General features: G+C 38.8%; 4 protein-coding genes and 1 long non-coding RNA gene across 7 annotated transcripts in view; 3 read left to right on the top strand and 2 right to left on the bottom strand.

Annotated features, from left to right (window-relative positions):
* Nucleotides 1-1,542: 1,542 nt before the first annotated feature.
* engase (endo-beta-N-acetylglucosaminidase) lies at nucleotides 1,543-17,433 on the top strand. Its single transcript, XM_044331467.1, has 14 exons — nucleotides 1,543-2,238; nucleotides 3,051-3,130; nucleotides 3,306-3,507; nucleotides 4,095-4,243; nucleotides 4,393-4,547; nucleotides 5,560-5,708; nucleotides 5,951-6,122; nucleotides 8,625-8,731; nucleotides 8,881-8,992; nucleotides 10,174-10,361; nucleotides 10,471-10,613; nucleotides 11,700-11,787; nucleotides 13,030-13,141; nucleotides 14,200-17,433. The coding sequence occupies exons 1-14, from the start codon at nucleotides 2,138-2,140 to the stop codon at nucleotides 14,599-14,601; spliced, it is 2,160 nt and encodes a 719-aa protein (XP_044187402.1). The 5' UTR covers nucleotides 1,543-2,137; the 3' UTR covers nucleotides 14,602-17,433.
* Nucleotides 17,434-17,996: 563 nt separating this feature from the next.
* On the bottom strand, nucleotides 17,997-27,603 carry scpep1 (serine carboxypeptidase 1). Its single transcript, XM_044331468.1, has 13 exons — nucleotides 27,479-27,603; nucleotides 27,094-27,233; nucleotides 25,030-25,119; nucleotides 24,529-24,684; nucleotides 23,661-23,735; nucleotides 22,271-22,343; nucleotides 21,528-21,565; nucleotides 21,303-21,431; nucleotides 20,920-21,004; nucleotides 20,634-20,747; nucleotides 19,430-19,567; nucleotides 19,072-19,235; nucleotides 17,997-18,204 (listed from the first exon to the last, which is right to left on the bottom strand). The coding sequence occupies exons 1-13, from the start codon at nucleotides 27,537-27,539 to the stop codon at nucleotides 18,142-18,144; spliced, it is 1,326 nt and encodes a 441-aa protein (XP_044187403.1). The 5' UTR covers nucleotides 27,540-27,603; the 3' UTR covers nucleotides 17,997-18,141.
* Nucleotides 27,604-29,964: 2,361 nt separating this feature from the next.
* Nucleotides 29,965-36,443, top strand: coil (coilin p80). The gene is made up of 7 exons (XM_044332478.1): nucleotides 29,965-30,274; nucleotides 30,578-31,610; nucleotides 32,463-32,552; nucleotides 33,587-33,634; nucleotides 33,803-33,872; nucleotides 34,216-34,304; nucleotides 36,001-36,443. The coding sequence occupies exons 1-7, from the start codon at nucleotides 29,985-29,987 to the stop codon at nucleotides 36,046-36,048; spliced, it is 1,668 nt and encodes a 555-aa protein (XP_044188413.1). The 5' UTR covers nucleotides 29,965-29,984; the 3' UTR covers nucleotides 36,049-36,443.
* Nucleotides 36,444-37,727: 1,284 nt separating this feature from the next.
* rab11fip4a (RAB11 family interacting protein 4 (class II) a) lies at nucleotides 37,728-57,979 on the top strand. Of its 3 annotated transcripts, XM_044330621.1 has the most exons (15): nucleotides 37,728-37,972; nucleotides 46,344-46,431; nucleotides 46,880-46,968; nucleotides 51,501-51,664; nucleotides 51,877-52,038; nucleotides 53,254-53,388; nucleotides 54,149-54,184; nucleotides 54,461-54,569; nucleotides 55,117-55,220; nucleotides 55,397-55,537; nucleotides 56,042-56,123; nucleotides 56,547-56,684; nucleotides 56,764-56,910; nucleotides 57,597-57,740; nucleotides 57,843-57,979. In XM_044330621.1, exons 1-15 carry the CDS (start codon nucleotides 37,820-37,822, stop codon nucleotides 57,957-57,959), a joined length of 1,809 nt encoding a protein of 602 aa, XP_044186556.1. In that variant the 5' UTR covers nucleotides 37,728-37,819; the 3' UTR covers nucleotides 57,960-57,979. The 3 variants fall into 3 exon arrangements, with proteins under 3 accessions (XP_044186556.1, XP_044186557.1, XP_044186558.1); XM_044330622.1 differs by lacking the exons at nucleotides 37,728-37,972; nucleotides 46,344-46,431; nucleotides 46,880-46,968 and adding an exon at nucleotides 48,591-48,836; XM_044330623.1 differs by lacking the exons at nucleotides 37,728-37,972; nucleotides 46,344-46,431; nucleotides 46,880-46,968 and adding an exon at nucleotides 48,591-48,841.
* Nucleotides 57,980-60,151: 2,172 nt separating this feature from the next.
* The window catches only part of LOC122966421, a 2,506-nt gene continuing 2,007 nt past the window's right edge, over nucleotides 60,152-60,650 (bottom strand). Inside the window, exon 4 of the long non-coding RNA XR_006398394.1 lies at nucleotides 60,152-60,650. This exon is cut by the window's right edge and continues 24 nt beyond it. This is a non-coding gene — a long non-coding RNA (uncharacterized LOC122966421).

Genomic DNA, 60,650 nt, shown 5'->3' with positions numbered 1-60,650 from the left:
AGTGGCTCCAGCAGATTCCAGGTACAACATCTGAGGTCTCTGTCCAGAAGTGCGCAGTCCTAGGAACAGCTAAGATACTGCGCAGAACCCTCAAACTCCCAGGTCTCTGGTAGAGGACCTGAGCTTGAGAAAGACACACCACCACCCCCCATGGGAGGGGGGTGAGAAGGGGATTATCATATATATATATATGGAGCACAAAAAATAACATGAATAAATAGATAAATAAATGTAGAAATACAGAAATGGCCTAAATAAAAGATTATTTATGTAAGTTTAGAAAATAAATCCAAGACATTAAAATTATTTCCTTTTTCATTACCAACATGTATTTATGTTTTATTTGTTTATGCTTATGTTATTTTTTTGCTCATATATCTATAATTTTTCTTTTATCTTGTCTCAATACATTTTATGTATTGAATTTTTAAATTTAATTTTAGAACTACTTTGTTTATTTCATTATTATTATCTTATCCTTGTTCTACTTTTATTCTTATATGTCGTATTTGTGGGAGCAAACGCCAAGGCACATTCTTTGTATGCTGCATATTTGGCTAATAAAGAGATTCTGATTTTGATGTCTTATAAGCTAAAACACTTTGAACTATTGAAAGGTGTTACTATAATAAACCTGCCTTACCTTACTTTGCCTTCACTACTAACACTTCAGCTGACACCTCAACTCCTTTCAGTGCTTACACTTCAACAGCTGATACTTCGCAACACTTTAAGTGATTCAGCTTCAACCATAACTCTCATACAACAACTCGGGCAAATAATTACATTAATTTTACATAATTACATAATTAAAATTGCATAATTACATTTGAAAACATTTTAACCTTTTTACATAGTTGTAAAAGCTCCAAACAACAAAAGAATTAAGACCTTTGATAAACTTAGAATGTTTCTGGTGCAATTCTTCATCTTTCGCTTGCACTTTAAAATTTAGACATTTTTAGCTCATTCATTTATTCTTGCAAGACTTTTAAATCTTGTTCACATATAGGGGATCATTCAGACTCATATAATAACATATATGTCTATGATGTGATCTAAATGCACCTAAGTTACTGACCTCACTGATTAATTGTAAGCTTACAACTTACAATTTCATTTAGCAGGGGCTTTATCCAGAGTGACTTACATCTGAGAGCTGATACAACACAAGCAGGGATCTAGTCAGGACAACAGAGAACAACACGAGAAAGTGTCATAAAGTGAAATTTTAGTCCTATAGGACGTAGGTGCCAACAGGCAGTGCACAGAGATAATGCATAGAGTGAATAGAAGCAGATTTTTTTTTTTTTTTTGGTTCTGAATGTTTGTTTTTTGTTTTGTACTTTTTTCTCTTCCTTCAGTCCAAGTGCAGGGGAGTTTGGGAAAGAGCTGGGTCTTTAGTCTTTTCTTAAAGACTGAGGGACTCTGCGGATTGAACAGAGTTTGGTAACTCATCCCACCACCAGGGGACTACAGAAGAGCAGCACACAGCACTGTTGCTTATGTACCCTGCGTTAACGCTCCTTTGGTCTCTTGCTGGAGACTAATCTCCTTCGAATAAACGGGTCTGGTCTGCACAATAACAAAAGATTGGCTCCTTTGTCCAGCTGGCCTCAGTCCATCATCTCATGGACAACTAACTGCAAAATTCCTCTAAAACAAACAGTAATATAAACAAAGTCGCTAAACAGAGTTAACTGCAATGTAATATGCTAAAAACTAAACTTCATCAATAGCAATTTCTTTTAAAGAAACACAATAGTTTAAGGTACACGTATACAAAATAAGTGGGTGTTTTACATCGCTTGTTTAGTTACATGCTTTTGCAGGTTGTACATTCTGTATCATGGCTTTGTGTCACGTTTTGTTGGAGCTTTTTTTTAAAAAAATTTATCTACATTTTGCTTTCACTCTGAAGGAGTGGGGTCGGAAGTCCTAGCTGTCATTGGGTAAATGCTAGCTTAGATCATGAGTGTATTGGCTTGGATCAGCCGGGGGGACGAACTCTCGCGAGTGCGGTTAGGGTTAGTGTTAAGGTTAACGTACAAATCTCGCGAGATCTCGAGCAATCTGTTTCCTTGTTACTCGTACAGTCTGTGAATACTTCCATGGTTTCTCTGTTAAATGTAATGAAATGTCATCGACTGTGGATGTAAACAAGCTTCCCCTTAGAAGGAAACGTGAGGACGGAGGAGATAACGACGATGTGACAAGTGACACAACTGAACCCAGCCGGTATTGTTTTGCTCAGTTACTTCCAACACATGACAGCACTTACTAGCTGCTTGAGCTCCAAGCAGGCGCTTCTTCTTCTTCTTCTTCTTCTTCTTCTTCTTTTTTTTTTTTTTTTTAACTAATTTAGAGTTTTGACAATATTTACCAGCCTCAGTCACTTTCAGGGGTAGCTAGTTAGTGAGTTAATCTATTGCATCATAGCATTTTAAAACGAATAGGTCCATATCTACGTATTTTTACACTTTGAATCATTATCAACAGTGTTGCGAGGTACAATAGAAAGTGGCCAATCTTGACAAATTGTGTTTATAATAAGCCATCAAGTCTGCAGTTATAAATAAATCAAAATTGCTAATACAAGGATTGTGGTCAAGAGTTTCCACAAGCCTTTTCAAGAAGGTAAGCAAGAGGGGTTTTACACAATCTGCCAACCCAAAAGTTGTATTACTGGGTAAAAGGCCATCTAGAAAACATTAATAAGTGATTTATTAACCATTAACTTATGAATTGTTCATAAGAGTATGTTAATATAAAGTTGTACCACAATGTTTAAGTGGATGAAATTTGTATAATGTATCAGACATAACACAGCTCCATAAATTTGAGGGACTTACAAGAGATAGGTTTTTTAAAATGGTCCAAATCTGTGCAGCAGAGGCTGAAACATCCTGACTTTTAGTCCCTAGTATGGAATAATATCCAAAAACACTGGATCCTACAATTCCCATAAGGCAACTCAATAACATTGTCATTAGAAAAATGAAACATTGCACATTCATGGTATTTAACACATCAGTTTGTTCTTTCAGCAGGTTGACGTCTTGTTTGGATCAACCCATGGATTCAAGCAGTATCCATGAAGTAATCAAGTATATACGCTCACCACTACCAGGTTAGTGACTTCATCACCAATGGTTCATCTGTTAAGACAGTGTAGACATCCAACTACAAGAAATTTGTCATGCTCCTCTTAAATGTTCCAGTATTGCATCAACAACACACACTATCTGATGAATGCCAACTGTATTTAAATATTAAATATTAAATAAATATCCTCTCCCTCGTAGTCAAACATTATGATCTTGACACTACTGAACCAATCAGCTGTGGTCTTCAGAATTTGGATGAGCTGTTGTCCTGGAAACGAAGCGATGCAAATCCCTTTAACGTGGCAATTGTCCCTCTGGCGCCTCGGGAGCCTTCTCTGGCCAGTAGTCCACGTCGGACCTTGGTGTCTCATGACATGATGGGTGGCTACCTAGATGACAGGTATGGATGCATATTTAGGGCTAAATAAAAAGTTGGTGCCATAACAAAACTTGCCCCAGACCAATAGTACAAAGACACCGGTGTACACATGCTTCTGGCCATGTAATGTATCTTTAAAGTCCCCCTCCACTCAAAAATCTGTTTTGCTCACTGTTGCTGCACTTTGATGTTTGAGCTTCATTGTGCAGAGTGATGTATGTGAAGAGTTTTCACATTCATCTGCTAGAGGAGGAAAGTTTACCTCAAATCTCAGTATAAAACGTCTACCTGTGCAGATGATTTGTGACATCACAAGTAGTTTGGAAGCCAATCACGATCAAGTACACAATTTACACAACTGTGGTGGTGAACTGTGGAGCCTGCAGTGCACATAGACTGAGAATGGACTTTTCAGTGAAGTAGGAGACATCTTGTGTCCAGCAAATGACTTCTCTCTAGGTATTGAGAAATCGATATTGTTTTGAATGGACACTGCACTAGTTCATTTCTAATGGAGATTACTGTATTCCCACTATCTTTCTTGATCTTGTACCTACAGTCACATCCATGTACTGTAACACCATGTCATGCTTTCTTCTGTTGTTAAGGTTTGTACAGGGGACAAACGCAGTAACTCCTTATGCCTTCTACCACTGGCAGTACATTGATATTTTCAACTACTTCACTCACAAAATGGTGACTATTCCTCCTGCTGTGTGGACCAATGCTGCACATAAACATGGAGTCGTTGTTCTCGGTGAGCCAAAACCCACCTGAAAATGTATTTTATATTTGAAATATCGGGTATCAAGATTTGAAAAAAATTCAGCTTTCTTAATCAGGCTTCCTGTCCTTGTGTCTGCTCTGAAATATGACATCTCATGCTGCGATTGACCTGCTCTCCAGGTACGTTCATCACAGAGTGGACAGACGGAGCGGTGGCGTGCGAGGCCTTCCTAAAAGATGAGGAGTCTTACCGAGCAGTGGCTGATAAACTAGTACAGATCAGCCACTGCTATGGCTTCGACGGCTGGCTCGTTAACATAGAGAACTTACTCAGTGTGAGTACGACTTTTATACAGGCCCTCACCACAATACAACCCATTGCTTACACTTACATGCTTAGACATTCTAACCAAGTGTTTAGATCTACTTCTAAGAAAGAATTTTACCATTTCTCATCAAGTTAAGCTCTTGCCAATGTTGCCAATGTTGATAGATAAACCATCATGACAGTTTAGCATTGTGTTTTCAGCCCCTCACTTGTGCATACATCCTTGGCAGTTAAATGTAAATAGGAAGCCCATCTAAACCAGTCCATGCTCCAGGCTTCAAGAGCTATATGCATTACACCAACATATCTTCTACTGTGTGTCAGCACAGAAAAAGGCGGTTAATTTTAGTTTAACATCCCTTCCTTGTCTGTTAAAACAGTATATAAGTAGCCCGAAAAAGAAGTATATGCTGCTTGCTCCTTTGAGTTCCGGTAACAGATGTTTTCTGGCTTGAATTGTATTACTCATTGTTAATGTCATGTACTTGTATTTGTATGTATTTATCTGTGGCTCAGCAGCTTGGTATGACTGCTGGTCAACATAGCCTAGTATTTATGAGCTGTGATCGAATTTCTTGCTCTGTTATAAAAGACACAGATCACACATCGATATTTTAGTTCTACCACAGCTAGATGACTTTGAGACAAAACTTTGTTGCTGTGTGTACAATGATGCAGCTAAAAAAAAAGTGCAGTTATTTGGCTGACACAATGAGATTTGACAGGGGGGCTCATCAACTGATGATTCGAATCATTGAGGGGCAGTCGTAAAAGTTAGTATTATAGCACTGAAAGTAATTGTTTTGATTGTTAATTTCAATAAGTGTTAATCTGACCTATAACTTCCTTCTCTCGATAAAAATTAACAACAGTAATGCTCTAAAATTGACTCATAAACAGCATTAAAGATGTTACAGCAGACAGTGGATGTTCCTTGTCTTCAACATCTTTACCTTCATCATGTAGTATGTCATGTCCTGTAATGCAAACAGATTGTGCATGTTGCCCTCTGCTTTCAGGTGGTTGCGGTGAAGAACATGCCTTTGTTCCTGTGCTATCTGAGGGACCAGATGCACGAGCGAGTCCCCGGCAGCCTGGTCCTGTGGTACGACAGCGTGATCGAGAACGGGCAGCTAAAATGGCAGAATGAACTAAACCAGTCCAACAGGTAGAGAAAGAAAGACATTTATGGCTTGATGCCTTCCAATCAGAAACCAGATATGACTAGTCAGGTCTGTCTGGAATGAAAATATCTTCTATGGTTTAAAAATGTTAAAATTAATATTATCTGGCCGTTTGGATCTTTAGACCTTACATTATTAAAGATGATTTTAATAATTTTGTCTGGTCATTAATAGCCAGGCTATCAAACACTTCTCCTCTTCATCCATATCCATCTCTCCATAACAGGATGTTTTTTGATGCTTGTGATGGCTTCTTCACCAACTACAACTGGACGGAGCAGAACCTGGAGTTGATGAAGAACTACAGTGGGATCCAAGGCCGCCAGGCTGACGTCTACATCGGAGTGGACGTGTTTGCCCGAGGCGAGGTGGTGGGAGGAATGTTTGAAACAAATAAGGTAGGCAGTGGGGATGATATGTGTCTGTTAATGAATATGAAGAACCTTGAGTTTGTGTGTAACCCCTCGGATTTATCTATTGTCTCCCTGGAGAAGACACTGCAGTAGACTATACCAGTATTTTCATATTTTTAGCATGTTTTCTACATTTCACATATACTTTATATCAACGTTTTGCATTACATGCAGTAGATGTTCAGAAACATGCCGTTGTGTTTCTTTTTGAATTGTTCCATTCATTTCAGTGCAACGTGAAAAGACATGAGAGTGTTGTGTGGTAATGCTGGTAAATGTGGAGACTGGTCTGAAACATTGACACTGCTTTTCTACCACGGCTGTAGTCAGGATTTTTGAAATACTGGAGGTTCCCGCAGCAGAATCCCACCCACCAAAGAGGTTTTTGACTAGGCGCCAACCATACGTATACGTTTTTGCAGTATTTTAAAAAAAATCACAAGCTATCACATTTTATTTATTAATTGAACCGTTCAGTTATATTTTCTACAAATGATATCTCTCTACATCATGGTGTAAAAGCTGTCTCTATACTCACTTACAAGAACATAAAGAACACTATACAATTCTGGTGGAGAATACAAAATGTTTTTGTTTTTTTTAATTTAGCACTTTTTGACCTAAAATCAGACAAATGTTTTTATGTTTAAAATATTTGATTAAAAAACCCCAAACACAATCAGCCACAATGGTAGAATGTAAACTCTATGATGGAAAAGTAACACACACCAAGGGCTGATCACTGGAAGTAGACTTGAAAGTAGGAAAAAAGTGTCACACACTCTGACCTCATATACATTTCTCTTTTATTAAGAGGTGAAGTCTGGTCTCTTAATATAGGCCACACCCTAGTAACACATCTGATGGCAATTATGTAAGCATAATTATCACTAGGCCACACCTTGGTAACACATCTGATGGTGATTAGATAATCATGATTATCTAATCACCATCAGATGTGTTAGTAGGGTGTGGCCTATATCCACATACCAGTGCTTGTGTCCTACCGTGACTGTTGATCTTGAAGGCCTGAGGGCCGAAACCTCATCTTAATAAAAGAGGAATGCATATGGAGCCAGAGTGAGCAAGACTTTTTTCCTACTCAGAATGTAAACTTGGTCATGCCATAATGCCTCATCATTCTGAAAGATACATTACCTTGGTGTCCTCAGTGACCCTGATTTCTATACAAACTAACACAACTTCAGCAGGAAAAGCCAACCTTACCTAACTCAAGCAGGTTTCATAGCATACTGAAATAAAGTGAAAATAATGGCAAAAATATGTTAAAAACACCAAACACTGCTAGTGTACCAGAAAATCAAATTTAACTAATTTTAACTATACTGAGCTTAGACTAAAAAGTCCAGATATTTTGGTGGGCATCTTAACCCCTGAGCTACAGGGGCACCCCCTTATCGTAGACTCTGAATCTTCAGAATGTTCTCTTTATTAATTTAGACTTGAGGCTAAAGGTTATTTTGACATCAGGCTCCTATATTTAACAACCTGCTTGAAGAACTTAGCCTAGCTACCCTTTAGATTTTAGATTACACCTATTATTGCCTTGAATTTTTGTACAGACATTCATGGTACCAAGAGAATGAATCCTAATGATTTTAGTGGCTTTTCTGTAAGTGCTGCCATGAGGTTGATTTGAGAGAAATCTCTGCATTACTGTATGGATTGCCATGAAATTTGGTAAACACATTCATGTTCCCCTCAGGATGAATTGTAGTAGAGTTGATAATCCCTTAACTTTTCATCTAGTGCCAACATCAGGTCAAAATATTTTGTCCGCTACTTCTGGTTCATGACCAGGAACCATCAGTCTGCACTGTGTTTAGTCCTAATTAGCTAATATTATCATGCTAACACACTAAACTTAAATGTAAAAGTGGTAAAAAAATGACCTGCTAAACATCAAAATGTTAACATTGTCATTGTGAGCATGTTAGCACGCTGATGTTAGCGTTTAGCTCAAAGCAGTTTGGTTCAGTACAGTCACACAGACCTGCTGGCTGTAGACTCCTAGTCTTCTTATAATAATATAATTATTTATATAGCACTTTTCAAAGTTACAAAGTGCACAAAAGAAAGAAAAAATAATTAAAAACAGCAATTTAAAACAAAAAAACCAAACAAGATCATAAAACAGGAAAATAAAATTAAGTTACACAAAAATATAAACTGTCAAAAGAAGGATAATAAAACACAGCAATATATCCAACATTCATAAAAGCTTCCTGATAAAAAAGGTATATAACATTTTCTATAACTACTATTAGTTATTGACATATTTATTTTACTCACTTTCCTTTTGAATCTGTCAACCAAATTTTCCTTTTTTTGTGTGTTTCACTTTTTAGAGTTTGATTTGTTGTCATCCAGATAAAGAGGACCACACACTATCCAGCCATCCGTCCGTCCATCCAGAATGGAACACATCACTGATAGCGTGCACCTTCTTGTTTTGCTTCTCTACAGGCACTAGAAATCATCCGAAAACACAACTTCTCTGCAGCCATCTTTGCTCCAGGCTGGGTGTACGAGACCCACGAAGATAAGACAGAATTCCGCCAGAATCAAGACAAGTGAGATCAACACAATATTTACACTGACTTAAATAGATACATAACTATTGGCTTACAAAGCAGAAGGAAAAGCTGAGGCAATGTGTATTGGTTAATAAAGCAATGAATAGATTGAGACTGAGATGTTTTTGAACCTTTCTGGTCTGCAGGTTCTGGGCTCTTCTGTCAGACTACCTGTACATCCATCGGCCAGCGTCACCTCTCCCCTTCATTTCCTCCTTCTGCCAAGGCTTTGGGAAGGCTATCTACTGGAGAGGACAGGTACTGAAGTACATTACATTATTCTGTCATTGCTGTGCATTTGCTCCAAGTATTTAGTTTGCTTTTGTTGATTAAAATCACCAAATTGTCAGGGGAATGACATTACTCAGCTCAGCTTCCAAAACCCAATTTCCACCAAAATATCCAAAACTTTGAATGAAACTCCCACCTGTGCGTTGTGCGCTGCACTCACCACCAAAATAACACACAGATAAGCAAGATACTAAACTGCTTGAGCGCTGCCTGCACTTGTTATGCAACAAAAATAAGGCCCAGAGTCCTTATTAACCCAGAATCCATAGCTAATTAGGCCTACTTAAGACAGTCAGCACACAGCAGTTGACCAGCTTTTTGCAATCATTGAATTTAAGGCCCTTCTATACACTGTGCAAGTTTGTTGAACATTGACAATTGTGAGAAAAGCCAGGGTAAATATTTGGTCATCAGTCCTAAATAGCATTGTTAAATTCTGACTGTGTTTGAAATTTTGGACCAAATTCTCACAATGTGACTGCTGCTACAACCCACGTCTACAAACCAGTCAGAATATATCATGAAATGCACTCTGGTTTACACCAACATTATAAGCACCATCTTTGAATAAAGTAAAAAAAAAAAAAAAAACAGACCGGCGCAATGGCAAAAGCTTGCACAGTCAAATTTTAGTAGACCCATTTCACACAATGTGACATAAGATGAACTAGCAAGATCACTGAAGTCTGTCTGATAGATCTGAGCCATAGTGTGCCTTTGTTCATCCAGCCTATGGGGTAAACATCACCTACTATTACACTTTACAGCATGTCTGATGTAAATGTAGACATCCCAGTATAAGGGAAACGTCCATAAATTACAAGATACCTTATATTTCCAAATAGTTAAAAGCTTGGTCCATCCATAATCCCAGTTTTCCACCATTACAAAGCCCTTCTGGTCTGGTCTACCTAAGAAGTCTGTGGGCCAACAACTGTTATTTCAGAGTTACCTCTGTGACACACTTGTTGGATATGAGTCTGCCTGTCAGACCCTTTAGATCACCTGGTACAGGCTTACTGGCTGTTGTAAGGGTTAAATTAAAAGTTGGGGAAGTTGTTTAATTTTTAATCTCCAAGCTGCTAGAATATGTGATACTTTGGATGTGCTCCAATATTAACATATTGTATTATTTTGCGTGTATGCAGTGTGAGGTGAACAGGAGCTGGTTCAACCTGACGGCCCAGGAGATCCAGCCCTTGTACTACCACAAGGAGCTGGAGGGCCAAGGCTGGCTGAGGAGCCGCGGCTGCCCGGAGGATGCCTGGAATGGAGGCTGCTCACTGCTGCTGGATGGCCTCATCCCTGCTGCTCACACATCTCCAGTTTCTGCCACGTATGTGTGTGTTTTTCTGCTCACCTTTACTTCATTTTCACCTACTGAAGAAAGCGAGTGTGTCTGCAATGGGCACCACTGTTCTTTGTGTCTGTTGTGTATCTTGCAGGATCTTCTCCCTCCATGTACCGCTTCCACACAAGACCCTAGTGAGCCTCATCTATAAGCCATCTGCTGGGATCACGGTCTCCCTGGAGCTCAAGACAACAGACGCCAGTCTTTGCACACACATGGACGTCCAGGATGTCAAATGTGAGTTTTTTACAGTCCGTCCATCAACCAAAACCCCCACAACAGCCCTGCAAAAGAAACCCAGCTATAATTAAATGTGAGGCAATTTTAAAGGGGCACTCCACCAATTTTACACATGGTAAGTGAGTCTGTCTTTTGTGGCTCAGGGAGCTTTTTAAAGTGTGAGGAAATAACTGTAATGATGTCTTAGTGATGTCATCAGGATTGGGGTTGAGACTTCAGATTTTTAACAGAAAGTCTGTGTTACACATGGGGGTATTGGAGTTGAAAAGACATGAGCATTTACCAGGCAGAGAGGGTCTGATTACAGACACTATTGAGTTGCATTATGGGAAGTGTAGGATCCAGCAATTTGGAGCTTGACCTATATTAGCAGGTGCAAGTCATGATATCTTCGGACATTCTTTTTTAAATCTGTCTCTTGCAAGTCCCCAAACTTTATGGCAGGGTTTTCCCTGCCTTTGTATTAGTGGCCACCGCCTTTGATGAAAATTCCAGCTTGTGATGTTGACGGAATGAAAAAGGTGGAACTCAACTGCGAGGGAAGTGCAGCACCCGGACAGTCTCCATCGCGCACACGCTAGAGTTATCTTGTAATTCATCAACTTCATGTCAAACCATTTTCTGGGTTCTTAATACAAATACTGATACTGCAGAATTTGTTGTTTTGCTGATTTCCAACAGCATTTGATGCTCTGCGTTGTGAAATTTGTCTTTTTACATTTACATTTTACATTTTGTCATTTGCTTCATACAGCAATTTGGGGGTGATTGTTATGCTAATGATTATTATTATTATGCTAATAATCAAATCACAACACACAGCTACTTATGAACAGGCGGTATTCATCGAGTTGAAATGGGCAATTTACAAGTTTGTGCAATTTAGAGAGTTTGGTGAATCTCACTTGGAACAATAGTAGGAACAAGCCTCACAAAAAAACAACAACAGTAAGAGAGGTTTAGGATAAGAATACAGAAATGTTTTTGCATGAGGTCCACTGTATTTTTAGAATATCCAACTTATTGCCACTTATTATCCAGTTATTGCCAAGCACTAACTGTTTGTGTTTTTTATGTCTGTAGTGACTAGCACATTTCCTGAGGTCCTGGATGAAGAGCACCAGTTGCGTCAGCTGTGTGGGGACTTGAATCCAGAGGGTTGGGCTGTCAGGTGAGGCATTCTAACAAATAATATAAGTTGATGGACTCCATTACAGGGTCGTCTACAGGGTGCATCCCAAGTCTCTTAAATTGCATCCATGTTTCCCTCTCTTGCATCTTTTCCTTGCTTCTTAGTCCCTCCCACTGTGGATGCAAGGAGAGAGGCAAGGAAACCAAGCAAGGAGAGAGGAAACGAGGAAATGTGTTTTTAGAGACATGAGATGTCCTCTCCTCTGAAGCGTCACGTGAAGTGACGTCTGTTTCTGATGACAGCGACAGCTGATCACAGCTGGATCAGCTGTCAGTCTGATTTAACAGCTGTAGAAACTTCTGATGGAGTTTGTGTCTGCACACATGCGCACTGTGCTGACACTAATAAAGATTCACAGTTATCACCGCTAGAGTAGCTGTTTCCTCTCTGCAGCCTATTACCTGTTTAACAAACACCTAAATAACAACCTGCATTCTGCATTTATACTGTGTCCTGCTCAGAGGCACAGGAACCATTTCTACTCGCAGAATGCGTTTATACTATTTATTGATTATTTGTATTTTTTGATATGATCGGGGTGTCTTCTGAACACTGGAAAATATGTATTTGGCTAAACGTTTCAGGGAAAATGGAAATTATGAAACTAATATCAAACCCAACGCTCAGGAATTTCCAGCCCCACTGAATGGAAATGACGATAAATGATGTAAAATATAAATGTGTTTAACTGTTATTATGGATAAAGTTAAAGTCAAGAAGAGTCTGTCTGTCAGTAAGAAACAGTTTAATGGAGGAAATAACATCATGAAAAGAAAAATCTTTCTAATAAATGAAGAAAATTGTTTATGGTTCTTTTGTTGATCAGACCGACAATTAACAGATTTTTAACCATATGATGAATCAGAAAACAAGTAAAACATAAAACTTGGGAATGATACACTTAAATTTAATCTATAATCTGTCTCCACTTTGCTATGAAACTGCAGTGATGTATCAGATCAGTCTGATCAGCTGCAGCGTCCAATCAATAACTGATATCCAATAAGGGGGCGTGTCGGCTCTCGTGTTTCCTCGCTCCTCAGAGATCCCTCCTCACTCCTCGACCCTCGCTCCTCGGAGCAGAAATAGGACACTTGGGACGCCTGTCAAAACGGCGCACCAGGAACAACTTCCGGTTCAGGCGAGGAGCGAGGAGAGATGAAATAAGAGACTTGAGATGTACCCTAAGTCTTTCTGTCCTCTTCATGTCACTGTGTGCAGGTGTTCGCAGTTGGATCTTCGTGGCTGTGCTCTCAGAGAAGTTTGTTTCAGCATCCAGCGGGATGGAGAGCCCCAGGACACACCTTTCACCTGCAGGGTGGGAGAAATCATGGTGAGACAGTGGCAGCCAGCAGTGTTCAAAGTGTTCTCTACACTGCATGTTGTTAGAGAGCTAGATAAAAGCTGCCACCATAGACACATGCCCTGAATGGGGTGACAGAAGACCCTGTGATGTGACATGTTGACCACAACTATACAGCAGTACACATAAATACACTGTTTATTATTAGTGTGCTTGACCTCAGAGATGCTCTATTCTTGTTTTTATATCTTTATTTATTAGGACTGTCATTATGGACACTGATGTGAATTTGAGATATTTAACATTTTTTCCCACTAAAATGAACTCCTACATTGACATTTCAACTGCTTTCATCTCTTCAATGCTAACACTTCGAATGACGCTTCACCTGACGTCTTTCAGTTTATTCACTTGAACTGGCTCCAGTTTATTTCACTGTTGACTTCCACTTCCAGCTCAGTTGATCACCTTCAACTTCAACTGAGATCTCAACTTCAGTTCCTTTCAACTCTTACATTTCAACTGATGCTTCAACTTCACTCTGTGCTTATACTTAAAGTGACACTTGAACTTCATTCAGGGCTTACCTTTAAACTCCTTTCACACTTCACAGTTCTTTCAACTTTCAATATTTGTATGTTGACTTCCACTTTAAACTTTCGGTTTTTCAGCTATTTCAGACTTCAGACGACATTTCTTCTTTCAATGCTTACATTTATAATTTTGCTTCAAGTCCTTTCAGGTCTCAGGTCTTCACCTCTTAACGACAACAAAAACATTATCCTACCTCATTTCAGGGTTTGAACTCACATTTGAACTGAAACTTCAATTTCTTTCAACACTTCCATTTTAATGGCTATTTCAATTTCTTTCAGTGTTTGCATTTCTACTGCCACTTCAACTGCTTCAGGATTTCAACTTTCAAATGTTTCAACTGCAAAATTTCAACAGCAAGCAGATTTACATTTTTCCTCAGAAAATGTGACATTTTGTATTTATAAATGTAATACACCTTAAACTGAAATACTTGACATTTCCTCCCTTTTTACTTGTTCTTGTCTGTCTCCTCCCCTGTCACTCTCTACAAGTTCCTGGATGTAGCCGGTCTGCAGGTGCCTCCTCAGATGGTTCAGGGTTTGTGCATATATGACGTGGTGTGGCTGCGTGGTGCTGGCACCTTACTGGAGTCCACCTCCCCCTGCCTGCACCTCAATGCCACTCTGCACTGGGACTTCCCAACTGACATCATACGCCACTTCAAGGTGTACTGGCGACAGCTGAGAGGACCCGATCCCCGAATCCCTGCAGGTCAGCTGGTTCTGGTGGGCAGGGCATATTCTAATCTGTTTAGGGTAACGGAGCTGGCAGTGCCGGAGCCCCCCGGCCTGCTGGAGCTGGTGGTGGAGCCAGTGATCAGGAAAGGCTTCCAGGTCCCAGAGAGCCACTGGGGAAGAAGAAGCCTCAGCTACTCAGAGGACTCGACACAATGACTTTGCACAAATGTTATCAGGCTGCTGCTCCTCGACTCTTCCATAAATGGTGCTGTAAGCGTGGCTCTGATGTTACACTCAACATTTCCAAGTTGGAGCACAATAGCCTACAAATTTTGTAGGAAAATGAAATGGAAAACTTAAGAATATGGAATGAAAGTCTGGGAATATTGAATGAAAGATATTTGCTTAAATGTGGTGACATCAAACTGGCGCTATGTTTTGTTTCAGATAGGTAATGTTAGCCTATCACACAGGTCATACGTAGGTAGCTGTGAGCATTTATAAACCACTAGTTTGCAAGTGTTTACTGTGTATACTATGTATTTTTAACAGCAAGGACATCACCCAGATGATTCGATGTTATGTCAACAAGTAAAGTGTCACTGGCAACTAAAGCGTAATTAACGTTTTTAGGGTTATGTATACCATAAGCAATTCACAGCACTTGGTTAAAGGTAGGGAAGGATTTTAGTCTTGATTAAATATTGACAAAGTCAACAGTTACTATATGTGCTGACTTTGTCAATATTTAATCAAAACCATGACCTTTCCTTAATGTGATCCAAAGTGTTCTTGTGGTCTAAACCTGAACACATGCAGGGTACAGCATGTAAAGTCCAGTCTCCAGTGTCAAAGACCTGTGCTTTGAATGCTTGCCAACCACTCCAACCACATCTCCATGACTCTTTGTGAATAAGAAATGTTCTCGATGAACATACTATGCACTGAAATTATGTTTCCTTAAAAACCATTTAGTTGTATATACAGTAGCAACAAACACAATAAAATCAAGTAATTATATTCCTTTTTAAGTTGGATAACAATCAGCTTAATTAATCTTTGTTGATAATGGCTTATTTACAGCACACAACTCATTAAAATACACACACACGGTTTGTACAATCTGCATCTTCACTTTCATTCCATATTCTCAAGTTTCCCATTAAATTTTCTCATAAATAATTTCCTGAACATCATGCTATATCCTGACTTCTCATCACTGTCTGGTTGACTACTGGTAAAAAGTGAGCCTACTAACCAAAGAACATGATGAACAGGATCATCTGCTTGAATTATTCTGTCAAGCTTTGTTTCACCCAGTTAAACCAATTCTAAATTGTCTTTTGACAGAAAAAAAAAACATTCCAACTGAAGGTCACCTTACTTGCTTTTTCTCAAGCTTTCAACCCTATCACATGGGGTCCTTATCAGTGGGGGTTTGCATAGTCGTTGTGTAAGCTTCACTTAAGCCAACACAGGTGAGAAGTACTGCAAGTGCTATAGATGAAATCATAACAGCTATGGAGCTCACATGTTAACAGATACATCCCCATGACAACTGAGCACACTCCATCCACAGATGAAGACCTTCTGATTATGGTTGAAAGCTTTGAAGAAGCCAGGAATAAAGGAATAGTTTGACATTTTGGGAAATACCGTTATTTACGAAGTGTATTTCCCAATGTTGAGCTATTTGAAGATGAGATGTTGTAATATCAGTGATGTTATTGTTAACTGATTATCTATCTAGACTGAACAGATTTATATTGACTTAGTATGACTTATATAGATATAAATGCAATTAAGAAGATTAACTGTCTGATCTAACTGGCAATTATAAAACATCAGAATAACTAACCTACCAAATATACATTTAGTATAGCAACAAATCATTATATGTGGATTTGGTTCATTTCTTATGCAGTATATACACCTTTTGATTCACAAATGTGCTTTATAAACTGTATGTTAGATATGTGTATACAATACTAACTATTGAATGAAGTCAGACAATGTTCTGGTGAACATTACGGAGAATGTTCAGCAAAAAATTGTGTATAACTGAAGGAAATTTTCAAAAACTGTTCGGAAAGACTTTTTTTGAAAATTGTTATAGAAGTATAAAACATACATGTAAGATTTGTTAACAGTACTAAAAGAAACCCACAAGATTTAAATTGTTTTATGAAGACATTGAGATTACTTCAAATACAGGCACTACCTTGTTGGACGTGTAGCTATGCAAGTAAAGATACTGTATGAAACGGATTTGCTAAGCTCCGTGTATAAATATTGATATGTGATGTCTTTGGCAACCTCAGCTACTCCACCACCTCACTATAATACAATACCCTACAATATGTGATCACCAGGAGTAGGGCTGGGCAATATATGAATATTAAATTGATATTGCGATATGAGACTAGATATTATCTTAGATTTTGGATATTGTGATTTGGCATAAGTGTTGTCTTTTCCTGGTTTTAAAGGCTACATTACAGTGTTGTAATGATTGTTCTAGTTGTTCTATTATTTGCCTTTACCCACTTAGTCATTATATCCACATCACTGATGATGATTTATCAAAAATCTCATTGTGTAAATATTTTGTGAAAGCACCATAGTCATCCTTACAATATCGTTGCAATATCGATAACGAGGTATCTGGTCAAAATTATTGTGATATTTGATTATGTCCATATGGCCCAGCCCTAACCAGGAGTTTATTTCAACTCAGTCATACTCAGAGGTAGTTCACTAAATGCAGTTCAGACATTTCAGTTTAACTTCTCATAACAGCTGGCAACACCAGTGATCATTCAGGTGCATCACTGTAAAGGAGTGAATGCTCGTGCAATTTTATATTTTTCTTAATTTAGATCAATTTGTCTTCATTTTGTCTCTCTGTTGATCATTGTGAAAAAAAGCATTATTCATTGTGATTCACTGTTTTACAAAAACATACTGAAAACATCCAGGGAAGTAGGGGACAGGGTGAATACTTTTTATAGGCAATGTAAACAAATTAAAGCTGAAAGTCACAACTTCCACCTCTATAGTTTCTGTTTTATTTCACTACAAATGACTAAATACTAGCTGACTGTAAATAGAGCCATGCTAGCAGCTCTGTGAGGGTTTACTTGGGCACAGCTGTGATTTGACCTAAATGTTAATGCCAGCATGCAATTTCTATTTGTTTGGTATCCCTTTTCATGTCAGGAATGGGGTTTGACAGGCTGGCATATAATCTCCACTCTTTGGATGACTTACTTAGACAGTAAAATTCCTGTAATACCGGTATTTGTTTTCAATAATCAAATATCATCAACTTTTCCATGACATTGAGGCAGTTAATTTAGAGGTTAATATCAGATTAACAAAGTTTTATCTCCCTAAAAATGCAACAGTTAGTCTAAGAAAATGTGAAGAGTGATGTAAAAGCCTGCAGGCACTTTAGATTTGACATCTTTCATTCAAGACTGGAAAAAATACAAAACATTTTCACATTGCACATCCTCTTTTTTTCCAGGTTTCTCAGATACAATGTCCTAATAACAATGATCATCTTTCAACTGTTTGATACTAAACCAGAGAAGAAGCCAAGACACTGATTACAAAAAAACAATCATCTTTATTGTTGTTCATTGCTGTGACAGAAAATTTTTGATTTGGTTCAGCAGAAAGTGAAATATAAAAAAAGTCAATTTGATCATTGTGATTGTCAGAGCCATTCCAGCTGGCATCGGAGTGGGTGCATCAGACCTGCTGGGTGATCATCTTCATCATCTGCAAAGCCATAGGTCCTTGATCTGAGGGAATCTGTGACAACAGAAAAAGAAAAAAAAAAAAATTCATATTTAATATTTCTCATTGAGAAACAAGATAATGTAACAGCAAATAGGCCACAGCAAAGGCCAGCATATAAATGACAAACTGGTTATTTATAAGCAGACCCAAGAACAGGGACATCAAGGCCTGTTGCTGGAATACGCTTTCTGTCGACCAGAGGATTTTTCACTAGTGCTCAGCAAAAAAACTTGAACTACTGAAAACTTGTGTAGGAAATAAGCTCAGCAAATGCCAAGCAGACTACTATATAACCCAAACTTATTGAATCGACAGACATGAGATCAAAAATGTGTGATCTCTTTGTGGGGCCACTGTTAGGAAGAAAAACTGAGTTTGAGAGAGTCTAATTATTTTGAGAAAAAAGTTGTCATGTTATAAGTAGTTGTTAGTTTTAAGAAAAAGGTCATAATATTTTGAGAATTAAGGCATAATTTTGGGAGGAAAAACAAGTCATAGTATTACAAAAAAGGTTGTTATATTTCAAGAACCTAATGTGGTGTTGTATGATTAGATTGGACTACATGTATGGAAGATTTAAAATGCCTTAATAAAAATAAGTCAAACACAGAAATTTGTTTTTTTGGAAATAGAGACACACAGCATGCGGTGTGGAACCATGGGTGGAGCTCATCAGTGCTGACACAAGCAGATGGCAGCCATGACAGACAGCCTTTCACATTAATACAGTTTCCTGTTCTCTCCTAAAATTGTGAATTTATTCCTGTAAAATAACTTTCTTAAAATTACAAGAAAAAGTGGCCCCACTAGTCCATCGCAGTATCTGTATTCCACATTGAGGATATTTTACAGACTACACCACTTTAGCCGGTGTCTTACCATGTGACCGGCTTTCAGGATCCAATAGAAGGAAAAGTTCTTGTAGGTCTTGCAGAAAGCTCCGGTAACGCCTGGGGAGGTGGGGTCATCCAGGGCAGTCCACTTCAGATTGTTAAATCCAGATAGCCCGTCCCACTTCAGCCGCTTTACCCACAACTCCTGACCTGGAAGAAGAAGAAGAAGTAGAGATTCAATGTGGCAGAGCTGCATTCTATACAGAAATGAAACACCTGGATGGTGTAACAGACACTAACAGATGTACTGAATAGGACCTGTGTTTGGTCCTCAGTGTGAACCGTTCACAAATCACTCAGCTGCTCTGAATGTGGAACAGAAGGTAGTATGCTGAATAAGTTACCCATGGTGTCCACTATGAGATCCAGCTGTCCATTGTAGACAGTGACGTTGACTCCAGCGCTCAACAATTGGTCGACTATATCCACCACCGGCTTCATAAAGTCTCCTGACATGTAGGTGAACACATCCTCTGCCTGGCCTGGACACACAGTAAAGCGTTATTGTCTTCTGAATTTGACAGATTTGGTTTCATATTTACTTGGCAGATTAAAATGTACGCAAAAAGGAGGAAGAGAGGGGACTCACAGTCTACTGAGGGAAATATTTACAAATGTAGGACCAAAGCATATAAGGATCTGTTTCACAATTATTTAAAAAAGGTAGACCTGGATAAAGCTGGCTGGCAGAATCAACTCTGTAAAAATGGTGATTATGCCAAAATTCTTATTTCAAACAATACCAATACTTACACCAAAGTCATATTTCTTAAACTTACTGGACTTAAACATCTGGAATAAAAATTTGCTCTGGAGTATGGAGGGTTTGTTCTGTCAAATTGCATCATTATTGGGTAGCCAATATCCCTAAGCTGGTGTTTTGGGTCTAGGTGGTGGTGGATGAAGAGCTCCACCTACAGGCACACATGGAACAACACTCTTACAATTCAGTATTACTGAGCTCTCTGATCTGTGCCTGGCTGCCATTAAAAAACAAAAAGCAAAAAACAAAACACAATCCTATTGTGAGTGCTGCTCTTAAATATGGGGCTAGTTAGGGATTAATTTTAACAGGGCTCATATTTTGGGTAGTGGTCAGTTTCCTGCCCCCCTAGATGACTGCATTCCAACTGTGAGATAGAAAGAGTTGTAACCTGTGTAAAGTATTTCTTTAGAGAGTAGTTTTGTCTGATTGCAAGTATTGCAAACAGAGTTTGGCATTCCCCAGTCTAATCTCTTCAATAATACTTAAGTCAAACAGTGTTTTTCCACGTGTAGAAAGACAGATTTTTGACTCTTACAACAGCTCTAGACCGCTTGTAAATTTTGTTCATACCCAAGAGAAAATTCTGCATACATAGTAAATGATTGAATGCCATATATTTTCTCAAATAAATATGTGCCACTTCAAAAGGAATCCGTTTGCTGCTTCTGTTATTCTCCCTTACTGGACATTTGTATGTGTGTTAAGTGAATCTGTGAGAAAGGTTATTTGCCAATTTATATTATGAAAATCCCCCCAAAGTATATGGATGATAGAAACAGTACCTCCCCAGGTGACATTCTGGGGGATGATACCCAGTTTCTTCCTGATTGGCCCATTCATCAGCTCACTCAGTGATTGGCTGTGCAAGGGTCGAATATGGCGACGTGTCTGAAGAGCTGGTGGAACGAGGAAGAACACAGGTTAAAAGGTCAAAGTAGACAAATGAGTGTAAAAGGATTTACATTTAGACTTACACGTAATTAGCACATTCATTCACAAAACCCCATTAGCTGTTTAAGAGATTTTAAAATTGTCGAGTGGATGCAATAATTTGGCGCAGCGTCTTACAGATGAAGTCCTCTCCTGTTGAAGAGGTACGTTTCTCATCCGGCTGCTGCGTGAGGATGTTGTAGAAGTTGACTCCGTTGGTGTTCTGACATGAAAAATCAAAGAAAGACTACATCACACCTCATGATCCCTGAACGCAAACTGGGTTGTAATGATGGAATGTTTTCTTTTATTCATTTTAATTGATACACAGCCACCATTAAAGTTTACAGTATACATCAGTCAATTTCACCATTGACAGCATATTAGATTGTATTCCTTAGTATTTACTGATATATGCTATAAATAGCTGCCTTTATATGAAAAAGTTACAGCATTGAACAATGACGCGTAACATTTCCTTTGCTCTACAGCAGCTGTGGTTCCTCCTGTGTTGTACCAACCTGCTCCACCACCGTCTCGGCTACAGACCACAGCTCGGTGGCTTTCTTAAACTCCTGCTGCTCCACGGCTTGCTTTACTGCCTCTGCTGCACCGTTGACATCGTTCAGGCCATTATCATCCAGCAGTGACTGCACAGCAAAGAGACCAAATCTCAACACACCAGCTTGCTTCCAAAATCTTTCAAACATTTAAATAGTAACATTTGCCTACTGTTTGTTACTTACAGTAGTGTAGAGGTATGGTCCCCACGTCATGACAGAGTCTGTGGATGAAGCACATGTCTAACAGTGAGTAGTTTGGTCTCCTCTACACCTAGAAAGTGAAGATGAACTCTGCGGCCTCTTTTATTGAAACCAATCAATATAGTGTTTTACTTTTCCTGTATTGGCCTGTGTGCCTACTCATGCAGCATCTCAAGGGGCTTTACAAATCAGTACAGTATACAACACCCTCAATTCTTAGTTCATCAAGCATGGGTTAAGTATACCGTGTGTGCATTTTTCAGACATGGGACACACTTACCCAACTGGTGCTGCATGAACAGATGCTCAGGAGCGTGGCTACTGGGACATCCCCTAAGAATCTACAGCCATTCCTACAGCCCAGCACCATTCCACACCTTCCTAACCATGTTATTCCTTGGCATCTTTTGTTAATACATTTACATTTGGGTCAAAAATCTATAGTAAAGTCTAGTGAATGATAGTAGCTGGTATAGTAAGAAGGGTTTCACCTGAAGACTATGGAGACTTATAGTAAATTTAACTTGTGCTGATGCTTTGTACACACAATGAATTGCTGAAAATCTAAGTTTAAGGCCTTGCCATTGTGTAATGTACATGTAATTTAGCAGTGCCTTAATTAGTGTGTCCCATAATCCAGATGTGCAGCATTTCATTGGGCTTGTTTTTGATATGAAACATGTACAAAGGTTGAGGTATAGGTGTAAAGAGAGACTGATACTGACCCAGTGGGGAAATCCATGAGTCCCCAAGTGCCACACCAGCAAAGTTGCATTTCACTTTCCCCTGTGCAATGGCCTGGACAGACAAGACACAAAGTTAACACTCACAGCACCTGGTGTTGACCTCTTTATATGTTCAATGAGAAAATGTAGTTTGTCCTGAGGGTGGCCCTAAAGAAAAGATTGTAAAATAATTAAAATCAAAAAGGTTACAAGCCTCCCACTGTAACACAGTGGTACAAGGAAATCATCCAATGGAGAGGCTCAGTACTAGGATACAGGGCAAAGAGGAGGGCTTTATGAATATATGGCAGCATTTCATAAATTATCACAAAGATTATTTACATATATGGAGAACAGCAGTGTTCCCAGTATGGAACCCTGGGGCACACCTTTTGACACAGGGAGGAAGGAGGAGGAAGACCCAGCAAACTGGACACATTGTGTTATGGCTGATAAGTCATTTGAAAACCAACTAACAGCATGCCCAGAGAAGCCAATATTGTAGAGTCTATCTGCCTAAGCAACATGCTCAACTGTGTCAAAAGCCTTGGAAAATCAATTAAAAAAAAAAGAGCTGCACAATATTTTTTGCAGTCCAGCGCCTCAATAATGGCATTCACCACTTTGATAGCAGCGGTTATTGTGCTGTGTTGTTTTCTAAAACTTACCTGATGTTGTGATAGAATACCATTTGTGTCTAAAAATTCTTAAAGTTGTTCACTAACAAACTTTTTTAAAACACATAACTTAGAGATCGGCCTGTAGTTTTTAACAACTGAGGGACCCCTTCCTTTCAGCAAAGGGAGAAGATAGTCAGGAATCTAATTGTTGGAAAGGGTAAGATTAAAAATATAAGTCAGAGATTCTGCTATAAAGCCTACAGCTAACTTGAGAAAGTAAGGATCAAGCTTGTCAAGAACTGTGGATTTGTTAGAATCCAGTTGCTTTAAGGCTCTATGGACATCTATCACATCAAGAGGAGTAAGATTGAATGGTTGAAGCATAGAATTAATTAGGGGTGGTGAAGAGTGCTCATTAGGCTGTTTTGGATCAGGATGTTAAGACTGAAAAACAAAGTGAAGAGAACCTGAAGCAGTTAAGAATGTCTAATTTATCAGACAGAGTACATGAGTCTTTTACAATGCAGGCTGGCAACACATTCGTGGTTACACTCCGAAATGAAGATTTTATTAACTTCCAAAGTCCTACTTCTCTAAAATAATTTCCTGACTTTGCAAGCCATGTAACTGTTCTTTGGATCATGTTTTTTGCCTACTCATCTATCACATGACAAGTCTTTGACACAGGGACTTTCCAATACCATTGACTTCACATGGACTTGAAGGGGATTTTGAAAAGAGAGGTGGTTACATCCTGCTGTCAGACTCACCTTGGTGAGTTCCATGGAGATAGCTGCGGCCATCTTCCCTCCATATGACTCAGAGAAGATGTAGAAGGGGACACTCTGCAGATAACAAAATAATTATCAGTTCAAATTTAATAGTAGCATGTAGTGGGGCAAAGCAATGTCAGTGATTTTTTTTTTTTTTTTTTTTTTTTTTTTTTTTAAATCTAAGAGGAGATGGACTCAAAGCAAACTAGAAAGGAATTCCGGCTTGTATTGTAATAACATTCATTATTTCTATTTGTAAGAACGTTGCTTCTTGACTTGGCTTCTTTTGTCCCCTTCGTAAACAAAGGCTGGCTAGGCTGGATGGCTGGCTAAGCTTAGTAGCTGGTTACCTGTTAGCTATAGTTACTACCTTGCTCCAGCCCTGACTCTAGCTGGCAAGTGAGCCAGCCAGCCTAACCAGGCTGTTGTTGGTTGGCCTGTGTCAGCTAATATCGTGCAGTAAACTCTACTTACCTAAACTTTCTTTAACATGTTCAATTTGATTTTTTTCCAGCGTAATATCACAAGCATTACTGAGAATAGTGATTAGCTTGGCCATAAACAGTGTCCAAAACTGACTGACAGATGACCTTGTTTGATAGTCAAGTTTAGTCCTGCCAAAATGGCAATTTCATTCAGCGAGATTGAAACATTCAAACTCTTGAGTGTTTGGACTTTTAGGTATGAGCACCTTAGGTTTGTTAGACCAGCTAATGCTGCCCCTGAACACTTGTGGGTCTCTGGTGTCTTCCAAGAAATTAAAATCAGAACTAACATGTTCTTTGCGACTCCTGTTTCATTGTGGAGTAATGTAACATGCTTCAGTGAAGACAACTACATTGTTGTGAGTGTCCAGCTAGCATACCTGAAACTCGGTCTTCTTGGTGAAAAAGTTTTGGAGCAGTACCAGCATGTCTGAGGCCACCATGGCCACGTCAGTAGCATAGCCGTCTGGCCTTTCGGCGTAGCTAAAGCCAGTGCCCACGGGGTTGTCTACAAATAAAAGACTGGCTGCCTGTACCTGTGAGAGCCAACACACAGAATCCTCATGTTAACCTGTATGTCATTAATTTCAACAGATTTTACTTGGAGAATTATTGCAAGCTAAATTACAAGTTACAAAAGGTGTCCATTACAAGATGTTGGGTAAAGGTTTTCAAACACAATGCAAGTAATGATTCATCTTTAGTGAAGCATACAGGTCTCCTCTATATTAAAAAAAAACAACCTTTAAAGCATATCTCTGAGTGGACTGTCTTGCTTATTCCATGATTTCTGATCACTAAAGAGCACGTTGAACAAAAAACAAAAACAAAAAAAAAAAAAAAAAAAAAAAAAAAAAACACCTTAAAACCATAAATCTTACCCAGCTCGTCTTTCTGGGCTGTAGGTTCCTATCCAAAGGTCCAATCTCTTCAAAGTTCCCAAAACCACTTCCTGATCCTCCTGGTCCACCCTGACGACACATGAGCAGACATTCTGATCAGGTTCAAACATTAAGGTGTTGGTGTTACTTAATACAGCAAAAGTAAGTAAGTAAAACTTTATTTATATAGCACCTTTTTTAAATGCAGGTTACAAAGTGCTTTACACTGACATTGGCACACAGAAAAGAGGGCAAGAAAACCATAAAAGACACATTCAAGAAGACATACAGACATCACATGGGAACACAGCAAGCATACAGTCATCACCCAGAGCACACACTTGAATTTAACTAATGTTATGGGAAAGCTATTCTAAAAAAAAAAAAAAAAAAAAAGTAGGTTTTCAAGTGTTTTTTGAATCAGTCAACAGACTAAGCTGATCTGTTGGAAGTGGGGAGATTATTCCAAAGTCTGGGTGCCAGGGCAGCAAAAGCACAGTTGCCTTTGGTTTTTAGTTTGGCACGTGGTGTGGCCAACAGGTTTTGGTTGGAGGACCTAAGTGACCACTCGGTAGTATAAAGCCATATGCATCTAAGAACATAACATAAGCTGTTAGACACATCAAGTAACTCAATTCACAAAAAGATGAGAAAAAAAGATCACAAAAAATGAGATGAGAAGTTAAGTTCAAGTTTGATGATTATAAGCTGAACCTTTTTTTATTATGGGCCATACATTGCTGTCTGTCAATAGCTTCACTTTCTCTAATCAGAGTTTTATTTTATGGAAGAGCACAGGGCTATAAATGTTTTGATGTTGTAGGTCTAATAGGGAATTTCCTGAGGAAAACCTTTCATTCACTGAAGAAACACTACAATTATACCCACAGCAATATTATATCCAATTTTTACTGGTTTGACTCTTAAACATTTGGAGGGTTGGGCCTTACAGTTAAAGACACCTTACTGCATTAGTTAGTTCCTCTTCTGTGGTTGAAATTAGAAGCAACATTGTTGTTACTCATTTTAGTCATGCAGCCATATGCTTTTTTCTACTTATGTGGAGATATGAACAGCCAGCTTCCAATTTTAACTCCACTTATATAAATAGACCACATAAATGTTTTAGTGTGTTATTTTCTAAAAATCTGTATTTTACTATCAAATATTTCCCAAGGCATACCATATTGTTTCTGACTTTTGAATGCATTCTTTCTACCTTTGCAGCAGTCATTGGTTTTCATATACACTATGCGAAAATCAATGTGCAGATACTTAAAATCTGCTTTAGTTAGCGTTTTAGTATTGCACTTCTATAAAGTTGGAGGACTTGTGACAAAGAGACTCAAAGAAGAAGGTCAAAATCAAGGCAGCAGAGGCAGAGACAATAGGTTCAAATAATAATATGTCACATAATGTAACTCTAAACTCCCTGCTCCCAACCTTTAACACAGGCTTTGTTATAAATTTGTGTGTCTAAGCCTGATGACGCTTCAACCGTCCAAATGAGTCATATCAGGTAGAGATCTTTCAACGTCACAGTCTCTTTTTTAATAATCCACTAGAGCTGAACAGGAAGTGAAATGAAGTCGGGGATATCTACTATATTTGACTAACTCAGACTGCTGAAACCTCATATTATCTTCAGATAAACGTTTTAATATGTTTATGCACAAGATGAGGACAGTAGATGTGGTCCCCCATCCCTTGCATTGTATGTAGGGATCTTCCAATGGTCAGTGTGAGCAGAAGGAATGATTACAGTGAGCAAAACCTGTTCCAATGTTCATTTGGGCACCCAACTGTTGTTTTTAGACATACTTGAAAAACTTTGACCCTGTCCTTTAATGCTGCTTTGCCACAAACTTTTGACAAGAATAGGCAGACATAGCGTTCACTGGAAAAGATTACCTAACTCACACAACCCCTGCAGACTGATTTTTCTCATATATGGTAACTAGTGGCTTCCTGGGGAGGAAACCACAATAACCCAAATCATGTACAGTATACAGCGTGTAGCTTGTTGTAAATAGGTTAATGCATGTAAACCCGATCGTGTCCTACCTGCAGCCACATGACCAGAGGCAGGTCGTTGTTTTCTGCAGATTGGCTGTCAGCATAATACAACCACCAGAACATGTGGGCTCCATCTCTCACTTCCACATAGCTCCAATCTTCTTTACTTGCCAGAGGACTGGAGAGCCCTGCGCAGAACAATTACATTCACTTACCGTGTAACACACAGAACAATTAAACTAAACTAACAAACCGGTATAGGCCTATTAAGCTATTAAAGTAAATAAACCAAACGTTACTTTCGTTTTGCAGTCAGCTGAGTCAAGGCATGTAACACGAAACCGATATTGGTGTTCGGTAAGTCTAACTTTCGTCGGTCAGAAAGCAGTAGATTTAAGCACTTGTAGGCACATATACAGACCATAAATCATACCTTTATTTATGAAGATGGCGAGTAAAAACAGCAAACTGCAGGCTGCCTCTGTCCGGCCCATTGTTGTTGATGTGTGAGCTTGTGGATTGCGCTGTACGGCTTTATTGCTACAAAAATCATGTGACCCCGCCCCTTGTCAGCTGACCGACGTCCTTTTTTTTCTTTTGGTAGTTCAGTTTTAAAATGAACTTTGCAGTGTGTTAATGTGCAGGAAGACAAAAACAACAACAAAAAATCCTACATTTGCAGTAAATTTAAAGAGAGGGAAAAATTGGAAAATATATAATAAAAGAAATTAATTCAAACAAACAAATAAACAACTGAATAAATTGTGGATTGTGAACAGGATTTCTAATACTAATACTATTTTCTAATATTAATCTTTCAAATCTGTCTTAAAACAACAGTCAGGAGACCAAATGAACATTGAAACATGTTTTTCTTGCTGTAATCATTCCTCCTGTTCATACTGACCATTAGAAGATCCCTTCATAATGTGCTTACAATGTGAGTGATGGGGACCAAAATCCACAGTCCTCCTTCTGTGCAAACAGGTATTTAAAAGTTCATCTGAAGCTAATATGAAGCTTCAGCGTCCAAAGAGGTCAAATCAAGTAGATATCTTTCAACATTACAGTCTTTTTAGTGCCAAAGTTCCTCTTTTTGTTACTATACTTCCGCAGCTCAACAGGAAAACACTGTCCGAGGAAACACAAAGAGGGAATTTATGCTAAAAAGACTGTAAATGTGGCAGATATCCACTCACAATATCAATATCGAGGTATTTGGTCAAAAATATCGTGATATTTGCTTTTTTCCATGTCATCCAGCCCTAGTGTCAAGTTCTGAAACTGTGGCTGCAGCAGACCCCTGATTTAAAGCTCAGTGTTGATTATATATCTCATGCTATTTGGAAGGAGCTTGGAGAGAGCACTCTAATGAAGTGTTGTTCATTCATACTACTGTAATGATTACGCTACTCACCAAACATGTTGCTGTACATTTTAGGAGGGAAATGTACAGCTTTGACCCAACCACCAAACAGATTGAGCTGGAACTGTTAAATGCCTCTCGAGGTAAGGATCATTTCACCACTGATGGGCATGAACTTCAACAAAATCAACAGTTCTCTGACAGTACTATTCACATTTTAAAAGTCTTATTTCAAATTTAATATGTCCACATGCGAAAGCTTGTTTTTTCTTCCAAAACTGGGCTGGAAAATGTTGGAATCACTGGTATTGATGAGTAACCTTGTACGCCTACCATGGATATACAGCATTGTGGTTAGTTTAGGTTAGGGGAATAATATTTTCTGACTGCTTATGGAATTTCTGCTGGAAAACAGATTGTGCAGTATTTTCCAACATATTATCCACATTTATTACTCATATTTTTTCTGCTTCTCCCTCAGCTCCTGTTGAGCCTGGCAAGTTTGACCTGGTCTATCAGAACCCAGATGGCTCTGAGAGGGTGGAGTGCTTACAATGTGAGTGATGGGGACCAAAATCCACAGACCTCCTTCTGTGCAAACAGGAAGAGCAGATATCCACTCGCAATATCAATATCGAGGTATTTGGTCAAAAATATCGTGATATTTGATTTTTTCCATGTCATCCAGCCCTAGTGTCAAGTTCTGAAACTGTGGCTGCAGCAGACCCCTGATTTAAAGCTATATTAAAACTTACACCTCCATGCCAGCAGTGGGCAGGGTTGTGAATGAGTGGCTTTAGAGAAGACGCTGGCCATGTGAAGGTAAGACTTCCTGTTGAGCATTTGTCCTTCAAAATAAATGTCCAAATCATGACTACCACAAGTGGTCAACATTTTTACTTGTAAGATTATGAAAATGAAGAATACAGTTTATATATGTGTTTTTTATACAGTATAAGCTGCATATATCTGACAGACACCGACTAACGTCCATATTGAATACACTGTTGGACAATGTAGGCCAGTGGTTCCCAACCTTTTTGGCTTGTGTCCCCTTAAAATAAAGGAAAGTGTATGCCTGGGACCCCTCATCACACGTCGCGATGTCGTTTAAACGAAAGAGGAGTTTTTGAAAAACGTCGAGGCCTGAGGAGATGAAATACAGTAATTAACAATAAATAAAGCAGAGGTTTGAGAAAAGCTTGAAGAAAAAAAAGAAAAGTATGTCAGATTTTTTTTCTGCTGTCCTATCCTGTAATAGTTTTATTAATGTAATGAATACTTAACTAATAGATCAGTCACCATTATAAAGAACGACTATTGGGTACATTGTAAAAAATCCTGATTTTTCCTTTACATTTGGTAACAGTGCAGTTGTAAATGTTAGTAGGGCATTAATAAAGGGTCATGACTTTCTCACTTTCTGATAAGCTATTCAGTTTATTTTTTTCACATGTTAATCACTTGTAAATGATGTGATTTAATTCTCTGCAGCCTCTTTTAGTTTACTAGATATTGACACTCTATTCTGAAAAGTCCGGCCGGACGTATATCTTGCCGGCGGAACACGCGCATGGTGTGTTTTGGCGTAAGCATTGATGTTGTATCCGTGATGGCTGTTAACAGTAACAACTTCATCCGTGTGCGCTTGTACTTTGACTACCCGCCGCCGGCTGTCGTTGATTGCCGCATGTGCTGGCTGCTCGTGGATTTGAACAGGTGTCGCGTGGTGGCAGATCTGGAGAGTATCATCAGAGACAAGTTTGAGTTCAGCCGCAGGAACATCCTCAACCTCTTCCTAGAGGACTGCTACCTGCCGCACACGGAGAGCATCTATGTGGTGCGAGATAACGACAGCCTCAGGTGCTTTTATTGCTAGTCGTCTGGTCAGTCTAATGTTCTCTCATGTGGACTATGTGGCGTAGCAGCTCAAACAGTCTGCACAGACAAGCACAGAGCAGGTTCAGGGGTTACTATGGTTACATATTGAACTTGATGTGCACCCTGTTAGGTAAAATGTGTTCAGCATGAATGCAATAAGAAAAACTTTGATGCTCAACACTGATGTTGATATAATCTCATTTGCTGTTGGTCAAAGTGGTTAAAAGAAAGCATATTTCTGAAAATGTTAGTCTCTTCCTTTAAAGATGTGTTCCTGTTTTCCAGGGTGAAGGTGGATTGTCTGACTTGGGTGAATGGGCACAGCAGCCACCCAGATATATCAAGTGAAAACTGCAGAAAGAGACAAAGACCCACAGAGGAGGACGGGACAGGAGAAAATGGAGTGAATGTGGAATGGAGGAAAAAGAAGAGGAAAAAGAGGAGTGAGGAGAGCCTGGAGGGACACGCCAAGCAGACTTCAGGTGATGAGAAGAGTAAGAAGTCACTCGGAAACAAAACAGAGAAGAAAAAAAGGAAGAAGGCAGAGGAAAATGGCCCGACTGCCACCCCGAAACCAGCTGCTTCTACCAAAAAAATTGCAGCAAGTGTGGAACCGCCAGTTAAAAGCACCAAGAAGCCTCCTGTGGTACAAGCAAAAACACAGAATGCTTCCTCATCAGATTCCAGTAGCAGCAGTAGCGAGGAAGATGAAGCTCCCAAAATACCAGCTGCTAAAAAACCAGCTACCAAAGCGCTATCTTCCACCCCTGCTGCTTCCAAGGCGCCTCCAAACCCTAAACCTGCTCAGACAAAATTACCCCCTCCCTCGTCATCCTCCTCAGAAACAGACTCCTCCTCTGATGAGGCAACCAGTGCAAAAATCCCGCCAAAAACCAAACCTTTAACCTCCCTAACTCCCAAATTAAGAGGAAGTGATAACTCACATTCTCAGCAGTCCACAAACAGCGCACAGAAACAGGGTTCTGGTGTGGCCGTGCCTCCTCGTAACAAAATCGGGGAACAGCCGCAGTCTTGTAACGCAAACGACGAAGAGGAGATAGAGCTGATCATCCGACGGCCAGTGCAGCAGCCGGTCCGTGGTGTGGGTAATCAGTCATCTTGGAGAGGTCACGGCCGGGGAAGAGGCAGGCTTGATGGTTTTGGTGGTGGTGTTGGTCCTGGAGGGAGAGGGAGGGGTAGGGGTGAAGTTAGAGGGGGCTTCAGAGGGCACAACACCAACTCTGAGTTCAGCTATGATGGAGCCAAGGAGCCGTCCGCCCACACTGATTTACTGAGCAACATGTCAGTGGTCCTCCAGGTCTGTCTGCACCTTTATGACTAGACATTAGTGTTAAGATACTGTCATTTTCAATGCCATTGCTTTGCTCAGTTGTTGAAGAAATAATAATTGATTTATCCTCAAGGTCAAGTGACTTTTATTTGTCTTCCATAAGAGAGAATAGTCATGGATTAAAGGAACTAAATAAAACTGAAACAAGTTTGGAGAGAGGTTTTCATTGACAGAAAAGCCCCGCCCCCCTCAATTACTCTGGCTATGCTTGTCAATCTTTCCATTCTTGCACTGAATATACAGATTACAAAGATAACAGTGGCACACAGTGGAGAAATACTGTACAGTGGATGTGCTGTCATGAAGGGCTTTTTAAAAACAGAATCTATAACCTTACCAAATAATATAGTATGAAATGCCCCTGGCCTTGAAAGTAATGATGGGTTTGGTTTCTACAGTATGTAGTATGCTATTTAACCAGGAATGCTAACGTAACGTTAGAGCAGAAAAACACAGTTTAATACATTTGCTGTTTTTAGTTTTTTAAGTCTTAAAAAAAGACACCACCATCTGATTTCCTTATACAAAGAGTATCCCTCTTACTGCAGTGCTTTAGCAGGTGGAGAAATAAAAGCTTAACAGGCCTGTTGTTCAGTTACTTTTGCTTAACTTTAATTGGATAATCAGTATTTAGAGGAGGGGTTTAGTAAACAGTCCAAATCTGAGAATGGTATTTAAATAAGTCTTGCTTCAGTCACAGTATTATTAGGATACAATTACATCTGTTGTGTGCATGTAAACATGGTCTGGTCATTGTATTAATACTGTGTATGTAAAGACATTGGGTTTAATCCTTCCTACATGTGTCTCTGTGTGCAGAATGGAGTAGAAAGTGCTCCAAAAAAGGACTACAGCTCAATGCCCCAGCTAGCTGCCCCTCCACAGGTGGGGCAGAAGATTGCCTTCAAGGTATGCCAAGTCTATTCTTATGAACTACAGCGTATCTGCTCTCACTGTACCCAGGCTGTTTAGCTTTGTAACTGGTTCCACTGTTCACTTTTTTCACCTTTCATTTTCCCTCAAAGCTGTTTTCAATCAAAAATGGTCATACAATTTTTTAACACAGTAATTGATTAATGAGAAAGTAATATGCAGACTAAAGGCCCGGTCACAAGAGCAAATAGAATTGGAATTGCTACAATCAGTGGATTTGCTCTTGGGGGTGAAGTTAATTTGTACATTTTTGCATGAAGTTCAACTTTGGTGAACTTTGACTCACAAATTCACACTTTTGACCAATATTAACAGTCTTGACAATACTGACCTTTGAGGGAACGGAGAGTTGGAGAATGGAGGAAGCTATTGTAGCTTAGCTTGCACCATCCACTTTTATTTAACTCCATCTGTAGGAGAATAAACTGCTCCACAGAACAGCCATGGTTTACAGTTATGAGACAGGAGTTGATGGTACAAATAAGTTGTATGAATAACTGTGTGAACTTATTTTCATGTTAGCAACTGAACTAAGAATTAGCAAGTTTGCTACCTTTTTTCTGTCTTCAATAAAAATCCTAATTTAATGAAATGATGTGCTAAAAATTGAGAGAGAAATGCTAGAGGGGAGTGAATGGCACCATATAGAGAAAATAGAAAGAAACTCAGTTATTGTGACTGACTAGTGCTAGCATGTTCCTGGCTGGCTAGTGTGTAAGTAGTTAGCTCACCAGCTACATTAGTTCACCAACTAGCCCTTACTAATAGCCATTTCATGCTGTTGCAAGCTGATGCAGGTGGACTGTTCTCAAGTGAAAATTTTCATATCTACCATAATTGCAGGCAGTAATGAACCATCTTCATGATCTGTCTTCCATTAATATAGATCCGCTACCAATAAAAGAAAACAATAGTATCACTTATGTGCATCTTTTGTGAAAGAGGAGACTGAACTTTGTATCAAGTTGTGAACTTCGTTTCCTAACACCATTTCCTTTGTGTGTTGACAGCTGCTGGAGCTAACTGAGAATTATACGCCAGAGGTATCAGAATACAAGGTGAGTGTAATATTTTTCGTCTGCAGTTATCAAAAATGCCAGTCAGTGTTGATTATATATCTCATGCTATTTGGAAGGAGCTTGGAGAGAGCACCCTAATGAAGTTTTGTTCATTCATACTACTGTAATGATTACGTTACTCACCAAACATGTTGCTGTACATTTTAGGAGGGAAAGATTGTGAGCTTTGACCCAACCACCAAACAGATTGAGCTGGAACTGTTAAATGCCTCTCGTGGTAAGGATCATTTCACCACTGATGGGCATGAACCTCAACAAAATCAACAGTTCTCTGACAGTACTATTCACATTTTAAAAGTCTTAGTTCAAATTTAATATGTCCACATGCGAAAGTTTGTTTTTTCCTCCAAAATTGGGCTGGAAAATGTTGGAATCACTGGTATTGATGAGTAACCTTGTACGCCTACCATGGATATAGCATTCAGCATTGTGATTAATTTAGGTTAGGGGAATAATATTTTCTGACTGCTTATGGAATTTCTGCTGGAAAACAGATTGTACAGTATTTTCCAACATATTATCCACATTTATTACTCATATTTTTTCTGCTTCTCCCTCAGCTCCTGTTGAGCCTGGCAAGTTTGACCTGGTCTATCAGAACCCAGATGGCTCTGAGAGGGTGGAGTATGCTGTGTCCAGAGAATCTTGTGTAAGCGTCAGCTCATAGCCACTACTTTATTAATTACCTCAAGAACAGCAGCTCTCCCCATCTCAGGTTCTATGAGATTCCCCAGCAAAATAAGGAATGGTCTAATTTCTGTGTGACTTAAAGCTGCATTCATTGATTATGATAGTCCAAGTCCAATATTCACTTCCTTTTAGCTCTCTTCTGGTGTCCACCAACTCTATCCAGCTCTTCGGCTAGTTGCTAATTTTATTAGTCTGTTGTTTGGTGCTGGGCAGGTAGTGTTAAGTGGATTTATCAGAACTTTTTTGTTGAAAAGACTTGCAAAGAAAATCAACCTAATGAGCTAAAAGAGGCTAAAAGACTCAGTAGATCTGCAGAGTTGGGTTCTATGTGGGTTGCCTTTTACATTACACATACATAGATATGTATGTGTAATAAAAATGTTGACTAGTGCAGCTTTAAAGGCTCTGAAAACCTATTTTCTCAAACAGCCTCTTACTCTGATGGATGAAGTCCCTCCCATGAGAGGCTTCTGTATTTGTCTCCTTGTTCTTTCTTGTCTCACTTTTTAAAAGTGGGTAGGCTTCAGTTGGAGTAGGGTGATGTCACATATTTCTGTGCACCAGTCAGAGTTTAGCAGCATTTTGAATCAGAATCAGATAGTGTGGTTGTTGGCTTAAGTTGTCAGATCCTTGTCAATCACATCTGGTCAAACCACACCCACACAGTCCTGATCAAGCAGATTAGTTGAGTATTTTGAGTGTTAAACTCATGATATATGATAACTAAGGCCGCTTTTGTTCCGAACTTTGATTGTCGCTTATTTAGTCTCGAATATAAATAAATACTTTGATTCCTGAGATTCCTGAAAGGTAAATGTTTGAGACCTCTGTCTTAAAAAGCTAAAAACCTAAACCACACTTTTACATTTGCTGTATCATCACATCATCAGGACAACATAGTCAATATACACACCCTTTACTTAAAACAGATGCTAGTTGAAGTATGAATTCTGTGCTGATACAGTCTTTTAGAGTTTCTTCATCAGTTTCTTCTGTGTTTCCTGTCCCCATCTCACTGTACAATAAGAAGCAGTACTCACAAGCTAGACTGTAAAACATCTAGCTTGTGAGTACTGCTGTGTACTGCTTGCAGCCTGATGGTGAACAGCTGCAGCTGCTGGTCAATACAGCCAACTATGGCTATTTTCCTACAGCCAACATGTCAACAACCTAACAAAGGCACACTCGCACCTTCTGAGGTGAATATTCGCATTAGCTTTCATTTTGTTATATTGGCACCTTTACAAGTGAGGTATTAAAGTTGTCATATCTATCAACAAAGCTTATTCCCTCATGTGCCTTATCAAATCACAGTTGTGTTTGGGTCCCTGTCTGTATGATTGGCAGTAGACAACCCTTACAGTCAGCACAAGCAGTTAAAGCCAAAGCCTTTCTTTTGTCTTTGAGCCCAGGTTCTACCCCCCTTCTCTCTACTTTGAGTGAGCCCATTCACCCAGTGATCCCCTCTTTACAATTACTCGTACAAACAGGAGAAAGGTGGGGATTGACAAAAACAGCTGCATATGCAGAAAGCAGCAGTTATTGTCTTTGGGATGCTGGATGATGCGGTATTGTTTCCTGTAATATCTGTACAGATCTTGTTTTAATCTTATTGTAATCATAGTTTAAGTAATGTCTTTACTTTCCTCCCACAGGTGACAGAACGATGGGACGCCCTGCTGGAGCCAAGGCTGATCATTTAAATCTGAAAGAACAGTCACTTTGCACATTCAGCGTGTTTGGCAAGATTGATTTGCCTTTTCTGTAATTAACTTCATTTCAGGTTCCTTTTTAAGGTTAACCTGAAAGTCACCTCTTCACTTGACATTTGACAGCTAAAGGATTAATTTATGGTTAAGTCAACACTTTGCACAAAAGAGCTGCTGCATTGCAAAGTACATATGGAAAAAAAGATTTAAAGTTATATAATTATTGCATTTAAATTGGCATTAAATGCAACAATTGCTGTTTTTTTATGTGTAGGTGGGATGAATGATTGTTTCCAGTACTGGGACATAATGGTTTTATGCTTTGTACAGTGATGCAACTGTGGCAGTATGGTATAAACTGTTTTTTCTAATAAAACACTGAAACAAGATTGCTGTCATATTTTGGAAAGTTATATATCCCCACAGGGAATATCAAAGAGTTGCTGAGTCAGAGAATTCCTCTTGATGCCTACAGAGCTGTGTTCCAGACAAAGACAGGTCATTTAATAAATTCTCTAATGTGCTCAGTATATTTTTTTTATGCAAACCCAGTTTCACCAGGAAAAGAGAAATGTTGAAATAGTAGGAATGGTAAAAAATAAAATGGTAGTAGTAGGTCAAAATTTTAAGATACCTAAGTAAAAAAAAAAAGTAAAAGTATAACGTTATAAGTTAAAATGCTCACTTTTTAAAGGATGGGTTTGCAATTTTTCAAGTCTGTTTTAAAACAACAGTCTTGCTGTGACCATTAGAAGATCCCTTCACAATGCATTTACAATGTTAGTGATGGGGGATAAAATTCACAGTCCTCCTGTGCAAAAATGTATTTAAAAGTTTATCTGAAGCTAATATGAAGCTTCAGTCGTCCAAATGACTTTCAGTGTTCATATGGGCACCTGACTGTTGTTTTAAGAAAAACTGAAAAATTCTGAACATACCTTCTAAGTCAAAATATTGGTTGTAAGTCATAGGTTTCAGATATTGAAAATTTCACTGTCTACATTCAAATTATGGGATAGCAATTCAAGTCACTTGCAGTGTCCCAGATCCATACTACAGAGTAATTGTACTGTTTTTACATGTAGTATAGAAATCCACAATGTTTTATACTATTAAGAGGAGACTCAAGTCATACTCTTGATTTACTAATAATTTTGACCTACTGTGAAGTTTGTTGACATTCCTGAGGTTTCAACTGTTGTTTTACTTGTTTGGCGGCAATGAGCTTCCATACAGTTGTACACAGTCCTCTCATTAAATAGCTTTCAGTACGAGCTAAAAGGGAATTTTAGGTCTGAAAGCAGTTGCTTAATATCCCGTTTTATTGTGGTGGAAAGCAGGGAATGGGGGGCGGGTGTTAGCACGCCTGTATTTCTTTTCATTTATTTATTTATTTTTGCTCTCAGATGCTTTTTTCCCCCTCCCATCACTTTATTTATAGAAAGCGTCACTTGCAACATGTGTGACAATAATACAATAACAGAAACTATTAGCCATCATAATGAAACAAAGATAACATAGAAGACATGACTTCACTTTCAGTTTGTTGGTAACACACCTGTATAATTATTAACAGCTGGCTTCTGACGCAATGCCTCGTGTCCGAATCGTCAATCATCGCCCTTTTCCGTAACTTGAGCGAGCGAGCCTGCTTATGTCACAGCAGCAGCAGTCAGTCCGGCGGAGCTGAAGACGGGAACGATGATGGCGACCGCCAAACCCATTCTTTTACTGTTCATTTAATTTAGTAAAATAATTCCCCACGATGGAAGGACATGCTTTCCCCGACCAAGAGCAGCTCTTGCTGTTTCTGAGGAGGCTCAAGGAGGTTTTCGACGTGTGTGACGAGGATGCTGACGGCTTCATCCGGGTGGAGCACTTGGTGGACCTCGGTCTTCAGTTCGGTCAAGGAGACGAGGTTAGATACTGGGAAGGACTGGTTAACTATAGACAGATAGCTCCTCTGAATTCATATACATCGTATTTAACAAGCTATGGTCGGTCAACTAACACTTTAAGTGGCGACTCATAGACCCAATAAGCTCCTGACAACAACAGACAACCTGTCATATGTGTTGAATGTCACAGGTGTGCCTCAGACATTTGATAGCTAGTGGCACATCTGCTGGGCTGGATGTCATGCTGCTAAATGACATGTATGACAGATGACGGCAATGACCTGTCATGTTTGCTACCTTCAAATTCTGTTGGTCTCTTCATGTTTGTCATCCAGTCAGTTCTTACAGTATAGGAAAGCCAGAGGAAGTGAGGGATTTAATAGATGCTATACAAGTTTATAACTGTAGAAAATATATATTATGTGTGAACTTGGAATGAAAAACTCAGGTATTGGCATTGAAAAATATTTAGGGATTAAAAGCAGATATTTCAGTTCTAAAGCTTGTAGGCCTATTTTGTAGTGTTTAACTTTAAGTATATGATGACACACTTTAACTTAAAAATACTTTTGGTATTTCCAGCCTACAGTTTCTTTGTTGTTTGGTGGTGTATTTTGTGAATATGAGGTTTTTGAAGTTGGCAAGTTGAAGAGCAAGGCTTTATCATACATGGACAATGCTGTTTATACTGTGTAGGGCTGCCACTAATAATTATTTTCATTACTAGATTAGTTATTTTGTCTATAAAATGTCAGAAAATGTCAAATATAATTTCCCAAAGCCCAAGATGCACCCTTAGATATCTTGTTTTGTCCCAACCAACAGTCCACAACCCAAAGATATTTTAGTTTACAATCATTGAAGACTAGACAAACGAGAAAATATTCACATTTAAGAAGCTGCAACCAGAGATGTTCAAAAGAGCTGCAAGAATTAGTTGGTTAATCAATTAGTCAGTTGACTCAAATTTAATTGCCAACTATTTTAATAATTGATTTTAAATAATTTTTTAAGAAAAAATGCCAAGTTCTGGTGCTCGACCTTCTTAAATTCAAATATTTTCTATTTCTGTATTTCTCCATGGTAATAAACTGAATATCCTTTGGTTGGGGACTGTTTGTCAGGACAAAACAACAGATTATAGGTTGCATCTTGGGCTTTGGGAAACATCGACATTTTCTGACATTTTATAGACCAAAAGACTAGTTGAGAAAATAATGAACTGATGATGAAAGTAATCTTTAGTTGCAGCCCTCAAGTTTTTTTTTCTTTAAAAAATGACTCAATGATTAATTGATTATCAAAACAGTTTTCTAGTTGGTTAATCGACTAATAGTTGTGGTAACTTAATGTAGAGTAAAATACCTTGATTTGCCAGGTCACTGGATGCACTAAAAACTGACATTCCTGTCTGGTGATTTTACCAGTAAACAGTTTCTCAATTGATTTTCAAGATAATGTACTATGTCATATAGATATTCAGATATAAAGTTACATAGGATTTTATTCATATTACCATCCCTTTTACTGATAGTTTCACTACTGACAGAGGCCTCAGTAGACATGCAGGGTCTGGCAAAGATCTGTCAAGTGCCTTGCTAGGTCCATTGTGTGATGGTTGGAAGTTTTGTCCCCTCTGCAGCCTCTGAGAATCCGACTCTTTAAGCCATGGAAATCTCTGAAAAACCAAGCAGACAAAGGGTTTAGAGTGCGATGGGAAAGGTCACAAGCTGAGTGCTTGCTGGCTCGTCAGAGTTGTATCAGACCACACGAAATGAAGTGGAGAGACTTCACTGTCTATATGTTTGGTCCATCATGTGTCCCCCCGAGGAGCCGGTCAACAGCCATTGAATGTGTGGAACTTAAATTTTAGGGTTAGGGGTTAGTTATTAACCTAACATGAAAAAGTGCACATCCCCAGTACAGTTTCATTTAGGGCAGTGGTAACCGACCATTTTTTGCTTATGACCCTTTGGGTTCAGTCAAAGAGCGATTTTCTCTTCACAGATTGTTTCATTTGAATAATGTTTAGAGGCCTGAAGAGGTTAAAGTATACAGTATTTCACCAATGAATAAATACAATTTTGTGTGGTAGAATTGATTTTTTTCCAATTTTTTACCTGGATGATCATCTCACAACTCCTTGTAAGGGCCCAGACCCCCTGGTTGCGATCCACTGATTTAGGGGACTACTTATTGTTGGCAAGTGTTAGTCCAGAGAATTCTCCAGACACCACATCTATGTGACTCAATGAAACTCTGTACTGATGCTGGTGCAGCAACTCAAGCCAAGCTATACTCCTATGTTGCCATACTCAACATTGATTGAACCCCATTTGGTGGGTTTCACCACCAGCAGTGCGAGTGCGCTCTCCATGGTACTGAACCTGGGGCTGCCATTGGTGTGGCAGCTAGTGGTCAGTTGTAACTTTCAGTTATCATTTTATTGCTTACATTTTTAGCTGCATGTGCTCTTTGTTTATATGTTGCTTTCCATACATGATGTTAAAGGATTTGGCTGGCGATTTTCGATATTTTTCTTACTGTCAACAAATCTCATGTGCACTGGGTGACATTTTCTCTCTTTGGAGCCATTTCTAAACAAGTTATGGTAATCACCGTTTTCATGGGTGACAGATCTTGTCACCCAGTGCAGTGGTGTGACTCACTGATGTGTTTTTAATAGTTTCTGGAAGACAACAGAGGTCTACGGCACAGAGGAATATGATATATCAGACTTTGGATACACACACAATACTTTTAAGGAGATTAATTCATTGTTGGTTTGGCTCTGCACACAAGATTTGTTGACAGTAAGAAAAATATAGAAAATTGCCAGCCAAATCCTTTAAGCTGTAATCAGTACAGCGCTGTAAAAGATTAAAGGGGCACTTCCATAAAGCTGAGGGACTCACAAGTGACAGATTAAAAAAGGAATGTCAGATTTGAGGCAAGCGTGACTCGATTTCATATAAGAAAAGGACAGTTTTATATCATTCAAAATAGTTCATTTAATGTGTGACTGTAAATTATTCCAGTCAAATGGAGCCTTAAAATGAGCCTCATACCAGTGTTTGTAGAGACAGAGGGAATAGAGAAAACACTGATGTATGTGGCTATAAAAACTGCTTCAAACAAAATGGGTATTGAAAATGAATGAATTTAAAAATCTTCTGGCATTTAGAGACAGCCACTGAAGAGTCTCATACACATCACAATGACCAGTATGAAATGAACAACTCAAAATAAATCTACTGTAAACAGTTTATAAATTACATTTACAGATTAAAGATGAGATTTAGTAGTCTTATGATACACACATATCACATGTACACACACACATACACATGTCAGCCTAATCCAAAATTAATAGCAACAACTGGGTTTAGGATTTGGAGCTAAATATCTCTCTTTATTAGTTTAAAAGTGAGTCTGTGAGCAGTGTATTTGGAATAGCAGAGAGCTGCTTCCAAATATGCTTAAACTGTCTATCTAGTTTTTCCATCTTTGTCACATTGTTTATAGAGTGAAAGTGTCTTTGTAATAGCATGTAGATATATATAGGAGGATTAAATTATGAATGGTGACTGAAGATGGTTGGGACTAAGTGAGATCCACTGTGTGTGTTATAGTTATGGATGGAGTGTGTGGAAACCAACATTATCTCCAGATTTCATCCATTTCAGTGTGAAATTAAACTGGCAGTATGTGGATAAAATAAGTAATCCATTACAAAAAAACAATACACCACCATTATTTTTTGATCAAACTTGTGTTATCATCATATAGTAGTATACAATTAGAATAACTGCCTGTTGGTGTGTTTACATCAGATCTGACAGCCAAGGTTTCTGAGGATGTTTCTACCAACACTGAAGTTTTAAGGATGCATGTCTATTTGTTAGCCAAATCTAAACGCTTGGATATTGGATGATCCATAAATGCACCACCTAATGCAGCAAATAGTTTCATACCCTGTTGAAAGAAAATAAAATCAATGGATTGGAAATGAATCTAAAAATGTGGTAGGAATTGGACAATGGTTAGCAATAATGAAAAGTATATGTTGTAGCACATGTATTGTAGATACTTTGCTAAAACATATAATTGAAGAATTTATTTCATATGAAGGATACATTAGCTTCTTTTAGAAATGACCACCCAGTTCCTCAAATATCTTGTTATACCTGGGTTAGAATAACTCAGTTTGGTCATTGTTGTGTAGAACAAGGAAGAGAAAGAAATTGAACCCATTGGAGAAATGGGTATAAATAGTAGATGAAGCAGGTTAAAACCTGGATGCACCTAGCATCCCAGATAAATGATATCTAACAGTGAGAGTAGATTTTCCTTTAAGCTGTCATGGCGGCTGAGCATCCAGAACACATCACTAAAAATAACTCAGCAGTACTAAGAGGAAGCTACTTCTTCATCTTCCTCCTCCCCTCTCGCAGCTCCGCTCATCTCTGTGTTCTTTGTCACCATGGCGACGAGAGCCTCACGAGGAGTCTATGAGCGGATTGGTCGGTTATTAAGTAATGAAATCCGCCTAACTGCTGGATACAGCCTATGAGATGGTGCTCTGCACCAGTGCTGTATTTACATTTGCTTCATTTGGAAAACAGTATTCTCACCAATGACACATCCAGAAACATCCGTTTCTATGGTGATTAGTTCAATGCAGTGAGTGCCTTTGCAGTCTGTGGATTATAAACCACTACATATGAAATAACATCTTTATTTCTCATGTTTATCTTGCAGTCACAGTGCTGTTCCTGTACTGCATGTATGCACTTATACACACTTGGGAGTATTGCAAGTACACATACAATATTCATCAAAGCACATACAATGCATTTTATATATCTGTGCTCTCTGTATTTGCTCAGTATTATTTGTTCTGGCACACCTATGAGGAAAACATAGCTTTCATCTATTAAAACATCACAGAGTTGTGTTTTAAGGAGCAAACCATGTTGTGCTCACTTTAGCCCAGACTTGGAACTTGCAGGAGAAAAGCAATCTTTCACAGTGATTATATATTGTTTACCGTTTGCCAAAATTACCTTACCTTTGTGTAGTTATAGAATTCCAGTTGCAGACTCATTTGAAAGGTCTACTGCTGATTTATGGTGTGGTCTTATGTTAATGAGAGACTTCAAAATCGGGGATATAAATGTTGGCAGCCAAAAGCACTGCATTATGAGCTGAACTGAGAGCTTCACTGTGGGAAAATCAACTGCATAAGACACACAATAAGAAACCATAGATGTGGTGACTAGGATCATGTGAATTTGATAGCTGAAGCTAACTGTTGTGCTTTTTATATACAGGATTTCTGTAAGTGCTGATCAAAGTACTATATGTCATGTTCTTGGTTAGTTTTGTTTGTTCTGTGTAATCAATTGTGCTCCTGCTACACCAAAGAGACAGGAACAAAAAAAAGAAAAGAAAAGAAAAGAGCATTTCAATCACAAAGGCCGCTCCACTGGCCACCAACATAATTGGCCTTCACTATTAATTCTGCCTATGAGACTATTACAGGCTTATGTTATTATATAAGCAAACATCCACCAACCTCCTCTGAACTGTCTAAAAAACATGCTGCTGTCATGCTGCCATACCAATAAAAAACCTTAATAACAATACAAGAGATTGTAAAAACATTAGAAAAGAAACACCTATTAAATATGTTTCTTATATATGTTGTTGAAAGTGTGTGTGACCCGAAATGGTGACTATTCATTTAAGTAATTGTTAAGCAAGCATTCCCTGCTCTTCCAGTTTGATGATATACTGCTTTTCTGTTTCACATCGTTGTAAACTGAACGTCTTTGGGTTTTTAACTGTTGGTCGGACAAAACAAGACATTTTAGGAAGTCATCTTGGGCTGTTGGAAACCATGACAAACATTTTTCACCTCTGACATTTTATTGAACAAACAATTAATTGGCAGATTAATTAATAATGAAAATAATCATTAGTTGCAGCCCTAAGTTCAGGGTATCTAACTGATAGCAAGTAACAGTAGGATATGTCGGTGACATATCGCATTTAGATTTTACTAATTGTTTTATATATGGACACATGAGGTTGCATGTACATTGTTGGACATGATTCAACTTAATTATTATAATAGGTGCTAACAGAGCTATTATTGTAAAGCATCATAAAAAACAATCAGCTTTTATCTGAACTCAAATGCTCAAATATTATTTTTGTCTTAAGAATTATAGAAACAAATACAAATAGTGGCCTTTGTGGAAGAGCTTCATTGTATAATTAAGTAATAATCTTCTAATAGGTGATTAGTAGACACTGGCTTCTGCCTGTGTGACACTAAGTCTGCGGGTGTTTGATGTTAAATGGGTGACACAGAGAAGTATTAAGTTTAGACACAGCACGTTGACATCTGCATTTAAGCCCGTGTGATGATGTGGCACAGAGCTCTGGGAACATGTGACTGTGTGTGTGAGATAACATTCTTCACACATCATATGGCCCTGCAAATGCTGGTGTAGCACAGGTTGTTCCACAGTATACGCTCCGCTCTCAATAGGTCATTTTGATCTGCTTATCTAGACTCAGAAACATTCTCCCACCAAAGCTCATTTCCAGATCAAAGCCTGTGTCAGATGATATTTCCAACACCTGCTCAGAGCATGACTGTCACGGTCTTCTGATGTGTGACTGTAGCGTTATTTCAAACCAAAGGAAATGTTACATCAACTTTGTGTCAAGAATAGATGCTGAGGGGGACAGAAATGAGCCTGCCTTGAGGGGAAGCTGCATGGCATTGTCAGCAATGATCAGCATCTGAGGACATGTACAGTAGGCTAAAGTATCCTCCTTTTTGACCAAGCTGAATTTTAACAACTAAACTTACAGTACATGTACACCAACAAACCAGTGTATTTATTTTATTAGTTCAAGAAACATGACACACAGTGCATATTTGCATATACTGTACAGCATAATTAATTGTCCCATAAAATAATTAACACAGTTCATAATTAACATATTCCTGCACCCTTCTTATCTCACGCCTCCATCCCTCCTCCTCCCTTTCTCTCCATCTGTGATGTTTATTTTTGTTTCTCTCTGCTCCTCCTCTTCTGTCACTGTTTAAAACATGTACTGAAATGAAATCAAATGTGTTTTCCCTCATGCTTAGATGCTTTTTAAGACAATACTTAGACAGTCTCTTACCTTCATCACATCTTTATAAATCCTGTAAGTGGGAGAAAGGAGGATGAAAAAAAACACTACAGTGAGGGGATTGTTATGTTGTGGGGGGCATTTTGCTGGCATGGTTTGGGTCCACTTGTCCCCTTAGAGGGAAGGGTCACTACTAATCAATACAAGGTTGTTCTGAGTCATCACCTTTATCCTATGATGAAACATTTCTATCCTGATGGGAGTGGTCTCTTCCAGGATGACAATAACCCAATTCACAGGGCACGAGGGGTCACTGGATGGTGTGATGAGCATGAAAATGATGTGAATCATATGCTATGACCTTCACAGTCACCAGATCTCAACCCAATTGAACACCTATGGGAGATTTTGGACCAACGTGTTAGACAGAACTCTCCACCACCATCATCAAAACACCAGATGGGGGGAATATCTTTTGGAATAATGGTGTTCATCCCTCCAGAAGAGTTCAGAGACTGTAGAATCAATGCCAAGGCACACTGAAGCTGTTCTGCCGGCATGTAGTGGCCCAACACCTTACTAAGACACTTTATGTTGGTTTTTCCTTTAATTTGTCACTTATCTGTATATTCTATTCTATTTTATTCTATTATATATATATATATAGTGAGTAAAACTGAGTGTAAACAGACTTTGTTTCCAAGAAAACTCTTCACAGCAAGGTTAAGTTGTACACATACCTCATAATAGTTTCTCATGAGTGAGAAAATTGCACAGAGATATGTTGATGCAACATTTCAGAATTTCTCTGGTGCAGATGTTCAGCAAGTAAAAAAGTGTACATTTCATAACCTTGCACATTTCTGCTTTTGAGTTCCTCTTTCCACTGTACATGTCTGTACATATTCTAGGTGTAATGGTAGAGGTTGAACCAATCCAAGGCAGGTGTGTACTCTGTAATACTCATAGTTTAGGAAATCCTCTTTCCTGCATCGGATAAGGTGGAGCTATGTCCAACAATTTTAGTCATTCATAGTGTTGCACTCGGTTGTACACATGAAAAGTGACAGAAATGTCAAAAGTGATGAATGAAAAGTAGAGAGAAGTTCAAACCCTGCTTAGACCATCAAGGGTCTAATGATAGCAGGTGCTGTATTGTGTCCTGTGAGGAAAATTGGTGATTTATGATTTTGTGCTATAAAAAAAAACTCATTTAACATCTGTCTTTTGCAGGTGAAGAAGTTAACCAGGTACCTGGATCCTAACGCTCATGGGAAGATCAACTTCAAAGACTTTTGCCACGGAGTGTTTGCTATCAAGGGTAAGAAATAAATTAATGAATGAAGTATGAAAGAGGTATAGCAGTGAGTTTGTTAAATACTGCACTGTATCAGCCCTTCCTTTCCCCAGGGAAATTGTGTAATGAGCTTTAGAGGTGCTGGTAGGTGGATTTCTTACTTTTGGACAGATCCAGGCTAGCTTTGTCCCCCTGTTTCCAGACTTTGTGCTAAGCTAAGCTAACCGGCTGCTGGCTATAGATTCATATTTATCACAAGATTGGTATCATTCTTCTCATCAAACTCTTGGCAAGAAAGCCAAGAGGTAAAATATTCTTTTAACTACAGATAATATTTTTCCTGCATTTATCTAAAAGGTACATGACTATTATTACCTTTAAACAATAGTGAAACATTTATTCAAGATGATACAACCCTCCTCCTTCCAACAAAAACAACCGTCTTCCTCCCCTCCTGCCTTCCTCCTTCTAGGTTGTGAGGAGATACTGAAGATGGCTGTGGGTCCTCGCAATCTTACCTCCAGCCAGCCAGCTGTTACTGACAATGGTTACATTTACCAGGTACAGTCTTTTGCACTCTGTCTTTCATCTACTCTTTTCTACTTTCTGACTGTCAGATGGACAGTCTACTCAAGAAGAACACGGTCGTGTGTCACATTGTTGCCACCACATTGAAAAGCCACGTTTTAATGGTCTTTTTAGCCTGACCATCCTCAAAGGTGGAACAAGACACTGGGGGTGGGTGGATAACAAAGCAGAAGTAGTTTATTACTGCTGCCTTTTTGTCATTGTGCATTCATTTCAAATATGAAGAAATGTTACATTGGGACCTGCAATGATGAGACATATTACATTATTAATGGACCTCACCCAACTTCAAACTGAGTAGAGGTTTAATCAGCCAAAGTAAATTAAATCTTGTCTTGGTGTGCAGGGTCATGTATGTGTAGGGGTTAGTGAGGGAAAAGTTTTCTTTGGCAACATAAATCATAATTTATAGTAATTATGTCAAAATTGCTATAAATTATGACATAATTTATAGCAATTGTGGCTCACTATTTCAAAATTATGACTCAAAAGGGACAGATCATGCTTTTTTGATTTTCTGTTATTTTTATACTGTTATGATATTGGATGTTAAACATGGTTAAGGAAAACTTGAGGTGAATGTTTGTTGAAATGCTATCTAGCCAGGTCTTCAACCTGATCTGAACCTCCACTTCCTCCTTGTGATGATGCCAGATTGTTCACACATACCCACAAACAGCCATCTGTTCCTTAGCCTTTGTTGCTAAGGTTGTTCCATGAATTGTTCACATTGTCCACTTGCATTTTTGGATCTGATTCAGGCTCCAACTTGTATGGATTTATTTGAGGAGTTTCCATTTCGAGGAGAGAATGAGATTTTTGAAGAAATATTTATCATATTTACTGGCATAAAGAGCCAGTATAAGATGAATGAGGAGTTTTTAATTGTATATCATGCAAAGATATTCCAGTAGAGCCTCAGAATAGAAATATAGACCGGGAAGTGTGCAGATATATATATATATATATATATATATGTCCTCTTTAAAAGCCAAAATTTTTACTTAGCTTCTCACAAGGTCAACTTAAAAGGTTAGTAGGCTATGTCATAATTTTGAATTTTGAGTCTTGAATTTTATATAATTGAATTTTGAGTATTTTAATTCATGATTACTAGCTTTTCATCAACTTTTTTTCCAAGAGGAAACAAGCTACAGTTGTGTCCCATAATGAGACAGTAAGTCAACCTTATAAGATATTAAGTATAAATTATGACATATGTCAAATGTTTGACTTACTTATTATATCTTATTATCTTACTTTTTTTTTTACTTCATACCTCAAAAATTTGCCCTCAGTTTTTATTTTTGTTATTCCTAACATTTCATCTACATTTTTTTTTTTTTTCCTGGCAGAAATGGGCTTTCATGCAGTTCTAATTTGAGCAATATGTCTTTTTTTTTGTCTTTGGACTCCAGCGCACCTCCAGCACGCACATATGCATAAATGATAAGGATATCAATGAATATGCAGCATATATCGTAAGTTTCTCCGTTGCAGTGCATGACTGCTGATGCCCCCTCTAGAAACCAGCTCAACTGAACAGTTGCCTAGCAACAAGAGTAAGAGAGAGCGAGAGAGAGGTGGAGGTGTGGCTTTGTCCCGGCTAAAGCATCAGTGTGTTTTCAAATGAGCTGCGGCAATACATGTGTGTAAGGGATGCTTGTGTTCAAGCTTTGATCACATTGAGCCTTCAAGCTTGAGGAATACTGCGGATTTTGATCCTACCTCCACGACAAAGGATACCGTTTGGATGATACACTTGCACATACACACGCGCACAATGGTGTGACTGGTGGCTCGGGACTGGAGAGGAGACACGTGGCAGGCACACTTTATTGGTAAGGTGTGTATGTGTGTGTCAGATTGAGAGAACTTTGTCGGACAGTGAATTAATCCTCGCATGGTAAATGACAGGAATATTTTGTAAATGTACACACAGGCACTAAAATAACCTGATCTTTGGATGTTATCACACAAGATTAGTTGTTTTTGAACTAGGAGTAAAAAACCTATGGTGGGTTTTATTACTGCACTACTTAGTTTTACACTTGCATAGTTTTGAATGTAAAGTTTGAATGCTAAAGCTCCTTTACACACATGATCACCCACACAGGTGTTTTCACTTAGTTTGGCTGATTATGTCTCTCATGACTGTTTGCATGACAATTTAAGCCTTCAATCATTCTCATTAGCACATGTTACTTAGTGTTGGTCTTTGTGGAATCACACAGGTGTTTCAAGTTATTCTGCTGATTAAAAGACCTCTGCTGAGGGGGAAGTTGGGGTGAGCTGTGCTGGGAATCTTTTGAGGTCACAAACTTGATCCACTAATAAGAATAATTCCACCTGGGCCACATACTGTAGACAGACTCATCCCTTTTATATTAAAAGATGGTTCCCTAGAGAAGGATTTGGTTACACCGCACATTACTGCTCAATTAAGGGTCGCTGAGCCAAACTAACATTCATCAGTTCCTACATATTACACATCAGTATTTGTTGTTGTAAAGTATGTGATCTGATACTGCTGGTTTATTTTAGCAGTTAACGTCACCTCTCACACTTTTTTTTCCCCCTGCAGACTTTGCTCAAGAGAATTGTGAAAAAGTGTGAACAGACATGTTACTAACCAGCATTATGTGTACTTGCTTTTCTTATGCTGGAATGTTGGTGACTTCCAAATATGTTGACCAAAGCAGGCAGTGAACAACAAACACTACAATTCATTCAATTAAAGATGGGATATGATCCTCACTTTACTGTCTGCAGACATGTGGACGCTCTTACACTGTCTTATACTCAGGCACTGATCACATGGGGGACGTTAATTAAGACGTTAGGGTTCAGTGCTTAGGGCTTAGCGAGGACATGGGAACAAGGTCATAAAGGTGGAAACTGTCTGTTGAACAGCGATTGATGTGATTTCACTCCAAATTGTACCCGCTTCAGATATTTTCCAGTCAGCATTAGAGAACATGCACCACATAAGAATATGCTCTAAAGTAAGTTAAATTCCTCATTTACCTTTCTCTTTGTCATAGTTTTTTGCCATATCTTCACACACACCTCTTAATCCCAGACAAAAACATGTGTATAATTGATGAATGAAAGCTACACAGCAGTCCCTCAGAGACCACACCATGTTTTCTGTATCGTGTACATATATATGTGTGTGTGTCCATACACAAAAACACAAACCAAAGTCTTAAGTCAGAACAGGGGAGGAAAGAATGTTTTGTCATTTAAGGTGAAAATCCTGTGTGTGTGTGTCAGACAGGGTGTGTACCTTGCTCTGGCACCTCAGTTGGGTGAAGCCAGACAGGCTCATGCATAATTAATAACACGCAGATCTGAGGCATACTACATCCCACTCTGTTTCTGATAAATCAACCCAGGAAACCATCTCCAGGTCAAATACTAGAGGTGAACTGTACCATCGCAGGTTTGAATGAATTCTGTTTAAGACACTTTAAATGCCAGAACAACTGAAATACAACTGCTCTGTGGTTTAAGTGAGAAAAAACACAACTATAGGAAACAACTTATTCAAAACACAATGGGGCTGTTTCTCTGTAATGTAAGACATTTAATATTTACAGATCATTGAAATGGCAGTCAATTATAGGAGGATGGTTATTATTGTGGGGGCATTTTTATGTAATTATAGACTGATTAAAAATGTATTTTTATGAATGAAAAGTACTACCAGATTATATGTAATAAAACAAACACTATCACTGTCCCAGTAGTATTTCTCAATAATTTCCCTAGCAGTTAGTGGTATGGTCGCTGAAATAGAAAATGACAACCAATGTCCTTATTCACCATTTTTCAAGGATAATGAATGCGCAGTAGTATTTGGCGCCCCTCTGAGACAGGACAGACCTTATAAGGTAACGTCCTCATATACCCAGTTCAGCTGCTTAACCTGGGCTTATTTTGTCACAACCATAAGGTCCAACTTAGCATACTGGTGTGTTTTAAACCCCTGCAAGTCCTGGTTTAGCTGAACCCATTCTAAACTGCTGTTAAGCTAGTCAAATGGTAAGTGAAATAGATAAATAAATAATAACAGCCCCAAGGGTTTATGGGTATAAGATGTTCATTTCTGGTGTCCAGCAAATGTTTTCATGTCAGTATTTCCAAGTAAACAGAAAATGTGAACATCTAATTATTTCTGCACATAATATGTAGTCTACATCAGGAATCTGTGCTCATTCTATGAAATATTGTGCATTCGTCTGTCAAATTCACTTGGAGGTTGTGGAGTATGTTGATAGGACAGAGATGGGTAGAGGGCGTCTTCTCACCCAAACATCCCTAGATGAGATGCTGTGGAGCCACCCTCTTTGTCCATATTTTTGAGTCTTTGATCCGGATAGGCCAGACATCTTAATAATCAAGTAAATGATAAATGCTGGGTATTGCATTCTTGAATTTAGCAGTTATGTTGTTGAGGAATTCTTTGATATGCTAATGTTTAATTTTGTTTGTTCATGTAGAACGGTGAGGCAAAGCTGGGCCCTCCCATTATCATGTGTACGCGGTCCTACCCAGAATGCAGTGTGTATGGTGAAGGCTGTGGTACTGATGGGGAGTGTGATATGGACAGCAGCACTGAAAACACCAACAGCTCTGACTCCCTGGACCCAACACAGCAAGACCGGTCAGTCAAAACAATATCTGAGAAACATATAGTGACTCTAGAAATGAACAGATATGAGCATTGATTAAACTGTTTAGAGCTATATGATGACAATTCTCTGTGTATCAGTATCACTTGTTCCTCAAAAGCATAATAAAATGATAAATTCTTTATATTTTGATTTTTTTAAATTTTTTTTTACCCTTCCTTTACTTCCTACTATGCAACCCTAGCCACCTGATTGGCTCAGCATCTGCGTCCGTCATCTCTGGAGAGGAGCAGTTTGAAGACTATGGTGAAGGGGAGGATGTGGATTTCACTCCCAGCAGCCCCTGCCCTGAAGATGACACCCGAACAAATGGCTTCTCAGACTTGGGATCCTCCCTTCCCTCCAGGTTGGTGTTTGGGCTGGAAACACACCCTCACATGTCTCCTGTAGTGAGAGGGAGTTGAGTCAAAGGGTGAACAGGGGAGTTTTACATATTACTTTACAAAATAAATAGTCATAATACTGTTTGGAAATACTAATATAGCACATGACAGATATTTCAGCCTGTAATTGAAGGAAAAGAACAGGTGGCACTAATAACATTAACAATGGCTCTGCTCTATTTGAGTGTAAGCCTGTGTGACATATAAGATATTTATGTGTATCTGCCCACTCAATTGTGACATTATTTAACCCACCCCCACACCCCCCATTCAATATAGGGCATTACTGGTTTAAGAAAAGGCATGAGAGCAAATCTGGGTGTATAAACAGTTGGTTTGTGCTGCGTTCTTCAGTTGGAAGTTACACCTAGTAAAGAGTAAAGCTACTGAACACCTGCAAAATCACAGTTTGTTTTCATTTATTCTTTCAGGTGAGTAAATGTCACCTAAGCACCTTCAGGTTTTGTCAGTAGTCTACCCTTAATGGTTAATTCGTTGTATGGTCTGTATGGTGCTTCCTTGTATTGTTTGGTTGAACTGTAACGTAAGATAGCTGAATACGAGTGGATGCAACCATCACTATTTTAGCGTAGTTCATCAGGGATTCTATTCTCCCACAATGCACAAAGCAAAAAATGAAACATTAACTGCCCAATAAAAAAACATCCACCTCAAATTCATTTGGCAGCAACAAATACCACATTTTGACTCGTAAGTTGCCTTCCAAAAGGAATTCTTTCTTATCTTTAAAACGCTACAGAGACTTTAGTGCCACTGGTAAATGAACAAAGGGCTTGCTAAGATAAGACTGTTCTCTCAGGGATCACCAGTGAAACTGACTGGCCACTGGCTTTCTATGATATGTCAAAACAACATGGCATCACAAAGTGAAAGCTGCACCGCCAGCACTGCCAGCTCTTTATAATAGACTGTGATTTGGTCAAAGTTGACATTTCAAAAAAATCATTAACATTTTCCTGGGTCAGCACAGCTTCTCTGGCTGGGTTCTCCAGTGCCTTGCTGAGCAACTGGGAAAGGTTACTTTTTGTCACGCTGGGGCGATACAGTTGCTGCTTCAATCAGCTGTATTTAATAGCATTCATACTAATATCTATTGATGTTTTTAGTGTAATTATATATTTCAGTAATAGATATTGAGGTATTCTTTGTAATTGCAGTGCGGGACAGACTCCTCAGAAGATGCGGCAGCTGTATAACAGTGAGCTGCTGGACATCTACTGTTCTCAGTGCTGCAAGAAAGTGAATCTACTCAATGACCTGGAGGCCCGCCTTCGAAACCTCAAGGCCAATAGGTAAAGCACACACACATACATACATACATACATACATACATACATACATACATACATAAACAAACAGAATACACATGAACATGCACAAAGAAATGAGTGGAAGTAAACAGGATGGTAGAGTAGATGCACTAGAGCTGCTGCCTCAGCATCACTCTAGACAGTTTAGACAAGCTCTCACACATAGACACACACAGACACAGACACACACACACACACACACACACACACACACACAAAAACCATCCAACCAAATCCCACCCTCTTGGCACCAGACACTGCACCCACATCAAAGGGTGAGCCTGAGCTGTTGCTATAGCAACAGTATACCAATCTGGTGGAGTGGCTGGTTGCAAGTTTTTGTGTCTCCGTGTGTGAGATTGCCACAATGCAGCAACAAAGAATGGAAAAAAACAAATGGCAGCTCAATAAGTGTTCATACCATTTGTAATAACCGACTCAGCCAAACTGCAAGAGAAACTTTCTATGATTTGATGTAAAAAAAAAAAAAAAAAAAAAATCCTGTTATTGTTCTTTTCACTTAATTTTTGATGCTTAAATCATGACCAGAGCCAGCAGAAGTAACAGTAGTAGTACGAGCAGTTGTAATAGCAGCAGTAGTTGAAGTAGTAGTAATTGTTGTAGCAGCAAGTAGTAGTAGGAATAGTAGCATGATTCTGAAAAACAGATTATGAAAAGCTGTGTTATTGTCAATGTGTATGTGTGTGTTCGTGCGTCACTCAGTTTCTCTCTTGTGTTTCAGCCCTAATAGAAAGATTTCCAGCACAGCATTTGGACGGTGAGTGACCTTAGTTTCCCACTACTATTAACCTTTTAAATAAATAGCAAAAGTACTACGGTAATGTTGCATTTGCATAGACGTATGGGGCTGGCCAACCACTTGTTACAGATCACAATGATTGGTCCAACATTTAGCAAGGTGATAAATCGAGTTCTATAGAAAAATGATGGAAAAGCTGCTTCTGAAGCTTACACATCTATATTGTATCATCATCATGTAGCATTATTATCATGTAGGTTAATGTGTCCTCTAATGTGTCCTCTCCTCCTGCAGTCAGTTGTTCCAGGCCAACCACAGTGTGTTTGGGTCCAGCCAGGGTAGCAGCACAGAGGATCTGTTCACAGACAGCATCGACTCCTGCGACCTTGACATCACAGAGAAGGTACAAACACACACACACACACACACACACACACACGAAAAGGCAGGCGCTTATTGTACATTCAAAAAAGCCAGTTTAATTTCTCTGGAGACATTGATCTTTACCATGAATTATTAGCATAATTATTAGGAACCGTAAATCCACTTTTTCAGGTTCACCTGCCAAGTACTAGCAGTGGGTAGGACTCCCCTTTTTAATGCCAGGTGTGTGTTGTGTTGGCAGTTCTTTAATGTGGCTCTGCAGAGACTGACAAGAACTACTCACCTTTTCTCCTCTACTTTTGAAGGAAAATGCTAACATGCCACACAATACACATGTATACTGTCAAGTTTAAACCAGTGGAATAAAAGCAGGAGACTAGCTGAAACCTAACTGAACCTCTGCACTGCATGTGTTACATATTGAGTTGCGGCCACATCATTTCCTTTTAGGTATGTGTACAGGTGTACCTAATAAAATGGATACTTAGCATAACGTCAGCATAAATAATAAATTAGCATAAAGTCAGATATTAGGAATGTATAATGATACAAAGTATCTCCCTCAGGTCAGCTATCTGGAGAAGAAGGTGACAGAGTTGGAAAGTGACAGCCTGGCCAACGGTGACCTCAAGTCTAAACTCAAACAAGAAAACACACAACTTGTCCACAGGTGGGAAAACATACATACACACAAGCATACACACAGAGAATCCTTTAATTATTGATTTATATATTTATATTGGCCTAAAAGTCATCATATTTACTCTTACAAAAATAGCATTGCTCTATATAATCTAATCTGGAAAATTCTATCTAATCTACTGTGTGTCTGTGTTTGCATCCCAGGGTGCATGAGTTGGAGGAGCAAGTGAAGGACGCAGAGGCGAGGGCAGATCAGAGTCTGGAGGAAGAGACGAAGAGGCACCGGGAGGCTTACAGCAAGATGGAGAGGGACAGAAACACAGAGATAGACCTGCTGTGTAGCAGGTAAACTCACCAACAACAGAATCCAAACCTTAAAAGATGCTGTTGCTGGTTGTGGTTCTGACTCTAGGTCAAAAAGCACACACATCAATACCTTACTGTATGTAACTGAGGCTGTACTCGGGTAGTTATTCTCATTTTCAAAATTGTAACTCTCAAAACTGTACACTGCTACCACAGACCACCACAGAAGAAGTATGTAATCCTTAGTATTTAAAAATTGAGCCCTTAAAAACTGTGTTTGCATTTGTGTTTCAGAAATGATCACAAGTCACTTCTTCTGTGAAACTCAGCACATTTTCTCAAGACTTTTACTTAAACAAGGCCAAAGGACAAATTCCTTTCCTCCTCCTCCTGTGGTGGATGGTTGTGGCATTTTACACAACCAGTTTTGTTTCTTTTTTCAAACCAAAAAAATCCTAGCTAAAAATGTTTGCCCTATTTACACTGTGTGAAAAAGAATAGTTCCCCTTGTAAAGTTTCAACTATGTGTGTGTGCGTACACAGGGTACAGCAGTTAGAAGAAGAGAATGGAGAGATGAAATTAAATGTGTGCAGACTCAAGTCTCAGACAGAGAAACTGGACCAGGTGAGTGTGGTTCACCAAAAGGATCATTCCAGTTTATTACAACTTGGCTTGTATTTTGGGGGTTTTGGCCATCATTCATATCAGTAATAATATTATATCATAATATTGTAGTAACCAAGTGAATTGCTGAGAAGGCTGCAACATTGCTAAAAATAACATGCAGAGTCAGGTGATAAGGCAGGTCTTAAACAAACCCTGAGGTTAGTCAAGCTTACAGAATACTGGCTCAAACTTGAGCCAGGAAATCTCAGCAAATACTTTGGTTAGCACAATATTATCATAACAGATGCCCAAAACTACAAAAATAAAACTTCTTTACTTTACTTTCTTCACCTCCACTCAGTTTGTTTGGTTGTTTCATAAAAGTGAGTGGAGAGAAAGAAGTGAATTTTCTTGTCCTCCCTCGACAATGTCTTCCTGCAGGAGAAACAGAGGATGACTGACAAGCTGGAGGACACTAGTTTGAGGCTGAATGATGAGATGGACCTGTACAGGAAGATAATGGACAAGCTGTGGCATAACCGCCATGAGTTTCAGAAAGAGAAAGAGGCCATGCAGGAGGTGAGGGGTACTCTAAATAACTGACAAGTTACATGGTAAATGTTTAGGAGTTGGATTTAATCGTAACTTCTCCCTACAGCTGATTGATGATCTCCGCCGGGAGCTGGACTACCTGCAGATGTTTAAGCTGGAGATGGAGCATCCTGGGAAGGGCAAAGGTCTGTCTGAGTACAACGTTAAGACCAGGGAGATCGAAATGGAACATGAAGTCAAGAGACTGAAACAGGTTCACACACACACAACACACTCATGTTTGTTCTTCTGTCGTCACGTTCCCTTCTCTACATTTATTCCCAGGTGATTAAGGTTTCTTTTAACATGGACCACACAGACATGAGATGGAACCTCTTAGAAACTGACAGATATATTGGCATGGATGATATTATCAGCTAATATTGGCTTATCACAGATGTAACTGTAGCTGTTTATATCTGTGTCTGCAAGAAAGTTCAGTGTAGAATGTATGCATGGCAAAGGTATGATTGAAGTCATTTAAAAACATTATGCCATTATGCAGTTTATCCACCAGAGAGCACTGACAAGTTTATTTTTCAACTGTAAAATGTTCCACGTGTTACAAATCTTTGTTACAATTCTTTACTATCAAAATTAAAATGATCCTTGAATGTCTGTTCTGGCCTCAAACATTCAGTATCGGTCAGGCTCTAGTATTTATTATATGTCACATAATTCAAAATGTTTTACACAAATTTAGTAACTGAGAATTTTGTGAGATGCTTAAATGTTTATCTGTCTCTCATATTTTCTTGCTTTAAAGTCAGACTCCATATATTTAGAACCTTTTGATACTGTACTGTACATAGTGGCCTGAGTGTGTTGACCCAACTACAACTAACAAAATTTCATCCAGAATCCCTTCTGAAAGGAAATGTTGTCTGTTTGCTTCCTCAGGAGAACCATAAGCTGCGGGATCAGAACGACGACCTGAACGCTCAGATTCTCAGTCTGAGTTTGTACGAAGCCAAGAACCTGTTTGCCTGCCACACCAAGGCCCAGTGCCTGGCAGCCGAGATTGACAATGCCTCCAGGGATGAGGTTCGTCTGCTGTCGGTGGATGAATGTAACGCTGATTTAATTTTTAAAATTTTTTTTTATGGCTGCCCTTCTAATGCATTCCTCTCTTTCTGTCTCTCTCAGCTGGTAGACGCTTTGAAGGAGCAGGAAGAGATCAACCTGCGTCTGAGGCAGTACATGGACAAAATCATTCTGGCCATTCTCGACCATAACCCCTCCATCCTGGAGATCAAGAATTAAACACTGCATACATAAACACACTCTTGTATTGTAATTGTGGGGACCTCCATTAACCATTTATTACCTAAACTGTACCTGAAAAATAAGCCCAAATTATGAACGTCCCAAATGTTCTCACAACTTGTGACTGGAAGTGTTGCTCACAAATGTAGTTCCTCGGGTACACACACACACACACACACACACACACACACACACACACACACACACACACACACACACTGCAGCAGCAGATCTTCATACCACTAGAACCAAACACTATTTATAATCTGTCAGTCGCTGTAGAGATGTTGTGCTGTGTTTAATCTATCCACACCAATGTTTCATCATTGTATATTTGAAACAAATGAAACCTACTGAAATTTGGGTGCTGGAAAATATTTGGGAATACACAAAAAGAAAGTAAAGTAATTTGATGTTCACTTTATTGTATGTAGAAACACTTCCAATTGTTCAAGACAGAGCTCTACAATTACTGATTAGAACTGGCCTGTCATTCACTTGGAATTCAGACACAGAAACTAGATTTAAGGAGTGTAGGACAAAAAACAGTGAGCGATCTTAAACGACCATACTGGTGTTTTGCATGTTTTCTATGAGCCATTGAAATTGTAAAACATGATGGACTGGTTTGGTAGTCTTTTTACCATCCTCCAGGTAGCTGTTGGTTTTCTTCATTTCATGATGGTGTGAAAATCAATTCAAAGAGAGGTTTACCTGAGCTCAGTGTTCCTCACAGTGAACATCACGTGTTGTATTGTTAAACTCATTGTGTGGCAACGCTGAGCAGATGTTCCAACCCATCTGCAGTAATAAATGCAAATTGGCTTTCATACTGTGTGGGAATGAATGGAAACCAGTGCAAGCATTAAAGGAAGAACACTTAAAGGAATAGTTCAACATTTTGGGAATTTCGTTCATTTACTTTGTTTCCGAGCTAATGATGAAAAGATTGACATCAATCTCATAACTGTCTCTTAAGTACGCAGCTGGAGTCAAGACTTAGTTAGCCTAGCTTAAAGACTGTAAGCAGGGCTAAATGGCTAACCTGGCTCTGCCAGTATCTCATTTGTTTAATCTGTACACAAACAGAAATGTAAAACAGCTCTTTGTGGTTTTAGATTGAGTTCTGTTTTGAAACTATTTCTTGACTAACAACCGTGTATCCATCCGCTCAGCACTTCTGTGCAGCATCTTCGGCTATAGTGCAGAAAAATATTGAACAGTTTCTTTAAAAAAATCTAAAACAAATTTGTAAATTTGTGGTAAGTCATGGAAGGTATTTGTGTATATCTTGTAAATGACTACAACATGCAAAAGCACTGGTATGGTCTTAAGTGATGCTCTCCAGCAGTCATATTTCTAATTCTGTTCTCATGTGATCATCTGATTGCATTTCTAACCCTTTAATTTGGCTGTCTCATCACAACTGAATGTCTACATGATGTACACACACTGTATACTACATCAGATCAGTTTTTAGCAGTAGTCCAAATATTAACGTCAGTAGCTGTTATTGAGCCTTTGAGTGACAATTCAGTGCTGTGCCAAAAGCCTTTAACCAGTATGGGTCTCTGAGGAATACTGATAATAAAGGTATCTATAGGTGCCAATATTATGTGCCAACATCCATATCTTAACATTTTAGTAATAGTTGAAGGGTGTCATACCATCATACAGAAGAATTCTGCAGTTTCTCAGCTTGATGGAAACTTTTTATAAAAATTGTGATTTAGTCATTCACAAATCACCTTTACTCAAGTTGTTCATTCAATTAATTACAAATACATTTAAGAAAAATAGAAACACTATTAAACTTTGCAATGTTCTTCAAAAAAAGCACCTAATTACTGTAAGCAAGTGATCATGTGATTTAAAATGGGGAAACTCAGTTGATTTCTATGCTGCCTTTGGTGTCTTTGTGAACTGGCCTGAAACTTAGGGAGTGTTATTCTACCAGTGTTGTAAATTAGTCTTACTTCAAGTAATTTAAACAAAATATTTAACTTAAATATTTTTTCACATATACTTGAACCCACGGTGTTACCTAGATAAGCTAGCAAAGCACACCAAAAAGGTACTCCACAGGTGTGTCACCATGAAAAGGCAGTATTGAGCTGCTATAGTGAGCACTATATTATGTAATAAACAAAACTAGTTTTGCTCCATTGCACAAATTGCTCACCTAGTGATTTCTTTTTTCAGTTTCTTTGCTTGTTCTTTTGTGCATTTGCATACGAGGTATGAAAAATATTTAAGCAGTTCCGCTTTGTTTTGTCCATTTTTGCCATTGTAAGTGAGTTTTTTTTTTTATATTGACATTTTTACTTTGACACAGTATTTGTGATTTCATACATTGTACATGTTGTACATAATCTAGTTACTATTTATGTGCCAGTTATTCCGCTTATTAAAAAGTCTCTGGGTTTCGACACAAAATAATAAAATATGTGTTGTAGACTATAATATGAACTCATAATATATAACACACATCATAGCCAAAGTCTTTACCTGGAATAATGATATTAATCATGATGAAAAAATAATAAAGTCACAACTCACGTGTTCACTTTGATTTGTTTTATTTGTGTACCACACATGGAACAATGGATGACCTTGTTGTACAAACTAGATGTGTAAATAAAATCCATTCGCTTTGGCATGACAAAGTCAGCTGTTTGTTCTCTGTCC

The sequence above is a fragment of the Thunnus albacares genome, chromosome 17 (assembly GCF_914725855.1).
Source record: "Thunnus albacares chromosome 17, fThuAlb1.1, whole genome shotgun sequence".
NCBI classification, from domain to species: Eukaryota; Metazoa; Chordata; class Actinopteri; order Scombriformes; family Scombridae; genus Thunnus; species Thunnus albacares.
The sequence above is the reverse complement of the archived record's forward strand: the minus strand, read 5'-3'. Positions and strand labels throughout refer to the sequence as shown.

Bases quoted from the DNA above. Each gene is read 5' to 3' on its own strand.
- engase (XM_044331467.1), top strand. From the start codon at position 2,138: ATGTCATCGACTGTGGATGTAAACAAGCTTCCCCTTAGAAGGAAACGT. The intron at 10,362-10,470 runs GTATGTGTGTGT...TGTATCTTGCAG, and splicing joins ACATCTCCAGTTTCTGCCAC to GATCTTCTCCCTCCATGTAC. The intron at 10,614-11,699 runs GTGAGTTTTTTA...TTATGTCTGTAG, and splicing joins GGACGTCCAGGATGTCAAAT to TGACTAGCACATTTCCTGAG.
- scpep1 (XM_044331468.1), bottom strand. From the start codon at position 27,539: ATGGGCCGGACAGAGGCAGCCTGCAGTTTGCTGTTTTTACTCGCCATC. The intron at 25,120-27,093 runs GTAGGACACGAT...ATGTGTCGTCAG, and splicing joins CTCTGGTCATGTGGCTGCAG to GGTGGACCAGGAGGATCAGG. The intron at 22,344-23,660 runs GTGAGTCTGACA...TTGTCTGTCCAG, and splicing joins TCTCCATGGAACTCACCAAG to GCCATTGCACAGGGGAAAGT.
- coil (XM_044332478.1), top strand. From the start codon at position 29,985: ATGGTGTGTTTTGGCGTAAGCATTGATGTTGTATCCGTGATGGCTGTT. The intron at 31,611-32,462 runs GTCTGTCTGCAC...CTCTGTGTGCAG, and splicing joins ACATGTCAGTGGTCCTCCAG to AATGGAGTAGAAAGTGCTCC. The intron at 33,635-33,802 runs GTGAGTGTAATA...TGTACATTTTAG, and splicing joins CAGAGGTATCAGAATACAAG to GAGGGAAAGATTGTGAGCTT.
- rab11fip4a (XM_044330621.1), top strand. From the start codon at position 37,820: ATGGAAGGACATGCTTTCCCCGACCAAGAGCAGCTCTTGCTGTTTCTG. The intron at 56,911-57,596 runs GTTCACACACAC...TTGCTTCCTCAG, and splicing joins AAGTCAAGAGACTGAAACAG to GAGAACCATAAGCTGCGGGA. The intron at 57,741-57,842 runs GTTCGTCTGCTG...TGTCTCTCTCAG, and splicing joins ACAATGCCTCCAGGGATGAG to CTGGTAGACGCTTTGAAGGA.